The sequence below is a fragment of the Argiope bruennichi genome, chromosome 10 (assembly GCF_947563725.1).
Source record: "Argiope bruennichi chromosome 10, qqArgBrue1.1, whole genome shotgun sequence".
Classification (NCBI taxonomy): domain Eukaryota; kingdom Metazoa; phylum Arthropoda; class Arachnida; order Araneae; family Araneidae; genus Argiope; species Argiope bruennichi.
In genome coordinates this window covers 109,064,059-109,125,895 of record NC_079160.1, presented here as the reverse complement: position 1 = coordinate 109,125,895, position 61,837 = coordinate 109,064,059, and the positions used below count along the sequence as shown (strand labels likewise).

Below are 61,837 nucleotides of genomic sequence, written 5' to 3'. Positions count from 1 at the left end.
GGAGCAATTTATGTACATAAAACTCTTAATGTGCGTTTCAGAAAAATCTCTCTTATTACTCATTGTTGAATGGCAACAATCAAATGTAAAAAAACCGTCATAAGAACGTTTCAGACTATTTCTTGAACATTTTCACAGCTGTTTATAGTTTCATACAGGTTTCGATTTGCTAATTAAGGAACTGTAAAATATAGTCTGTAAACTGTAAAATATCGTGTAAATATACTGTCTCCGACTCGGCAGTTTTATTGACTCTCCATGTCACCAAAAACTCCAATCTTTCAGAAGAAAAAAGATGTAGAAGAAATCAGAATTATAGAAGTGGACGTTAAAGTTAATCGAGTATCCAAATAGGCTTAGCCATTGCTGGATGTGAACAATCGCTATGACGTGCATATGGAGATCGACACACCTTCGAAAATTAATATCCCCCCCCCAAATGATTTTTCATTGCCTAAAAATTTAAAATGATGGTGTCAACATCATTAGTTTACAGCTTTTTTAACATATAATTTTGCACAAAATCTGTTCTGAACGTTATGATGAAATTCAAACACATCCATCAAAACACTCAATCGCTTGCTTTGGCCAGTGGTAAATTTTATATTTAAAAAATTGCTTCCTTTAGACATGAACACCAAGGCAGGAATTTTAATTCTGTTTTTATTTCGTTGCATGTACACTTTTTAATTTGCACTCTCAGTAATTTATAGTAGACTAGCTGCCTTTGGCGATTAGCTGGTGCGTCAGTATTAATGCCCGCTAAAATTTTTAATTCAATATTTGATGCAACTTCGTTTTATAATTGGAATTTCAGCAACATGTTTATAAACTTCAAATTTCGATAGTTATGTAACTCACTCATACTAATATGTAGGCCTTCAGCAGTCCTTTTTATTCTACAAAGTATCTCTCTCTCTCTAATTTTCTGTCAACGCCATTAAAATTTCAGCTTTAAATTAAGGGGGAAATATTAAACTGCAGTTAAAATAAAAATATTTCTTAGTGACAACAACCATGTCTTTTTTTAATATGCGAATTAAAAGCAGAGTCGTTCGCCAGAGAAGTTTTATGTGCATTACAGAATAGTTTTCATAATTTATATAATGTCTCAAAGAATTATTCAACAAAAGTTTCTCTGAAAATTCAGTTATCTCATAAAGTTCAGTTTTTAAAGGTTTCTATTTCATTTTCAAAAGATTTAAATGAGGAAAATAAAACTATTTTATTTTATTTCAGTCAATAAATGTACTTTGGAAAAAAATTATGCAGTTTAAATTTTAGACAGTCTTTTGGTAATAAGGGATCATATTCTGCGAAATAATTTTGACACTCCAATTTTTATATAAATAAATAATTTCTATCTTCTGCGCTAAATCTGACGGATTTATGACGCTTTTATATTACCGTTTTAGAACAATGAACATTTTCATAATCACAGGCCATTCACTCTCTAGAAACTCTGACGTACTTCTTTGAGACTGTCTATTAAGTGGTCTAAAATTGCTAATTTTTTATTAAATGAAGTGTGATATTAAAATTTCATAAATTAGTCAGTTTAGGTGATTGATTTAGTTGATTGGGGTGCAGCTCTTTTTATTTAAAATATTAGTGTCTCAAGAATGTGATGCCAGATGTGATAGTTTAGTCCAACAGTTTGCTAGGAAGAGTGTTTTTGAAAAAGTTTGCATTCTGCATCTCGCAGTTAGCTTTATGTTTGCAACTATGTTGAAAAATTTTGAATCATTTTTACAGTAAATATTACAAAAAACAATGGTGATAGCTTATCATCGTATATAACGGTATCTTATTATTTTTTATAGCTGATGAGGAAACGTTTCCTTTAAGTGAATCGTTAGACGAATTGGATGCTGCCGAAAGTAGGATGTCTTTATCTAAAGATGAATACAGGTAAGAAATCTGGTTCACTGAAAAAAAGAAGCATATGGTAATTAATGTGTTGTAGCTCTCAGAGTGTGATCAGAAACGATGGCTCTGATTATAGCCTTTGTGACAACAGGTGCTTTCGTATGCTGTTTAGCATAACTACTCGTTAAGTGATTAACGCCGCGTGATTATGTGCAACTTTAATTTTTACAAGACGCACAGTGAATCGAGGAATTGATTCTGGCCATGGCATTTTCACATGAGTATAAATTATTAGACTTCAATAGTCTGAACTTCAAATGATGTCGATGAAAAATGAATTGCAATATGATAAACCAAAGATTTCTTCCCAATGTTCACTTCTAGTCACAGTTTTTTTTAACTAATAATCATTGTTTTATTATTAACATTTGCAAAATATATGAAGAGAAAATTTTCTGTTTGAAAGAGACATCAGCTCAGTTTATGGAAATGAAACATTAAAAAGGCATTAAACGTATTAAGAAATTCGCTGAAAATTACATATTTCAGTTACTTTCTGGTAAATTTTCTTCTGACTTTCGTTTTCTTTCTGACACAAATTTTTACAACGGAAATTTTGAAAAAAAACAAAAGATTTTTTTAAAGAAAATATTTCAATTTTGCAATAATAATTACTGTGTTTGAAAAAAATCACTATTAAATTACAAACTTTAATTCACTAAAAAATAAATTAATTTTGAAAAATTTATCAGTGCATTAAAAAAAGCACATTAAAAAAATATAATCTCGTTTTCGGGGAAAAAGAATGTGCATTAATAAATCAGAAGACGCACAGTCTCATCGCGATTTTCATATAATAATAATAATAATAATAAAAATGAGAGCTTCGAAGGAGATGTACCTTCGATACGCATGTAAGGAGGAGATGAGTTCTCATTCTTCATACTTCGGCCATTTTTATAGAATTTACTACTGAAACTTAAGATACTTATTCGAACTGAAGCAGTACTAAATTGTTTTTTGTTTATCTGTTTTGATGTGCAGTTAAATTTAAAGATTCCCTTTTAATAACACTTCGAAATTCAGTAACATTCATGGGTCTTCAGATATTAATAATTGCTTCAATGTCTTTCATTTTAGATGCTTTCTTTTTAATATGAAGTGCAGCATTTAAAAACATAATTAACTTAAGAACTCGTAAAAATATAATAATCAGCAGAAAATGAAACTATTAATTTTAGAGAATGTTCAATGTCAACAAATCTACATTAAATTAAAAAATTTAGCAAAATTTAAAAAATAGCTTTTTTTTTTATGAAGCATAGTTTCATAAGGCGTTCTGAATAGAAAATCGTTTAGACTCTCAAACCTTACTTTGATAGAAGTACAAAATATCTTTGTGCTGAATTTACTACAAATATGAAAATTTTATTTTAATTTTTTCTCGGTTGTTTTTTACACTTTCAATAATTCTTAAGACATTTCTTTTTTTATTGATTTTATCGAAAATGATTCTACAAACAGCAAAAGAAGGGCCAACTTTCGTATATTTCTATGGAATGAATATTGCTTTCTTTCTTTCTTTCTTTTTCGAGAAGTAAATTTTGAAAGTTGTGCATGTCTGACAAATTTCTTTTTAACTTTATCCGAAAGAACTGTTTCATTTCAAAGGCGATGATTTTTTCAGATCCGATGCCTGCATACCGCTTCACCATGACTGCACCAAGAATCGTCATGGCTGCTGCCGAAGTGAGAAGTTCAAATACAAATGTTGGTGCTTTTACAAAGCGGGGAACAACTCTCACCCTACAAATGAAGAAACGTGCTCTTGTCAGGAGAAATGGTATCTCCGCATGACGGAGAAAGTCCTGGACAAAGGAGCCAAATACATCGGCTGATTTGAAAAAAAATTATATTCTTGAAATAGTATTAAATAAAGAACTCATTTTCATTATGCAGTATCTCTCTGATTTGAGGATTTAAAGAAATAAAAAAAATTAAATTTAGGAAAAAATAAAAGCAGACACATAATTTTGCAAAAAAAAAAAAAAAAAACATAATAAAGATTAATTCATATACATTCCATACGAAAATCTTATATTAAAATCTTATATAATTATTTTCATTTAAAAAAAATTCTAACATTAATTTTTGATTGCATCCATACACTAATAATTCTTTTCTTCAGCGAATGCAATTTATTGAATGGATTTAACAATGAAAAAAAAATTCTTATTTTAAATCGGTAATAAATTATCTATTTTTAAATATTTTTTTTCTCTTTTTAGTTTAAAACCTTCTATGAAATATTTATAAAAATATTCCTGGGTCTATTTTAGTGAAAAAATACATCCTATATGCCAGTTTTTACAACATTTGTTTATAAAATAATGTTTAGTATAATGGAGGAATTTTACATGACACCATAATCCCAAGACAACATAGTTGCACAAAACACATGTCAACGAACATCCAGTTACGCGACTGTTTTATAATATGTTCCGTTTTTCTTTTGATGCCTGAAATAACAATAGATTTCAAACCTATGTTGATGCCCATATCAGCTGAGTGAGCATAATAGATTTTAAAATAATACAAACCATATAAAATTTTTAAAAAAATTTAACATTTCATACATATTCCTGTATCTATTTTAGTATTCAACATATTCCTGTATCTATTTTAGTGAAAAAAATATATCCTACATGCCAGTTTTTGCAAGATTTGTTTACAAAATAAGATTCAGTAAAATGGAGCAATTTCATATGTCACAATAATTTCAAGAGTTTGGTGACATGTGTTGCACAAAACACATGTCAACGAACATGGAATTACGCGACTGTTTTACAATATGTTCAATTTTTCTTTTTCTGCCAGAAAGATGGGAACAGATTTCAAACCTGTGTTGGTACCCATATCAGCTAAGTGAGCATAATTTATTTTTAAATGGTACAAATCAGCTATGAATAGATTTAAGCTAATTGTATTACGCTTGTATGATGGAGTATCCGAAAAGGATGGAGTATCTTGTATGAAAAGTATTTAGATTGAAAAAAGTATATATCCTGTTTATTGTCAGTTGGTCTGTAAACCAACTGTGAACAGATTTCAAACCTATGTTGGTGCCCACATCAGCTAAGTGAGCATAATGGATTTTAAAGTGTTAAAAATAATGTAAAATTAAAAAAAAATATATTTTTAAACATTTTTTCTTTAATTGTTAAAAACTATCACAAAGTGTTATTTTTGCCAGAAAGTTATGAATTGTTAGCATCTCCATAAGTATATTAACTATAATTTTATTCAAAATATCTCTTACTACACAAAATTAATTTGAATGCCAAAAATATAGATAAAGATGCAAACTTTTAATTTTATTTCGAACGTAACTGAGGATCGATACATAGCATTCTCATTGTTTATCTTACTCATTTGGATAAATATAAATTTGGGAAATGAAATTGGAAAAAATATTTCGTATAGAAACTTAATACAAAGTAGGTTATACGTTATCTTAATAAGCTTTTGTACTTTTATTAGTCAGAAATTTATTAAATATCATTTTTGTGAATTAAAAAAAGAGTGTCTTACATATTTATTGACTTTTTTACTTCTCAATGACTATTGTTGTTATTAAAACCTTGCAAAGGAATCTATCCTGCTGAGGTTCACCTTGAGGGACGCGGCAAAAAGTACAAAACAGGGTATAAATAAAAAATCATCAGGAGTGTCCCTCCAAAACTTTCTTTCTTCTGTTGTCTCTAATTAAAGCGAGTTTCCCCTTCATCTTCTCGCATAAAAATTTGGACGTCAGGCAAGATGATGAACTCGGAGGATGCTCGAATTTCACGCACATGAGTTATTGTACGTCGTTGAGCAGCGAAGAAAGCCGAGTAGGCCATTTTTTATCAATCGATTGAATTGGCTGGAATGCAGATGAATTGGCTATCGAAAATTGGCTGCAGAATTACAATTTTATTGACAAAACGTTAATGTATGTATCTAACTTGTTGCATCTTTGAGTTATCGCAAACAACCTACTTACATCCTGCTCTCTGTACAGAAAATTTGATAGATCGAGTTCAAAATTTCATAGGATTAAGATTAAATAATTGATAGTATTAGATGATAAAGTGGATGTTGAAGTTATAGTATTTTTGTACATACCGACATAAAGACTTTCCTTCGGTGAATTCCGTTCAAATCATGATAGAAGACTACACATTTGGTATTAAAACTGCATGCAAAAATTTTTCCATCTAGCTCAGGAAATTCCTGAATAATTATGATCATAAAAAATGGACACAATTTCAAAAATGAGCTTTTCGGTCAATGAGAGGTCGAGTTTTTAATTTTAGTAAAACCTTATCTTTTTTTTTGTACTTCTTATACAATAAAAAAAAAGAGAAAGAGAGAGAAACAGAGAAGCTGACACAGAAAACATAGTGAAAAGTGTATCATCAATGTCGTAATGACTGATGAAAGTATTTAAAATAATTTTTAAATGATGATATCATTTTTCCGTTTCTTAAAAGATTCATAATCTTCATTATTTTTCCACGGATTTTCTGTTTCGAAAATTTTAATACTAGTTCGATACGCTTCTTAAACTGAGCTTGGAAAAATTAAAAAACTTCAATAACAAAAACAAAATAACAATAAAAAAACATGCAATAACAAGTGGCCTGGATCACACCGCGAGCATGGAAACCTAAACCGAACCTAAAGAGATATGACATCTGTGGAACTATATCCTGCGACGAACTAGCTGAATTTTGAGTTGAAAGAGGCTTGGTTAACACATTAGCATGAAACGCGAATAGTGAAGGTCCATCTCCTGAAGGTCTATCCATCTTTACAAATTTCAAGGAAGCACATTTCGAGATATTTTTACTGCACGATTCATTTCAGGTTCATCTTGTTGTTTTCCGTACTTCCATGAGTGGTTTGTTTGGTTAACCGATCAGCAACTTTGAACCTGATTACTCAGGAGCGCTCCTTAACCGGAAGGTGCGAATTTCATTTTTTAAGGCTGTCATATGTTTAAGATTTCCCAATCATTAAGAGGGATGGTGGGATCAGCTGAAGAACCGCAGGCGCTTGCAGACACAATTGTGTATCTCTATAAAAATGCATTTTGACTAAAACTCATCAAATATCCGACTCCTGGCTTTATTCAATGCAATCATTTCCGCTTTCTAAACATTATTACTATCATATTTGATCCATCTTTTGTAATATATAAACTACGGCGAAATAAAGAGAAGGTACAGGCTTTTCCTTTTTTGTGGTGTAGGTAAAAATATGAAATTCGTTTAAAACACTGCATCACTTTTCCACCAAGAAAATGGCAATAGGCGTGTGAGAAGATTGGAAAAGACTATGCAATAAAGTTTTATAAGCAGATTCAAAAAACCTTTCTAAAAACTGAATAGAAACTGAATATACGATGGCACTGGTGAAGGCAACCTGCCTTACACTAATTTGGTAGATTCAAAAAAGGTAAGAAGAAGCAAGGAATCACTCAATGTTGCGATATAAGCCTTACAAGTTATAGAAGAAAACATTCGCTGTGTAGAATTTTTAACTTAGTTAGTTTATGCCTCTAATTCCGTATGCATACAAAAATATTCTTATTGCAACATATTTGTCCCCCACGTGGACGATATGATCACGAATTCCATCTTTTCTATAACGGAAAATAAATAGAACAGATAGATGATTGGCGCATTTTGATTTCAAATTCCTAATGTGGTATCTATGTGAGAGTTTTTAGTCTAAAGTTTCTTCTTGACATTTAAAGGTGTGCATTTATATCAATGTTTCTGAGTTTGAAAACTGTATTTATCTTTCTAAACTGTCATGGGATTCCTCAGGGGCACACCTACTATAGGTGAGTACGGGTGTCCCAATCCCGAGGTACCCAGGGTACCCATCCAAACCACACCAACGAGAGGACATTTGGCCCAGACGGATTAGAAGAGTACCAGACCCGCTTACTCGGTAGCTCTTAGGGGGGCGCAGGTCTCGAACTGGTACCCTGCGGTCCTCAAGTCGGGCCCTAAAAGCCATGCCACCATGACCGTTGCTATGTTGTCTGAGTGATATTATTGCAGTCAGGAATTTTGCTTGAATGCAGTTTCTCTCTCTCTCTCTCTCTCTCTCTCTCTTTCTCTCTTTTAATTGAAAATATCTGAATACCTCTTATTTTGTTAATTACAAAATCTCGACGAGGCTAAGGCCTTTTCCTAATAAAATTTTGACTATTTTTTGACGAAGTGAAATAATTGTCATCAGTTTTATGGTATTATGAAGGTTCTGGTGATTTCTTCAATGACAACTTCAATTCTGCATTTTCTTCTAAATATGAAAAGCCAATCAACAAATAATCTGACTGAATATCAGCTGTTTATCCAGGAGTTTTTCTCCAAATTATCGGTGTTTCCGTACTTACATTGCACGAATAGAAAACATACCAATTCCAGGGAATAGTTGTTCACTTGCCGTCATGATTTTATTTGCTTTGTAACAAAGTGAACAATTTTCTTTCATGATTTCTCGGAATTTGTTGCGTGCAATTGCTTCATAAGAACAGTTTAACCGCAATACTGCATCAAAAATAGTTTATTTAAATACTTTAAAGAATGTCCAGTTTCTCTACAGACAAGCATTAATACTGCATATCCCGAAAGTATCTATTAGTTTTGTCTTCTGTGTACCATTGTTTGAAATGCAGATTTTTTCACTTATCAAAAATCTCCACGCACCTGTAAAATTCCCAAGACTTATATGCGTATGGCAGAGACCGCGATCCAGTCACTTCTTTTCTTACACTGCTCAAAACAATTTAAGGATACTGAGGTTGTGGATTGATCTTGCACCTGGAGAATTGTTTGAATGATTGATGCATTATCGACTATATGAGATAAAAATGACATTTGTTTGGCAGAAAAAAAATGCGTTTTATTGAGAATTTGGGTACAAAAGGAAAAAAAAACACTATATGTGCATATGTGAAAAACAAATTAAAAAAAGGGTTTCCTGTAAAGAAAATCGTTTTTAGTAGGGGATATGGTTTCTCCGGACGGCCAGAAACGTTGAACATATCTGAAGCATCAAGTGAATGAGGCTGTAAATAAGGAAATAGGGTATTCTGTCCTACTCCTCCCGAAGAGCTCTTTCTAGTTTTTGGAGAGTTTGTGGGGGTGGCAATTCGTCAATTCGTCTGCCAAGAAGGTCCCAAACATGTTCGATTGGGTTAATGTCGGGAGAACACGCTGGGCAATCCATTTGTATGATTCCTTCCTCCATAGGAAATCATTCACCAAGTTAGCACGATGTGGCCTGCACTTTTCTTCCATAAACATGAAGTCATCTCCAATTGCTGCAGCGCAAGGGACGGCAATAGGTCTCAGGATCTCATCCCTATATCGGCGACCGGTCAGAGCTCCATTTCGAATGATATGGAGATCGGTGCGCCCATCAATGGAGATGTCAGCATAGATCATCACTTCCCCACCGCCAAATCTTACACTTTCGTGCACGAACACAGGATTGTTTCTAGTGTCGCGTTCCCTCCAAATGAAAATACGCCTATTATCAGAATGAACAGAAAAACGGGACTCGTCAGAGAAAATAATATTGCGCCATTCAATTCTCCTCCAGTTCACATGCTGCTGTCCAGTCCCTGCGGGCGCGACGGTGTCTTGCAGTTAACGTGACAACACACCATTGGTCGGCGATCATACAAATCTACAGCATGAAGGCGGTTTCGGAAGTTTTTGTCGAAACTATGGTGGCAGTAGCCGAGCGAAGGTGTTTTTGAAGTAGAATGGCATTCATATTTCGGCGTCTCCGGGCCGTTAGTGTTCATTGGGCGTTGTTGCACGTCTACACCCTTGTCCTGATCTTCGGCCTGCATTTCTAGTCTCCAAATAACAGTTACAGATCCTGGAAACTCACTTTTTGATACTCCAATGGCTTCTGCTACTTCAGCTTGCCCCCCCCCCTCTCACGTTCCAGCAACTCTCCAAGCTTTTGATTCGGTTAAATGACTTCGTTGAGACATCGCACTCACCGAAACAACACGCTTACTGGAATGTCGATCATTCATCTCCGCTTTGTCTTATATTAAGTGTAAGGCCAAATCAAATTCGCTGCCTCTGAAACGTCGTCTTGGACGTCAAACTCAAAATCTGCATTATTGCGAAGTTTGAAAATAATAAAAATTAGCATTTGTGACTCTCTTCTTCAATTTTATGCAAAAAACATTTGCTTATGCCGCTACCTTATACAATACTTACAATATCCTTTAATTGTTTTGAGCAGTATACTTTGCATTTCTGCAGTCTTTCTCAGAGATAGTGTCAATGGGAGAGGGGGAGAGATACAAAAAGTAGTATGTGGGAGAAATTGTTTTCGAAGAGAAAACTTCTTCCACACGATATTATAAATTTCTCCATTTTACAATTTTCCCACAATAAGCAACTCTTCTTTGTTTTATTAGAGACATTACGAGATTCGTTGAGCACATGTGGATGGCTGAGCCCTGAAAGGAAGATAGGGCGTAAGAGCGTCGGAGCAACAATTATAAATTTCTTTGAAGGCAGGAAATACCTTTGCTTTTGATCAACTATACAGCTGAAAATCACAACACTTGAAAATCGATCTGAAGAATATGCGTCGTGGGGCTTCAAGGAAGAAAGACCCATCTAAATCGAAAAAAATCAATGGAATTGTAACACTATATTTTTTGAGCTGTTGAGTCATTTTGCAAAGGAATAGATTGATAACAATTGAATGCACTCTACCTGTGTTAACATGCCCAGGCGAAAGTTCGGTATTCGATTTTTAAAAAATTATATCCGATCTCCCAGGTTCAGAATAGGCTCCAAAGTTTCTTTATCTTTAAAGTGAGTAGTAGCAAATCAGGAAAATCTAATTTGCTTCTTATAGTGGAAAAGCCGAATTCAGCTGCTGTAATGCCATTAGAATCTGCTGTCCCTATGAGCTGGTGGTTTATCATATTTTCCAATGAGATCTAACCAGTTTGGCTATTTACTGTTAGATCTATTTAAAATTATAACAAATTAATATGTTATTCCAAATTTATTCATTTTGTTGTATGAAATTTACCACTGAATACCTAGAAAGGGGGATAGAATTGCACTATCTCTTTGTAAATATTTAAACTGAATACTTATCTCGCATTTAAACGTACAGTATGTATTGTATTCATATTCTTTCTGAACTCTTGTAACGAATTTTTTTAGAAAAAGCGTTATAACGTTATTTAAAAAAGTTGCCGAGAGATGTATAACGCATGTTACCGTAATTAAATTCAATCATTTGTGATTTCTTCGTAGAATCTTATTTCTTCGAGAGAAAAAAATATGTCCGGAAAAATGATATTCAAAGAAATGAATACAAACTATTCCAAAAAAAAAAAAAAAAAGTAGAACAGAGCACACAACCTTGCTAGTTTTTCTTAAGCTTTTTTTCCTACGCCCGATTTCATTCATATCCTGTCGCTTTAAGTTCTATTCAGATTCCTGCAAAATAAAAGACGAATAGGGTACAGATAGCAATAAAAAAAGAAAAAGAAATGTAGCATGAGTTACGATGTTTGTTCAGCGGACAAAATGACTGCAGTTACTCTTTCTAGTTATACAAGAACGATAATGATGAATATAGCCACAATAATAATGGATTTTTTTTTTAAATTTTGTGTGTTATGAATAACAAGAAAAATTAAATGAACAAAAAAGAAGTAAAAACTAAACAAGGGAAATGTGTACATTTGAATTTTATTTGTTAAAATTTTTGCTTCCTTCTTTCCAGTGTTAATATTTCTGAGAATGAGCTATTCTGGAATTTTACCAAGGCAAGAAATGAGGCAGACTGACATGCAGCAGTTCAGATCTGTTGAATCAATATTAAATAATAACTTGATTATGTTTCTTTCCACATCGTCAGTTTCACTTTTCTTGAGGTTATTGAAAGCGAAATCCAGTTCCTCAAAAGGGGGTTGTCTGGAAGATTGGAAAGTGAGGGAGGAATGGTGGAGTCCAAAATGTGAGGGACATCATGGTTGCAGGTGCGGAAAAAGTCTTGTTTCTTAAAAGACGGCAAAAAGCTACAAAGGAGAAATCGCATTGATACAAAAAGAATTTTTAGAAATCTTTCTTTTGATAAGGACATTTTACCTTAGCAAGTATATGTTGCTAAAAGGTTTTCAATTGGAAACATTTTGTAAAACTTATCAATCAATGCTCGCGATTTCGTTCGTTCGCCTTCGTTCCAACATTTCATTTCTCCCTGATGTGAGTAATATTTCTTTTTGCAAAATTTATCAATCAAGGATTTGAGTTCAAGAGCAATCATTGCGAGTAAAGAAATAGAGAAAGGATTATTTGCTCTACTGAATTGTGGTTAAAAAATTATTTTAAAAAATTAGATTTTTAAGTTCGAATTTTATAATCTTGGAGACATCCATGCGCCGTTTCATTTCCTTCACAAGTAGTGGAATAAGACCAGTCTTTGAGTGAATCTACTGCTGATCGCTTAGAGATACAATATCTATAAAATCCCATTTCCGGACAAAATGAAATATACTGCAACCATGGAATTTAGGTTGGACAACTTTCGTACTGACTGAGTTTGGAAAGCTGACAAAGATTGGCTGTTATTTAGAATTAGATTGAAACTTACAGCGAAATCCAAGGCGGAGTTTTCTTTGTTAGGTACTCTTGATGTCATTAGCAGGATATGCCTTGGCCGGCAAATGCGATTTCTGGATACGATGTTGTTTTTACTTTAATTAATACACTTCGCTTATGAGCTATCAAATACACAGAAAGACCAGCAAATATAATTCAAATATATTTTCTATAAAAGTCTTTTTATTTTTCATCTCTTTTCATTTTCTTTGGATGTTATTTGATAAACAAGGATATTCGAACTTTCGCCACCACTGCTGGGCAAGAATTGGTGTAAAATGTTCGCCGCTTGTTTACCCTCAGTATAAGATTTCATTTCACCAGTAATTCATCAGAGATTGTATTAAACTAGATGTTTGATCGCAGAAGAGAGAAACCAAGTTATTTCGACAATCGCCTACAGAGAAATGACATCGTTATTACAATTCTGCTAAATATTTGGTTAAATAACTCTCTCTGTCCATCAATAATAATGAGAAACACACATCTATAAACATGCACTTACCTTTCTCAATCTTGATCTGGCCATCTGTTCCCTTGAACTAAAGCCGTTGTTAAAATTAACAGTTAGCTGTAATAGTGATCATTTACCATCATTTAACTTTCATACTGATAGAAGCATGCGTACTATTGCCCTCAGAGTTCTCTATTTCAACTGGCAGACTAGACTACGTTTTCTTGATTATGCTGTGAATACGGAAATTCCACAGATATTTCGCAAGCAGTACAGTATGCCGTATGCAGTCCAGTATGCAGTATGCCATAACAAACAAACCAAAAAGAGCATTAAGAAGCATTAGCTGCCTTATGCAAGTATGAACGTGCATACGAGGAATTTAACTTCCTCATCACTGCTCACTGAAGTCTGAAGTCTTCGAATGGAACTTTTATTTTCAATGATCCACTGAGAGTATATTATAATTTCAAATATTCCATTGGGCAATTCCCTTTTAACTACAGTAAAGAACAAATTTCAACAGAAAATCACCATAACTTTGTTAACTGTGGCTTCCCAACTCGACTTTGATACACGCAAAACAAACACGGGGACACATGTGATTTGAAAAAAGTATGTTAAAATTTGAAAAAAAAAAAAAAATTAAAATGGCAGCGTAGCCAAATTTTTATATAGATTTCTGCGGCATTTTTGCCAAATCATATTATTAAAGTCAAATATCAAATAAAATGTAAATTTAAAAATTATTCTGTAATGCAGCTATATGCTGATTTAAACAAAGAAAGAAATTCTTAATGTCTTCGAATGAATGGGGTGTTCAAGTCACTTCAGTTGATATGTAAAAGAAAAAAACTCGATACATTTAAAATAAGAACGCTGAATGAAATTTGCAAATAACTTAGAAAGATTAAAATGTGCACGAAGGCTAACTTTAAATGTCTTCTCTGTGCGATGACACATTTAATACTTGATTTAGAAACTAAGTAGGGAACCAAGCACTTTTTTCAAAAAGAAGTGACTAAGTTGTCCTGACACTAACAATTAATGCTATAACAGAAAGATATAGAGAAAATTTTATTCTTAAAAATGGCCGAAAAGCAATCGATTTTCCCCACTTTTCCCATTTTTAAGCTTCATGCGGAAGCCGTAGATATCAGTCATTTTATTAATCATTTTCCCCAATATATTTGTCACCATTTTGCTCTTTTAAGCACTATAACAACATGAAAAAATGATTTTTTTTTTTTTGCTCACTTTTTTTTTGCTCATTTAAAATGATAAAAGATAGGTGCTTTATTTTAATTATTAAATTTTATTAAAGTTATTAAATATTTATATCTTGATAGAAGAAGAAAATAAAATCAAATTCTTGCTTTCAAAACGTAAAAAACTTAAATGTGAAAGAAATGCATGTTTGTGTGTGCGCGTGCCTGCATTTCAAACAGCTGCCCCAAAATACTCTTTTTTTCAGTTTCAGATTTTTCCGCATCTTGCGATGCTTTTTTTTTTAATTACAAGGTCTTGCATAACTGACATCAAAATACATTCAACTTTTGAAAAGCAGCTGTTCAGGGAAAAATATTACAAAACGAACAAAATCCGCTTTCTTTGGGTGGTTGGAAGTTCTTCTAAGAAGATCCAGAAATCAAAGGTACTCGTTTCTTGACTTTTATTTTAAGATTTACTATTTTAAAATATTCGCTTGGTGAAACCTTGCATTGCGGAATGACTTAAAGATATATTGCTGCCATTTTAATTGTTTTCCCATCCAGAAATATTCGAAATTATTTAATAAAATTCGCAAAACTATTACTTAAATTCTTGATTTCAATGAAAAATGTTTTTAGCTACGAAATTTTAGTTAAGCAGTTCATTTTTTTAGATAATACATTTTTATTTTAAATGAGAGTCCAAAGTGAATTTTTAATCATTTATAATTTTTTTCGAGAAATATTTTACTAAAAGAAGCTGTAAGTGAAATAAAAATCCTTATATATGTTTTTAAATATTTAGTACTTACATAATTCCTTAAATACATCTGAATTTTAAAAGAATTCATACTTTTGTTCAAATTGTAAAGTGATCGCATTCATTTTCAATTGCATCAACAGCGAATCCTGTAAAGTGGAAACTGTACAGGAGACTGTACAGTTCATCAATGTAAGAGGACGCCCCCCTCAAAATTTAAGCTTAATGGTTTTAGTATAGAATAAAAATTAATTCACTGCTTAGGTCCAATAAAAAAATAAAGTTTTACTTTTCTTAAGTTTCTTTGTTTAAATTTCAAAGTTTATATAATATATATTTTTGTTTTCATTTAAGAATGATACATAATAAATCAAGAAATTAATAATTTATTCTTTACAAAATATAATAGTTCCAAATGTTCAACACTTAGTTCTCTTTTAATGATTGTTAATACATTTTTTTTCTTTGAAAATAATTTCAAAAATTTAATTTCATAATCAGGACCTTTTATTTCATTTTTCACTTAAAGATATTATCACATTTAGCATCACATACTGCAGCATCGTATTAAGTCAATAAAATTAAATATACAGTGATGTGGGCATTTTAAAATTTACTGCATCCACTAGCATTTTGCAATTAAATTCCGCCGCAGCCGATTTTTCACGTGAACTAATATTGAAATGCTTTCATTTTGCTAAAAAATATTATTTATTTCGTATAAATCACAATTGTACTTTAGTTCAAATGTTTTAATCTTTTGAATTAATAGAGAAGAATAGTTAAGCAATCAGTATTAATTGTTTAATAGATAAGTTAACCATGCTTAAATTTACTTCTAGGCTAAAGCTTGATGTGAAATGCCGCTATTTTGGCCTATTTTGCCTACATATTTTAAAAAAATATGTTTCTTTAAGTTCAACACTGTTTGAGCAAAAACCTCAAAATTTGAACAAGATATATATAGAGAGAGAGAGAGTGTGAGCTAATAGTAGGAATGGAAAAAGGGGCAATTGTCTTAAAGCAATTCTATATTAATTGTCTAGTAACATAATCTAACTATGTTTTCCTTCGTAATAGACTAATCAATACATCTCTATTTTCGTTTGAACTGATACAACCGCATCAATGTTAATTATTGTCCCGAATTTTTGTGGGTCGACCGCCTTTAACCAATTCATTCGTTCTAACTAATCAAATCACTCTAATAATAACTCTCGTAATTAAACCACTAGAAAAATACGTATGCCCATTTTTTTTTTCAAGTCCCGCATTTTTTGACTAACTAATCAAACCACTGGAAAATTAATGACTCATTCCTATTTTTACTCAATCATTTGTTATTTAAAGCAACCCAACCTATTAATTACACAACTATAATATTAATAATCCTTGACCAATTCAAGCATTCTAAGAATAATGACTTTTCCGTACTTTTTTTCTGTCCTCTATCTTTTTTTAACTAATCAGCTAATGAAGTAATTAATCAAACCACTCTAATAATAACTAATTACCAGTATTTATTTATTTATTATTTTTTAACAGTCATTATATTTTTGTCTGATCAGTCTCGAAGCTTAACTAATAAAGCCCTTAAAATAACTATCGACCTTGTATTTTTTAAAATCAAACTAATTATCCAAACCAACCAACCACACTAATAATAATTCGTTCTCCCGTTGTTTTTAACTGACTAAGACACTTTGATAAATCGTGCAACTCAAATAATAATCAGGGAACTAATTAAATCACTAACAAATGAAACCAGTTAACTAACTGAGCGATCCACTAGAAAAATAGCCCCTTTTCTCTCTCTCTCTCTCTCACTATTATATACTATATACACTACATATACTATATATATATATATATATATATATATATATATATATATATATATATAGTATATGTAGTGTATATAGTATATAATAGTGAGAGAGAGAGAGAAAAGGGGCTATATATATATATATATAAACCGTTTATTTTTAAGTTCCCGTACATAACAGAATGAAACTGCCTCTAAATAAATATTTCCGATGGTTTCATTGGTCATCCATGCTTCTCCCACGCAAATTAGAAGTGATGCAATCCAAAACATGTGCTTCGTTAAAAAGCGAATTAATGAGAGATTTCTTTGATAATTCCGAATGAATTCGTAATTGTTTTAGAAAATCCCTTCATGTATTATGTATGCTTCGAGAAGTCCTTCTATGGCGAAATTTTTTAATTTCCATATTTTTATTCCTTATTATTATATCTTTTTCAGGAATTGTAGTATAAGATGCGTCTCGAAATTTCAAATTCCCCGCATGGTCAGCTACATAGACAAAGAGGTGTGCTCTGCCTGCTCCGAGGTGATTCTCCAAAAAGTTAACGCCCTCTGCATCCACGTCATGCGTGCTTATTCCCTCCTACTACTTCCGTCTGCGGTCGGAAAAAAAGCTTTTTCCGCTTTCAGTTGCATTGGCAGGGTAGGATTGTTTATTCGTCGAAGGATTGCTATCACTTCCGAAACGCTCTTTGCTAAGGAATAATAATTCATCACATTCTGTAATTACGTTCCCGTGATTCTTTCTACTGACTTCGATCTTTTCCCGCCTCGGTCGAGTGTGAAATTTGAACAGTGTCGTTTTTCTTTCAATCGTTATATTTTTGGGATTATAAAATGTCGTTTAGTTGTCGCGAAAGAAATTATAAAGTCCCCCCCCCCCGAAAGATGAGAATCTGTGAAAACGCCTTTCAGCGAAAGAATTTTGAAACCGACAAAGGCTTGTTACCAATTTCATCAATAAAAAGTGTTAACTTTTTTATTTTCGTCACAATTGTCTTTTTTTTTTCATGTTTTCTTTGAATTTATTTTTACGTAAGTAAGTATTCTAGTGCAAATTAGGGTATTTCTTTATCAATAATTTTTGTCCGTTTGTTTATTGACTCTTTAATATGATTTATTTTATATAATCTCTCTCTCTCTCTCTCTCTTTCTCTCTCTTTATATATATATATATATATATATATATATATATATATATATATATATATATATATATATATATATATATATATATATATATATATATATATATATATATAGTTTCGTTTTCAAACTATTTCTTACTTTAGATTGGTTATATATATATATATATTAACATTATCAAGATTGAAAATGTGTTCGAGTGCATTATTGATCAAAATAACTACCCCCCCTTTTTTTTTCCTTTGCAATATTACAATTTTAGTTATTACAATCCATTCTGCCTAGTTTCTGTTAAACGAAAGTAAATTATTTTGAATATCGGCATTACGACTTATATGTTATAACCTAAACACTGGATTTAAATTAGTAAATAAACTTTTTAATTTCCGTACAGGAGGGACAGTCGAAAGTTTAAGCCTGTAGTTTTTAAGAGTTCAGCTACCTCAGATTAATAACCAATCTGTAGGAAATGACACGTAAAATGGCATTTTTTTATCTTTGGAGATTTGACGAATACCGTAGTATAAAACGTTTTGTATTTTAATTCATTACATGCACAAATATTATTATTTTTTATTATACTGTTTTTCTCATATATATATATATATATAAATTTGTATTTCCACATAGATAATAAGCATTTTTAGAATGCAAAGGCGTGACTGTGTGGGGTGCTTATTCTAAGAAAAATTCAATTCATTTTCGAATCAAAATAAATTTCTAGACAAGAAAGGTGTTCTTCATTCGACTACTAAAAGTTTGCCTCATAGAAGAAATTTTCAGCTTTAATTCACTAGCACAAATGTAAAAAAAATTCCCATTTTGGTGCATTTTCAGTTCAATCCACCAACTAGCGGGTTTCGAACCGAATTACTGACAATCTCCTATTTAAATTGCCTTTGAAATTTGAACTGTGCTCAGCAGGAGGTTTTCGATGCTGAGGAGCCTTCTTAACAGAACCCATATATCTAAAAGGTATTTTTGTCTCATTATATGCATTCGTATCTTAATTTTTTTCAAAATGAACGATGAAATTTCAACTGTTGCGAAATTAAAAATCCAAAGGGTCATCCATGGATAACTTAATATTACTAATGCATAATAATTTGCATTTTTTATTTATATTTTTTCCCTCATTCTAATCATATCATCATAATTAATATTTCCATCCATTTTGAGGGATTTTTCCATAACCAACTCTGCCACCTGTCTTTTTTATTCCTATCTTCTTAAATTTAAAATTATCTGTAAGATTGAAAGTGATGAAATTTTTACGCGTCGCTTTACATGCCAATTCTCAATATAAGTCGTTCGTGGAGTGAAAGTACCTGATGATGCTGACATCTACATTTGAGTAGCAACATTAATAACATTTTCCAATGAAGAAACAGATATATGTGGCTTTCTCTTAGTGTCTATGTCAGAAGGCAGCACAATAATTTTAAAACAATGAATATGAAGGAGAAGATCATACATATATATATTTTACACCACAATTGTAGATATTTGACTAATTTTAGACTGCACCTGAAAGAATATTAATTAACATTTAAACGACTGTCTTTCAAAAATACCATTCTTTAGATGGAAATTCGAAGATTTATATTTTTATTCACATTACGTTGCTTCTTTACTAGTTAATAACTTTCCCGCATGATTATGAAAAGTGAAAGCTAGAAATCGATATCAAATTCATCTAAATGGTGCTTTTACAAAAACAACATAAATGCGAAAGAACCCTTGTCATCTGTCGTACCGTCAACAGTTTTTCTGAATTAGATTGTTCTTATGGACAACGTTTCATTCAAATGCATTCAAATTAAAAAATTGGAAAAAAACACCGTACTTAAAAGAGAGCTACTATTTTTAAGACCGAAATAAAATTTGGACCAAATAAACGAAATCTGAACCAAATAAACTCATATTTTTGATTATCAGAAACTTTCAGTTTATTACTAAGAGTTGTAAAATAAACCTCGGATACACTATCAAAAAGTTCGCAAACTCTCATTTGCAACCTTCCGGAGTTTACGAATATTCTGTGAAATATTCTTATAACAGGGTGGTGACGATTTTAACCAGTGTCCACCAAATTAAGTTCAGGCTTAATACATTCGATGATTAATGTCTGCGATTCTAACACTATCTAACAAGATGCTTATTTCTTTGCTCTCTCTAAATTGTGTGAAAGAAGAGAATATCGAATTCGATAATAGTTTTGAGTCACTGCCGATTCGCACGGTAAATAACGCGTTAAAGCAAAGTGATATAAACTAAACATAGTCCTGTTCTGTTCACATCAAATTCGATTCTGAATTTTTGCAGTTACCGGATTAGTTTAGTTTAGTTTAGTTATATTAACGTCCCGTTTAAAGCAACACCTGGGCTGTTTTGAGACTGATCTCTTGAATCTGAACCGGGGTAAAATGTCGAAACGCCACCTGAGCTGACACCTCCCCCTCCAAACTTCCGCACCACACCAACGGGTGGACGTTTGGCCGCGACGGATTTAGCGTACACCAAAACCGCTTACACGACGGTTTTTCGGTACAATCGGACCTCAAACCCGAAACCTTACCACCAAGCCACCACCGCCGGAATACTGATGACAAGGCACTCAACCTATTGAAGAATGCTGGCCAAACCACTTCAGTAACAATTGAAATAGAAAATAACTTGACTCGTGCATCTGAGAGTACATTGGCTCTTTGGGAGACTTTAAGTGGGAACTGCACCACATTTGTATTTCTTTGGATTGGATCAAAGAGAGGCCCTCCATTGTCAGCGTGACTACCACTAGCACCACGAAAGAAAAAGAGAATTTATTTAATCTAAAATGAATCAGATCAACAATTAATAAGTGAGACTGTAAACAGTAAGCGATGAGTTTTATTAATCATTCGATTAAAACTATAAAACACCAATTTATTAGCTTTCGAGATGCATAAATCGAATTAATTTCTTCGAATGATATTTCTATGACCTTAAGAATTTTTTTAAAATTTGTTTGCCTTTTAGCCATCTGTAATGAACTCGATCTCACATGTGAGAGCATTGTTGAAAGAATGCGACTTTCTGCAGTTAAGGAAGATATTCATACTAAACAAGTTTTTAGGCACTTCAATTAATTATCTTTTTTTATTTTAATGAAAATTAATAATTGCATTAATATTTCCAGATTTTGCGTCTCTAACAAACTTACGGGACGTGCACATATTATGCCTGAGTTCTACAAAGGAAGTTTCGTTCAAAAACTGGTCAGAAGTATGGACATATAATGCAAGTTGCACTTGCGTCGCATATATATATATATATTATTTTTAAGTAAAAGTCTTTCATTCAGTTGCTGTTGCTTTTCTCCAGGGAATGAACACCAATTCAAAGCAAGTCCAAGAGAACTCGGAAAAAGGGGTGCAGTAGCTTCTGAGGGCAAAGAAACCTGAGCGACGGAGAGCAAAAGTCTCACATGGAGACGCATTCTTTTTACATGGGATCTCCTCACAGATAGAACAAAGTGTAAGGACAACCATGCCCAAATCAGGACTCGAACCCGAGACGCCCAGATCACACTTAAGACGTGCTACCCCTAGACCAATTTGCCGGCATTTCATGCGCTTGTGATAAATTACTAATCAATGAAAAAAATTTTTGATGAATACAAATTTCTATTTTAAAATTTATAAAATATTTACTTTTTTAACTAAACAGTAACTTCCACTTTCTTTTGTTTTCTACACTTTTTCGCTAACTAATTCTTGTATGTTCCTATATCCATCTCAGCGTTAGAAAAAGATGTTTACTTTCCCCCTCTTATAAAATGAAATAGATATGTTATTTTCGTTTTTTACGTGTTGATAAACTGGATTAATTTTAACTTCCCATGGAATTATAATTACTAATCATACTTGCAATAAATATTTATATTTATATCCACATAATTCCTTTAGATCGTAACTTTCACTTTTAGCTCCCAACGAAATTCCCATCCGTGATTATTGGCATTTATTCGATTGTTAAGATGGTAATAATTATCATCGTATTTCAATTATTATCGAACAAAAAACTATTCCAACAGTCACTTTTGTGATTGTTGTTAACAGCAATGTAGCTGTTTAAACACTCAACAAAATTACAAAATGCAAACAATGTAACAGAAGGAACAATCAAAGCATGCACTGTTGCTTTCTGTTGAAATTCATTTTCTGTTAAGCAACCGATCGTTGTGCGACTTTTTCTTCTTCTGAGCAATGAATGCTTAGTGCGTTTCTTGACTGTTTCAATGAGGCTACAGCCATCGTTGGCCTCATCGTTTTAGTGACTATTTAGGCATTGGTAAAATATTCCCTATTTCCCTGTCTACCATCATTTGGGGATTTTGTTTCTGATCCTGATTCGGATCCAAATGCGGAAATAATATCTATCCGCCTGAACCGCGAGTTGCCGTGGTGCGCACGCATGCAGTGTTTGCCAGGCATTGGAGATCCCAGCTGAACTGGCTCCTACTCGAGTCCAGGAAACAGATGTTCCGATAGTGAAATCATACATGATTTATAAAATGTGTTGTGGTTTAAACTTACCGGCCCGATTGGCTCCCTTTGGTGTCCCAGTTGTGGAGTCATATGAAGTATCTCTGTTTTGCTTAGCTCTGGACTTACTGGTTGAATACCGACAGTTGTTGTAGTCAGTTTAACATCGAAATTGTCGACAGTCTCCGGATGCTGTTTATGACTGATCCAAAGATTGTATGTTGCCAAATATTCAAGACCGTCGTCTACTCCAGATGGTTGGTTCACAAAATGTCATGCGCTACTGGAAACTGTTTAATATTATTTTCTACATCAAAAACTTTTGCCAGCAGTCATATACAGTTATGAAACAAGCATGTTGTCAACATCTCAATGTTGTTATTATTAAAAAACACTTTTGTCGGCTACAGCGATGAAGGCAGTGTTGGCGGGTGGGGAACGAGAGTAGCCCACCTCCACGTGGTGTTTCCCGGGCAACGGTGCAGTTCATTGGGACTGCAACGGCTAAGAGGCTACTCAAGCATGAAATATAAATTTTGAACTCTTAGTTCGTCTGGTAAAACTGCATGATTATCATTTTTTGATTTTTTTTTTTCATTAGCTCGAATTTTCTTATAGGAAACTAATAATTAATACTTGAACATTAGTTTCTGCATTTTTAACATGTTAATGTTTATGGGTTAGCATACATTCTATGTATTACATTGTACAACATGCATGATTAAAAATTATTCATTTTAAATCGGATATTTCACCTGAAGCTTGCAAATTCAGAAAAAAAAATTATTTCTTGGGCTTTGGTCTTAGATATACCAGACAACATAAAAACCAGAGGCAGTGGCGGCTGCAAAACTTACTCACACATAATAAATAAAACTGTTGCTCCTCTGATTCTGAAATAACAATGTGGGCCTTGGGTAAGACCACAAACACCTTGCTTGGCAAAGGCAAATATTGATAACGAAGTATAGATCTTTGGTAGATTTAACATTTTTATTAAATTTATTGGGATAATACGTATTCTATACGCCTTTTATTTTGTCCGATTGTAACCAAAGTTTGACACAAATCTACGTATTCGCGAGATCACGTACCGAATTTAAGTCATACATTTACGAATTATTGCTTTCACGTGGATACACAAATGCATAGAGTTAGACAGGCAAGCCTTTAATTGATTTGGCTGTGAATGGGATTAGAAGCCATAATTTAAATGCTAAATCTGGGTACCAGATACTATACTGGATACTAGCACGTGCTATACTTCACATACATGAAAGTAAAAATACTATTATTTTATTCAATCTAAGTTCTGGTGAATTAAGAATTTTATATTAGGGTATTATTGCTGCAAATGTTAGGGATGAAAAAAATTTAAAGTGTCCGGGTTGTCCAGACAAGTTTTTAATTCCAAATCACGGTCAACTGTCAGCATGACAGAATACGCATACCTATAAAGAAAAATGAGCAATAATCGGAAAATTGAAGATGCTGCATTCTAAAACACCCTGCCCCTATTCTATGTACAATAAAATTTGAAAAGAAAAATTCTTTTGAAGCTATTATTTATTTTAAATTAATTCTAATTATAACATTTTTAAAACAAATCCTTGATTCATAAATAAAAATGTAAAATTTCGGAGCACTGAATGAAATTCAAGATAAATACAGGACTCACAATCAAGAATCAGAATCGTTTAGGCTAATCCAGTTTTCATAGAAGCCTGTTTTCCTAGAATATTCTTCAATATTGTAAGTATTGTCTGGTTTTCTCATGACTTTTTGTATCTATGAAATGTTAATCAAACGGAATCAATTGTTTTAAATCAGGGAGTCGAAGGGTTCTTTAAAAAAAAATTATATATAACTACAAAATACGGGCAAATAAGAAATGCATGATTTAAATTCTCTCTCATTATTTAGTTAAGAAAAGATCGTTTTCTGGCGAGCAATTTTTTGGATGACTTGCTTCCAAAGGCATTTTTAGAATATCCCATATAAAGCATGCCCACATATCCCTTTCGCCATATAGAAATTGTGGAACTCGGGAAATTCCATTAAATGTCACAAGTGATCAAATTTTTATTTTCAAAGTCTATAAACATGAACAATTTATACTTTCGAGTATAATTGAGAAACTGTGTATGTATTTCGGAATCATTTTTTAACCAATTGAAACCAAAATTTAACACAGATATACAATTTTAGTAATAAGATCAGATGCCTATTTTTTTTTTTTTTTTTTTTTTTTTTTTTTACCTAAGACATTGCTATATTAAGTCGTTTGTATACATTTATATGAATGTACAAACTGACAGATGATCAACTTACAGTTGATATTAAATTTTATTTCACTAGTTCTTGAAGTTTCATAATTATCATGTTCATTTACACTTGGAAGATAGACAAACTTCCTATGAGTGAATTTTGTTTAAAATTTCATAGAAATTTCAATGCACTTGAAATTACCAGTGATATTTTGATGCATTTATTAAACGAATAATGAAAAGTATTTTTCAATTATTTAAAAACAAACAGCAATAGCCATTTCATTATCCCTGTTTCTTATTGCATGTCAGGGGTAAATCCTTTGTGAGTTGCTATAAATCGTGTGTCTCACCGAGAAGCACCACAAATATAAGGATAAGAAGTGACAAGTATGGTGATTTGTTTTGACTTTCTAGATGGGTACAAGTCTGTGGTTTTGAAATTAATTTCATTCCCATGACAGGATATATCTTCTGTTGGAAGCATTATACAGTGACCCAACCTCCGTGCCATCGCGAAGACTGTTATTAGGATACGCTGCACTAGTCAAAAGGTCAAAAAGAACCCTCGTATAACTGCTATAAGTTATGCTACGAGTAATAAATGGGTTTTGTAGAAAAATATTGAATTACATTGCTCTCCTTTCTGGGCAAATGGCACTTTTCCATCTTCATTCGAAGTGAATTATAGATTTTTAAAATTACTGCGGAGCTCTCAGTCATCATGTACTTAGTATAAAGTATGTTATTAACTAAATAAAATACATTTTGGAACTACTCAATGGCCTAATGAATGCATTTAAAAACTGAACAATGACCAAATAATGACATATATCTATATTGCAATGTGTTTTAATACATGCGGAAATAAGGATTCATAATCTGATTTACGATCTAAATGAAGAGTTTCTTTCGCTGGAGATAGTAACAATAGCACCTAGTGAGTGCAATATAATGCAGAAGTATTATCTCATTCTCTAAGATAAGACAAAAAGTATCAGTTTGAGCGCCCCATTCAAGAAATAGCAGATATGATAATAAAGCTGCGGTATAAAAGGTGTCGCCAAAATAACTGATGGCTTTTGAAATTCAATATAAAGAGAGGGAGAAATCACCCCCAAACGCTCTCGCTTCTCGATAATAAACTTTTCAAGCCAAAGAAAACTTTACATGACCCTGGCGTACAATAATTACGAAATATTAACTTTTGGCGTCGATTCAGCATTTTTACTGAATCTAACGTGTAGTCCTTGGATGGTTATTTAGCGATTAATCCCTGACATACTGTTAATAGTACCTAAAAATCGAATTTGGGCTTTAGGTGTGCTTTTCTAAACCGGTTGAAACAGAAATTTGGCACAGAATGAATTAATTGTAGTCATAGTACCAAATACTGAATTTCATATATATATATATATATATATATATATATATATATATATATATATATATATATATATATATATATATATATATATATATATATATAATATAAGTTATTGCGTCTTTGAGTTAACGCGTTTGCATGTTTTTAAAAGTACAGACCGACAGACGGTCAATTTCTTGTTGGATTTGGCTAAAAATTTGATAGGTGTCCGCACAATAAATTCTATGCAGGTTTTATCGACACAGCTCTCTTCGGTTTATAGTTAACTTATATGCAGACAGCCGGGCAGACATATTTCCTCTGAAAATATTTTACACAAAATATGGTAGAAATTGGCTTATTTGGCTTAAATACCGTATACCAAATTTCAACCGTCTAATTCGAAGCGTTTTTGAGTCATCTTTGTCACAGACAGATAGACAGACAGACATTTTAAAAACGTATTATTTGAACCCACGGAGGTCTAAAACGTGAAGATTCATCAATATCTTGAGATGGAATCTTTTGACGATTTCTAGACTTTATACTATGTATACGAGAAAGTAAGCATTAAACAAAGTTGTTTTCATAGTAACCCGATTTGTAGCTATAAAATGGCAACAGTTTGAGACAAAAATTTGCAGATATTCGTGCAAACATGTTCATTTGGAATAATATCACATCCAATACAGCTGTGTTGTTACATTTCTGCAATTGTTTATGGAGTTGACGGTATATCTGGGTCTTTCAGGTACCTCCCGATGAAAATGGTCACATGGCATATTCTGCCGAAAGAGGAGGCCATGTTATGACACTTCCATTATGCATGTCGTAACCCTAGGTCATTGAAATGTTCACTCAAGAAATCAAATACCTCAGGAGTTCGATGTGAACGAACGACATCTTGGATGAACCAGGAGTTTATTGACGGCTCTCCAAAGCAATATGAATCGCCACAAATTCCCTCAGAATTTCAAGATATCGTGCAGAATTTAATGGTTATTCTCCAAAAAAATGCACCAATTAATCTTTTGAAGGAAACCGTGGCACATATCATTATTTTTGAGGAATACAGGGATGAAGGTTTAGAAAATGAGTATATCCGGTTTTTCAAATTCGAGCTTTCTGCTTATTGTCATAACCATCGAAGTGAAAATATGCTTCGTCCGAGAACCATATGTTGACAACATCGAATTCACTGTTATTCAAAAGTTACGACATAGCATAGATATAATTTTAAAGCTCGCCGGGTTTCTACCATCCTCCATTTTCAAGAGATTCCAGCTTCAACAAATGGACCGCTTTCGACAGTTAATTTCGTCACTTTCATGCAATCTAATCATCATGATAATAAATAATAAATCTTGAAGATCTAATCAATTATTCTTCATGTTTCTTGCTTATAATTTAAAATAGTACTATAATGTCGTATATAATAAGATGTAATTTATCAAATTTAGTTGGCTTTACTAGGCAAATGCTTTTAAAATGGTTGGAGAGATGACGGTCACAAAGATAGTTAAGTCGAATCTGTTAGTTATTGTTAAAACTTTTGAATTACTTATAGTAAAAATGACATAATTGCATATGCAGAATGATCTAAAAATTCCTTGATGAACATATTTCATTTCCCATCAGAAAATTTTATGGATTATTATCTTCTATCTATCTAACCAAAATACATAATAATGTGATAATTGACTACCAATACCTGGTGCTTGCCCTTCAAATTCCATCATTTTCCAAGACTGAGTAAAACCACAGGTGAGATATAATCAGTGAATTTAACTGATAAGGATAAATAAAGAAAATCATTACCCAATAAATAATTTTTTCTACAAAAATAGGAAGAATTAAAAATAGCACACTATTTTCTATTAAATTCTTTGTTTTATGTTGTTCTTAAAATGTAAAAAATATATCGTTGAATTGGAGAATTCATGCACTTTGTTTTAAACGAATGTTTGAACATTTTTATTTATATTTCATAAGTAATTTTCATAATGAGAAAATGATTTTTTAATGCATACGTAGTATAGAGAAAGTTTAGTAATCTTCAAATAATTCGAAATCAAATTTTGAACAATCTCCATATTTTAGACTTCTCTCAGTTCGAAAAACACATTTTTGGAAAATGTCCATCCGTCTGTTAGTCTGTGACAAAGATTACTCAAAAATGTTTTGAGAACTAGATGGTCGAAAATTGGTATAAGATCATTATAACATATTTGCCTATTTTTATCAAATTTTTAACAACATCTGTTCAGGAAAACTCCTTTTGTCCGGCTGTTCGAAAGCTAGCTAGATAAAATTCGGTACATAGATTTCACATCAATAGCGTAGACACCTATCAAAATTTAAGCCAAATCCAACAAGTGATTGACTGTCTGTTTGACTTAGAAGTACGTAAACGCGTTAACTCAAAGAATGAAGGATTTAAATATATCGAATTTGGTGTGTGACTGTCAAATGTTTCTTTCCATCTTTATTCTTGAGATGTATCTAGTTATTGAACTGCTTCTAAGATTGACCCATTTTTGATCAAAGGTAATGCTGTAAAACTGCACGATATAGAGTCAGCGAGGTCATTAAAGAATGGAATAAGAGTTTTCTTTCATTTTCGTAAGATGTCAGTGACTCTTAACGGAAATCTACAGAAATAAACAAGAAACAGTTTACTTGGCATATCAAGGATTGATTAGAAGTTTTTCTATAATTCCAACAGATTATATAAAAATGCTTTTTTAATTAACAATAAATAAGCTTTATAAGCATTAGCAGTAAATAGGAAAACTTTATATTTAATACAGAATTTAATTGACTAATCGTTCTGAAAGTTAAAAAAAAATGTATCATTATCCACAACTCTATAGCACATCAAAAAATGAAAAAAGAGTATAAAAATTCTCAGCATTGATTAAATTATGAATAAAAATCATATTAAATTACAGAATTAACCTTATGAATTGTAATATTTTACAGTATTTTGTAGTTTTAATAAATATATTAATTTATAATTTTTCAGTATTTACATTAATTCTATTACTAGCCGCCATTGGCGTTTCATAAATAAAAACGAACCATATCAAAAATAAAAAGATTATGATCATGAATCAAAAGGATAATGATTAACATTCTAAAATGAAAAAAAAAGCATTTTTTTTCAGCGAAGAATTTTATATATATCGGCCTTGTAATTATTTTATTATTTAGACATGTCATTATTTTCTGTATAAAAGAATTATCTTCATATTTTGCCATGTAAGGACGAAACAAGACGACACGAGACAGAATGCTTTAATTTACTCAGTTCCATCGTCCTAATATAAAGGGTGTCCAAAAATTAATGCAAGATTTAAATTTTCCACCATTGTTGCAATAAAGTGTTGGCAACCCTATTAAATATCTATTTGACAGCTAATAGTATAAAGTGAGAAAAAATGGAGTATTACATGATAAAACAACATATTAATGCAAAATTTGAATAAAATAAAAAATACAGTTTTTTCCTTAAATTGTTATATTTTTATTGAATCGTAAAATAAAGATAGGATTATGTATGGAATAACACATAGGGAAAATGGTCTTCACGGCTTTGAAGGCATATACGCACTCTTTTGTTGAAATTTTTCATGACCATTATTCGTAAATGCGGCTGAATTGCGTTGATGTTGATGCAGCGCTTAATTTATTATTTCAATGCACGCGTGCTTTTGGGCTTGTTGGCATAGTTGTTTCTTTTTATGGGGTTATTTGAAATCAAATAACCCCATGAAAAGAAATCCAATAGTGTTAAATCACACGATGTAGGGGCCGACTCTCAAATTTTCGACCTGTGGCCACTAGATTTTTTATTATTTTTGAAATATTGTTCAACGATGAAAGCACTTTGTTCAATCGTGTATAAAGCTCCAATTTTACTCACCCTAAACTATCAGCTGTCAAACGGTTTTCTTAATACGGTCACCAGCACTTTTATGCACAAATAGTGGCAAATTCGAATCTTGCGTTCATTTTCAGACACACTTTATCGATTCATCTGTCTGCGACATTCGATGAGATAGTAACTTAACAATTTGAAATGAAAGAAATCTTTCCTCTTTTCGGTAAATGTTTATAAATAGAGTTCGGCATTACGCCTTCTTGTGGAGATAAAGCAAAACTGTCATTTCAGATGACGTTTCTGAAAAGTTTCATCGATCATATTATCATTTCGCTTGAAAGCAGTAAGAATTATCAAACAAACTGATATCCACTTTGATTGATTTGTTGCCATGACTTCATTTGTCATATTGATAGCTTGGAAAGTTCATTTACGTTTTAAACAGGTGTTCGAATTTCTGTATAACAGGAAATTTTTTTAATCAACACTGTCCTTCAATGATTATTTATATTTTAAGACTAATAAATGAATTATCCGCTTCTGCTATTGGATGAAAAGATAAAAAATATCTATAAATTGAAATGTTCAAGTAATCTTATTTACATTTGCGGTTTCGAATCTAATCAATCAACATGAGGTTTTTAATCCTTTTTGCAGTTGGAGGTAAATATATTTTTTCATTTTATCGAAGGAATTATTATATTTACAAGTTTTCCTGAAACTTTTTCAGTTTATCTATGTAAATAACTGTTTGTAAATAATAAATTGACAATTCCGACCCACCCTGAGGCATACGGAAAAAGTTAACTGACCGGACTGCCGTTACCGCAACACTGACGGGGACTGCAGTTGATTTCTAAGGGCCAGAACAAGCCATGTTAAAACCTTTCCCGTGTTAAGTACATCCCGTTATCCATGGGAGGTAGACAATCCCTGCCTTTTCTGTACACACCAGGGTGGGCGAGAATCAACCACCATACCGGAAGCTTTACTAATTGTTTACAAAAACAAAATTTATTCATTAAATTAATACGAAACTGTTATCTGATATTTGATGTTTTTTATGCTGAAAAATTAAAAGAAATCATCAAGTGCAGTTTAAAGTAATTCTTAGTTTATCTAAGAATATATATTCGGTATTTTGGAACTTTAATTGAAGAATGAGTTTTATTGAAATCAGTATAAAACGTTATCATTAATTAAAATTTGCAATGCATATAAACCTTAATTTTCACTCTTTCGCAGAATTTGCAGTCTATAAGAAATCTGAAATTGAGATTGTTATGAAACATCGTCTTGTAGACCGCTCTGAGTGTGGATAAAATAGCATCATTGAAATTATATTTCTTTATTGGTCCATGAGTCTATCAAAACGATAACTTAAAGTAGGGAACAATTTAACAGCTGGAATTTGGGTAAAGATATTTATACTGATAATATAGATGTGTTTCAAAACTGAGACCCAATTCTTCCAATGGCAGTCTGTATGTCTTCCATGTACATTGGAACATCATAATTCAGTCAACAGGAGTGTTTTCTTCTCTTATTTCTTGTATGCTTCGTAAATATAGCGCATTCGCACCTTCTTTTTAGTCCCCCTTATCTCTGCATCGTTTTGCGGAGCCTAGAGTGGTAAACGATAAACCTCAAGGGTTCATACCAAAGTCGGCAGGTGGAAATGTTCTCAACATCAGCTCTTGTTTACATCACGGCTCGTTTTGCGTTTCGTAGTATAGAGAAGAAAATCAAAACATAAGTTTGTATGCCTATCTTTCAAACTTAAGGTGTTATGGATTTTTTCCAACCTTTAGGAAGTGGTTGAACATAAAAAAGTGATCGATTTCATAGATATTACAAAAAATATGGATTAAAGACCTCCTTTCAGCTTCAAAATATGACTATAACTGCTGAATTCCAATAATATCCTCTTTATTAGGTATCTAAACAATCATGCTTATTGGCTTCATTCAAATGAAGGAAAACAATCATTTATCAACTGAAGTAAATCATGTTTATTTTGCCGTAGCATAAAAAAATGCTGAGTTAATATAATTTAATGAATTACATTTCTGATTAAATTATCTTTCAAATGATATATAGCTTTAGCTTTATGCTATTACTGCAAATATTATTATGAACCCTTAAATCTCCAAATTATGATTGCCGCTATAATTTCCAAATTATGATGAGTCATTAAATCTCCCAATTATGATTAATATTATGACCTATTTAAATTTCCAAATTGCACGTTGTACCAAAAGATTTCCACATTTTTGGTCACTACTGAATAAAAAAGAATAGGAAAAACTTATTAAAAAATAAAGACTTTTAAAACCCTGTTCTTCTTAGTGCATTAAAATAAGAAAGTAATTATTATTAGTTTTATATTGCAAATAAGAATAAAATCACATTTCATTTATAGTATTTTTCCTTGTATTACATTCTTTTGTTACCATCTCTGGTATTTTTAAATAGAAAATTGTTTTTTCATTTTAATGCAGCAATAAAAATTGTAAAAAAAATTTTTAATCAATAAATAATTCATAATAATTAGTCTTTAATATTGTTAATAATACCTTATTATAATTATTATGACATTTTGACATCAATATTTTCTCAAATTCCCTGATAGATGGCGCCTCTTGTACGGAACGAAATTTATTTATAGTTAAGCGGTTTAATAATAATCAAAATCTGAAAATATTAAATTATTAAACTATTTTGTGAGTTCACAACTAAAAAAATTTAAACAAATTTAACAATAATAGTAATGATAATAAATAATTTTATAACTATAAAATGTGATTTTTACTAACACGAAAGAAACTAACTAGCATTTAAAAAGAAAAAATACATATATTTAGGTTCCAAATATCTATTTTCACATAATGATTTTCTTTCAGCTCTCTTTGGATGCGTTCAATGTGATAAAGAATGTTTCAGAGCCGTGTTCAAAGAGTGCATAAAGGAACCCATTCCTTCGGAACGGCTGACTTTGTGTAAGTATCAACTTTCTGGAAATTAAATATAAAATTGCGGCAATATTCATTTTGGTAAGAATATGAATCTACTACTTCTAGGAAAATAGTAAAGAAAAATATAACTGACAATTTATTATTTGCAATTATAGACTGGCATTTTTATCATATAGAAAAACTTTTATGAAGTATACTTTACAATTAACTCATAAAAGTAAGCACATGCAAAAAAAAAAAAAAAAAAAACAGTTTGTAATTCAAGAGTATTTTTATCCTCATAACCATCCTATGGTTTTAAGGGTTTCTGGAAACATGTTATAGATAGAATGATCATGCACAATGTTTTGTAACATGAAATGTTATTTGTGTTATTTCTTACTTCTTTACTTTTTTTTTTCTATAATGCTTTTGTACAAAAGCATATAGAAATAAATATTTGAATGGTTTCAAGATTCAATTTACAAATGACATCAATTTTAATGCAGCATGCATTAAACATTTATTAAAAAAATCATCTTTGTCAGCATCTGTCGAAGTTTCTGGGCAGAATAATGGAATGCAGTATTCGTTTTTTGAGCACAGTAATAAAATTTTCTTATTAAGTAATTAGTGTTGCTGTTAATTAACAACATACAGCTCGTCATCCAAGGGTATCTTTATCCTCATAATAATTCTATAATTTTGAGAATTTTTAGAAATATTATCGCGTAGATAAAAATTCAAAGATAACACTCGCTAATCTCATCTCGAAACTTTATTCAAGGAATGAAAACTTACATCCATTTTTATCCACAAGACGAAATGACTCGAATTTTCCAGATTTAGAAAGATACAGAAATTAGAAGAACATTCTAGAACAAACGAGAAATAACAAAAGGTAAATCAATAGCAAAACCATTTTTAGGCAACTTGCCTGCAGTCAGATACGAATTGCTGTTTTCTGCTCAGAGCATTCTACCATTGAGCCATTTAGTCCACGCCAAGTTAGTACAAATTTCTTTACAATATATTATCGGTAGAATGATTATGAAAATGTCTTGTAACTTGCAATGATATTTATGTTATTTAGTACTTTATAGCAAAATGTCTTTTTAAAAAACTTTTGTTAAAAAAACACCGTCTTTTAATCTATTGAACTACCATCCGTAGGCTTAAGAATTGCTTTGAAGTTGGTAATAAATTCCGATAAAAAATAGATTTATTAACAAATGTATCTTATTAACAAATTACTTTTTTCTCTTATTGGACGGCTTTGTAATCAAACCACAAATAATCTTAATATATCCTAATAATTTTCACAATATTGATAAAATTTTTAAAAAATCCGGAGCAATTTGACATTTTGTTTACATTTATGATGTATAGAAATATGAAACTCAATTAAAGTATGTGAATAAGTTTGGGATGAATATTTAAAAAAAAACACTGTAAAATTGTAATATTTCAGAATTTTTCCATAAATTAAATGGAAAAAACGTCCATGAAAACCAAATATACCATTTAAATATATATAAATTTAATATTTTTTTATAATTATATATTTTTTTATTATAAATTAAATTTTTTTTTCATTTAATATATTAAATAAAAGATCACTAGTTTTTTCAAAATTGGGGAAAATGTGAATGTTTTGAATAAAAACAAATATAAAGCAAAAACTTTCTAGTTAATATGTTATCAAATAATTTGCTCAAAATCTCGCGGATAGCTTAATAAATAATTTTTTCTTGTTTCTGAATCAAAAATAAAGCCTTCATTATATCCAGCTTTTAAACATAAGGTACAATGGATGCGAATGTTAGAAATGTTTTCGCATTGTAATGTATTAAAACAAACATTGAATTTTTTTTAATGAATAGATTTCTTATTTCCTAATTCAGGAACTGCAGAGCGTATTGATAAATTATTATACTTAATTTGAACAGAAAATATTTTTAGATTTTGATTTGAGCTGTTTTTCGAAAGGAATTTCAGACGAAATTTAGAATTTAAGAAAATTGCATTCAAGGATTTAAAATAACATTTAAACATGCACCATGCAAAACTAAAAATCAGCATCATTTCCCAAAGAATATTCTTAGAAACAAAATTCAAAAAGCTTTATGAAGAAGATAGCTCATAAATTAAGAATATTGAATCAAAAAGTGTTTGATAGTTTTGCAAATATCCACTTTTTAGCATAGTCGTCTATCTTAAGGTCATTTAATTAAATGATAGATATTATAATGTGCATTGCCTAGGCAGCAAATTGCCTAAGTTCTCCAATAATATACATGGAATAATTTAGAGTTATTTTTTCTAATCATCGACTAGTATGTGACATTATCGGCATTATATAGTTTTTGCTATTCTAATTTTTATAGTGGCGTGATTATTTATAATGGTATGCATTTTCTTTTCAGGCGATGAAGTCAAGTACATGATATCATGATATACAGGGTGTTCATTAATTATTGTCAGGGTTTCTGTACTTCATAACTTTCGAATAAAAAATATTACGCAAAAACCGATTACGTATTCGTAAATTACAACTCAAAGAATTTTATTAATGATATTAAAGTGTAAAGCTTGAATAATTTGCACTTTATAGGCATTCAGCTGAAGGCGATTATGTATTCGTAAATTACAACTCAAAGAATTTTATTAATGATATTAAAAACATTAATGAATTTGCACATGGCTGCCCTTCGTGGCTCGTAACACATCTAGACGAAATTCGATTCCCCTTTACGTGTTCTCCAGCATTTGTGGGGTAACATTTTGAATCGCAGTAACAATTCTGCGCTTCAGTTCATCAAGGGACGGCACGGGGGTCTTGTACACAATGTTCTTGACAAACTCCCATAGAAAGAAGTCCAGCGGTGTTATATCTGGTGATCTCGGAGGCCATGGAATTGGTCCACCTCTTCTACACCACCTGTCGGGAAAATTCACATCTAAAAAGTCACGTACAATCATGCCCCAATGTGGGGGTGAACCATCCTGTTGAAATATCACATCTAGCTAATGTTGCTGCATCTGAGGAACCGCATACATCTCCAGCGTGTCAAGGTATGTCACGGAGTTTATTGTTGTTTCAGCAAAGAAGAAAGGTCCAGTAACTTCAGTATGTGATAAAGCGCACCAAACATTCGCCTTTGGGCTATCGTTTTCGAATTCTAGATAATCGTGCGGGTTCTCCGAGCCCCATATTCTACAGTTATGTTTATTCACTTTTTCTGACACATGAAAAGTGGATTCGTCACTGAAGAACCATTTCCGAAGGTAATTTTCATCATCCTCAATTCGAGTTAAAATTTTTTCAGCGAACTCAAAACGACGCGGTTTATCATCCGGGTGTAAAGCTTGCACAATTTTCACTTTGTAGGCTTTCAGATGAAGGCGGTTATGGAGAACGTTCCATATCGACGTATGCGGCATATGTAACTGCGCAGCTGCTTGTCTCGTTGATTTTCGTGGACTGCGAGGAAACGTTTCTTGGATGCGATCAACATTTTCCTGCGAAGTGCTCGGTCTTCCCACTCCCTTTCGGTGTAGAACGCTACCAGTTTCCTGAAACTGCGTCCTATAGAATTATCCGAAGGAGGATCTTTCTTGTACGTGATCCTGAAGCGACGTTGAGTAGTTATGACTGATTTAATTTCGAAAACCCACAATATACACATTGCTTTTTCTTGCACGGCCGCCATTTTTATTTATGACGTCATAATTACCCAGACTGCAAATGCGCTAAGATCGCATTGTTGTCATGTAAAATTCTTTGAGTTGTAATTTACGAATACGTAATCGGTTTTTGCGTAATATTTTTTATTCGAAAGTTATGAGGTACGGAAACTCCGATAATAATTAATGAACACCCTGTATATTTCCCGATAAATGCAATATGGATTTTAAAGATATTTTACATTATGTAGTTTTTGCTGTTCTATAGTGGCGTGATTATAAATAATTGCGTGCATTTTCTTTTCCAGGTGATGAAACCAAGAATATCGTGGAATGTATTTCTCGATTTGCGGACAAATGCAAAATGGATTTCAGGGTAGATGCCGAATATTTTAATACAGCAGTTCAAAGAGTGTGTAAGGGCGGCTCTTTACGTAAATGTAAGAACATTCATTCTATAAAAAGTTATTATTAGAGCTTTTTAAAATTAGAGATTCCATTTAAGGATTGATTCTATTAAAATATTAAGAAAATTAACCCTTAACTGGGGAGGTGAAATTTTAGGACTTAACTGGTTAGGTGCGGTCTACGAGACCGCATTTCATTTACACTCAAATTAAATTTTCTAATGAATATATTAGTATGAAAAACTGCCAATATATTTTGCAGATATTTTTCTTATATAGATATGTTTTAGAAATTTTTCAAAATATATTATCATTGAACAAAGTAAATGTGTGGGAAGATACGTTTTCTTCTCAAATTACATGTTACAATATTCTTGAAAAAACATATTGCTTTTTACTTTTTAAATCATATTTATTTTTACAGTATATGAAGGTATATAGAAGACAACATTATGTAAAATTCAGTAATTATAGGAAAAATAAAAAAAAAATGTCTATGGTTAAAATTTGCCCTTTTTTTATTGGCTTGTGTGACTTTCATAGTGCGGTTTTCTAGGGCATTTTAAACACATTGGTTAAGAACTAGTATAAAAATCCACCTATAAATTCTGTATATATATATATATATATATATATATATATATATATATATATATATATATATATATATATATATATATATATATATATATATATATATATATATATATATATATATATATATATATATATATATATATATATATATATATATCTTGGTATATTAATATACTTTATAAATTTTTCAAAATGCATTATCACTAGAAAAATTTATTATGTTTGAATATGCGTATCAGAATCAGTTGAATGCGAACTTTCATCGAAAAACTCTTCTGTACAATTATCCTTATCACTAAAATCACTTTCATTTAAAATTGTCTAGAACACTGCTTCATAATAGGATCAGTAAATTGGATGATATTTCGGGACCCTAGTTTTAGCGCCATCTGCTAAGCCTTGTTTATCACTGGGACACTAACAGGGAGATGCGGTCTTAGAGACCTCGCTCGAAGAAATAACTGAATTATCTTTAAAAAGCATCCGTTGAAATCGATTCAAAAAGTGCACATGTATTGAAGGTCACAAAACAGGAAGCTACAGGGTCAATCCATTCAATTGAGCTAAAAATAGAATAGGGGTGACAGAAAATCCATCGCTAGCGGTCTCACAGACCACACGTCCTCAGTTAAGGGTTAATGTTATCTTTACACACTTATATGCCTAAATACTCATACTCTATTTTAAAATTGAAATTTAAAATAATTATATATATATAAACGAGGGAAAGTCAAAATATAAAGGGATATTAGAGAAAAGGTGCTTTTATTCTAATGGCAGAAAACTGAAAGCTACATTATTTTTCTACATAACCACCTGGACTTTAACACACTTTCTCCAATGTTTCACAAACTATTTGATTCGGCGGAAAAACGTTTTTCGGTTGTATCCATAACCAATTTTGCACCGCATTAATGACTTCTTCATCAGTTACAAATCTTCTTTTGCTTAGATCTCTCTTCAAAGGTCCACATGTATGAAAACCTCTTAGAACCAGGTCTGGACTGTATGACGACAATTTCAGCATTTTGAATCTCAATTCTTTGATTGTTTCGGCCATCCGTTTTGCAGAATGTGGCCGTGCGTTATCTTGCTGCAAGATGACACTTTTTCGCAGGTTTTTACGACGTTTGGATGTGATTGCAGGTTTGAATTTAGTCTAGTTTAGTCTTTTTCCATCACCATACACCTAAGCGACTTTCATATTGCCTTCAGTGTTTGACGTCGATGACCTGCCCGATCTTTCGTGTTCACATAAAGAAATTCTTCCCTGTTTGAAGCGCTCTATACATTCGTAGATCTTGCTTCGCGATAAACAGCTATAACCATATTGCGCTTTCATTCAATGAATAATTTCCTCAGGTTTAACACCTTCCGGAAACAAAGAGAGAAACACTGTCCTCATTTGAGAATGTTTCAGAAATTGAAATATAATAAGCAAAATGAGATTTTTCATTTTGTCTTTATTATAGCATAAAGTAAAAATTAATTTAAAAATGAGCACACAAAAGAGTAGAGATTTTTAAAATACATAATATTATCTCATCAACTGCGTGTTTATTCTTTTTTATAAACACCTGTTGGAGTACAAAAGTGTCTTTGGATGCATTTATACCGAATATGTTGCACGGATGAATTATCTAACTAACAATACACTAATGTTTTCTTCATTCAACTGCTTTCTATTTTTTTTCTCTAATTAATAATTCATTGTTAAAATATTGTTAAGCTAAGAAATTAATACTTATCTTAAATTCATAAGCAACGAAGTGTAAAAAAAATTATTCGATTAATAGGTAATTGAATTATGAAGATTTTATTGTGGAATCATGAAATTAAAAGCTGCATGAAATTCTCTGTCCGTGAGGCTTCTAATATGGCGATAAAATGCAACTGAATTAATCAGAATCAGTTAATAGATCACTGTTATGTTTTTGCTAACACACGAGTGTATAAAATTTTGAAACACTTGTCCTTCAGCAAGAGAGAGAAAAATCAATCACAAAACTTCATATTTTCAAACATAAGTAATGTCAAATTGAGAAATCTCTACAAAATGATCGAATAAAACAGCTTTTGTGAATTAATATAGGTGATGGAATATACGTGACATTTTTATTACGACTTGACGTGAGAACAACAGATTTTAATTTAATGATTACTTTGTGAATACTATTTATAATGAAAATACACCTGACGTCATAATGATATTGTAGACAAACACATTATTAATATTCTGCGTTGAAGGACACGTAAATAATTTTCTATGCTGAAGCTTCTTTTAATTTTTCTTCAGTATTTGATGAAGAAAAGGCTTGTTACAAGGCAGCAGTCAGCGACAGCGAATGTGACGGACCCATAAAAAAAGCATTGAATAACGCTAAGACAACTGAAGAAATCGTCAAGGCCAACAAAAAGGTTTGCAAGTAAGTGGTTTCGTTATATCGTGACAAAATAGAAATTGAATAAATTCTGTTAAAAAGTGGTTAAAGCCCCGATTAACATTTCCTCCATACCCCTCCTACAACAATAGTAATAATTAATGGAGAGAATGAAAATCCCTGAAAGTTTCTCGCATACTCTCTAATAAGGATGTCGTATCCTTTCCCATATAAAAATTGCAGATCATGGGTAATATCGTGAAAGTCATGAATGCATAGATCTTTATTTTCAGTAATGCTTCTTAATATATTGTAGAAAACCGAGTATGCATTTTGAATGCAAAAATTGCAGAACTTGGGCAAGATCATGATGGTCATGAATGCCTAGATATTTATTTTCAGATATGTTTTATGCGTCTTAGCATACTGAAGAAAACCGAGTATACATTTTGAATGCAAAAATTGCAGAACTTTGGCAAGATCATGATGGTCATGAATGCCTAGATCTTTATTTTCAGATATGTTTTATGTTTCTCAGCATACTAAAGAAAACCGAGTATGCATTATTAATGTATTTTTGTAGACCAGATGTTATTAAAATGTCACGGAACTGGAAATTTAGTCACAAGATCAGATACTGAGGCTCTTTTGTCTAAGTGATTGCGCTTTTTAGTTACTGCGTTTTACAAAATTTCATAGAAATCTAAAATCTTTGTGTGAAGACCACATACCAAATTTCAAGGATCTTCCTCAAAGCATTATGAATTATTATGTTCACAGACGGACATGAACCCCAAAATATATTTTTCTGGATCATGGAAATACATGATATTGGACATGGTCTGAAATTCAGATATTAGATAAATCTTGAGTTTTTTGACGTTTATGTTACTTTCTCTTTGCATTCTTCACATACGAGAAAGTAGCAAAGAAAGTCTCAGCTTCTTGCAATCAAAATTGTCTTGGCAATGCAGTATGGAACTGTAATTTATAGACTAATAAAAATGAGCTGTAAGAAATCGAATTCATTGATCGGATGATTCTCTCGCAATCGTCTGAAATGATGATGAAATGATAATATATGATATCAAAGTTTTATAACGCAGTCAGTTTTGGTCGCAGAAAATTAAGAATTTTTTTGTTTAAAATATTTTAGAGCTAGGAATGTTTTGCTATGACTAATGAGATTGAAGGGATATATAAAAATTAAGATTAAGTGATTTTTTCAGGTATTTTTTTTATTGACTGAAATAATTTAAAATATTTTTTTTACATAATTTATAAGCATTTTTATTGGAACTATGTTCCTGTCTCTGATAGTTTAGGAATTAACTGCTAGGCAACCATTACAACTTGTAATAAAAGAATTAAGGCATTTTTTATCAACTTTTTAATAGTTTTTTTAAAAAAATATTCCTTAATTCTATTTCATTTCAAAGTTGTTTTTAAATCTGGTATATTCAAAAAGAATTAAGGAAAAAAATTAGAAAATCTATGTTTTAAAATGTCTATAAAGTTTCAATGTGAATATGTTAATATTTTCCTCTTCTTTGTACGTAAAACATAAAATTTCATTTTTTTCGACAATAATATATATATTTTTTTCCTTTTGCAGATTATTCAAACCCTTCTCAGTTTGCGTGGGTAAAAAAGTGACCAAGAACTGCGGAATTGCATCTCGCATCCTGTTCGACTCGTTGTATAACCCTTACCAGAGTTTGAGCAACTCGCTTTGCGAGCAGTTGGTTCTCCCGGCAAATGAGAAGGAGGACCGGCCTGACAACTTCGGATTAATCAGTTCCTATTCGTCTTTAACAGAGATGTTCTCTTAATAAAACTGTTTAAATAAATCCAATCAATAAAATATTGTATGCATTTTTTATATGTCTACCTGTTTTTATTTTTTGCCTTTTTGTTGTAATCGTCAAAAGATTTGAATTCGATTTTTTTTATTAATTTCCACGTTTTAAAACTCCCTGAGTTCGAAAAACATATTTTTGGCCTTATGTTTACATGACTGTCCATGATTAAGATAACTCAAAAATGCTTTGAGCTAGGCTGATGAAATTCAGTATACATTTACCTCAAATTTATAGATTTCTGTCATATTTTGAGCAAAATTCATTCAAAGGAAGTCTGTTCCTCCGGAATTTTGAATATGAATTAACACGATAGATATAAAATGAAGAATGAAATTCGTTATACTATATTTACTATATACTAAATATACTAAATAGTGGATTAACTATAAATGTACTAAATAGTAGATTACTTAATACTTCCATTGCAGATTTAGATTTGAATTTTAAAAAAAATTCTATAATTCCATGCAAGTGTCAGACATGTCACTGTGTATGTGGTAGTTAAGAAATGAGTTAAAGAAAGAGAAAAAAATAGCTTAAATGATGGATCAAAATACTTTTCAAAGTAAAACCGCAAAAATCTCACGAATCAATGTTTATTGATTGTTGCTTGTTGGAGAAGAACTTCATGCCGCGATAGCAGAATGCCCTTCAAAATTGCTTGAAATGAAATTATCTATATCTTTCTGCCATTACTTTTTATCTTACTTTGCATTTTAATAAACATTGTTGAACGTACAATGTTTCATTTTGCTCCATTGTAAAGTCAGCAGATATTAAATGCATTTTATCAAAATTTGTTTTATTATGCAAAAACTTTATCATCCATATTATCTTTCTAATCGTCATGTCATATTTTATGCAAAACAAAATCAGCTTCTTTGATTGTCATTTTATTTATGTGTTTGGTTTAAAACTAAAATTAAATTTCTTCAGTTAAAATAATTTTAAAAAATTTGATTCAATTTTTAAAATTTTGTGTTCAATATCCGCTGTTTTTTCGCAATATATTTTGAAATTTGTGATTTGCAATTTGTATTAGACTCATGTTAATCCTCTCGTCCCTTAGAGTAATATTAGAACGCACGAGTTTCTTTTTCAATGATAGGAGAATCCACCTCCTTCAAAAGAACCGCATTGAAAACCAGTGTTTTTCAGGGGGTTGTTCTATATAACAGGTAACAGCTTATCTAATATTTGTTAAACAAATGTATGTCAGGACATCCTCCGAGAATTCTTAGATCACCTCTCTGTAAAAAAAATAAGAAAATAAGCAAGTAATATGTATTAATCACGAGAATAAGTAAAACAATATTTATTAACCACGGAAATAAATAAATGTATTAATTACGAAAATAAGTAAATTAATATGTATTACTCACGGGAATAAATAAAGTAATATGTATTAATCACGAAAATAAGTAAAGTAATATGTATTACTCACGGTAATAAGTAAAGTAATAAGTGTTAATCACGAAAATAAGTAAAGTAATATGTATTAATCACGAAAATAAATAAATATTAAGCATAATTAGCATAAGTAATAAGTATTAATCAAGCAATGAACATCATTCATCAAGCTAGTTGTATTCTTAAATTATCGACTTTTCTCGTATATGCAAGCAACTTTGATACAAAAATAAGTATTTATTTATTTTCCTCTCAGCTTCTTATAATTTTTCATGACTCCTACGGTTTCGATAATGATATTTTCATAATAAGCATCACCGAAATGCATTTATGACAAAAATAAACTTAGTCTTCGTAGAAATATATTCAATTAATTGTAGTCTATTTAATAAAGTAAAGGAAATGGCTGCAACTGACTTCATTTTCAATTTATTTTAAAGAGTGAAAAATAATTTAAAATTTTAATCGTACCTAAATTTTTGATGAATGGAACACGATATCATAACATTTAATTAACTTGTTTTCGTAATATAGTGTCAGATTGTATTGGGTACAAGATGATTTATTTATTCTTATTAATTTAATAAACAGATGAGGTAATGAATTGCTGTCTTGGATTCGAGAGAAGATAGAGGTCAAATTAGTAGGAACAAGACTAATTAGTAAATAGAGGTAAAAATATATCTCTGTAAGATCACAGTTTGAAATATGCAGGGCATTATCTCAAGAATAATACTTTATTAAGTGTATTGTTCAGATGATGAAAAAAATTGTATAATTGCATAATTGTAATTGTAAAACTGTATAATTGTAATGACATAACTGTATAGTTGAAATTATGTAACTGTAACTGTAATAACCGTAACTGCAATGGGAATTGTTGTAAAACTGTAAAGTAGTTATGTTTAAAAAGCGAAAAGTTGGGGAATATAGGATTTTTCAGATCTAATAAAAAGAGATAAAAGCCAGTGGGAAAGGTCTTCCCGAAATTTTCTCGCTTGCTCTCTAATAATTTGTCAAGTAAGAGAATGCATTACATGGCCTTGACGTTTATTAGTCAGGGAATATTAATTTTTGACACGAATTTAATATTTTTATTCAATTTATCGTGTCTTCTTTTGGCAATTTATTTGGTGGCATGTGGTTAATATTATTCAAAAATCAAATTTATGTTTTATACAAGTTTTTCTAAACCTGTTGAAACAAAAATTTGACCACAAAACTCCACTTACAGTCACAAATTCTCATACCAAATTTCATATATTTAAGTTATTGCATTTTTGAACTATCGCGTTTACTTATTAATGACAGACAGGCAGACAGTCAATCCTTGGTTGGATTTGGATCAAAATTTTACAAGCATCTACATCATAGATGTTAAATATGTGTGCTGAATTTTATTTATCTAGCTTTCTTCGTTTTATAATTATCGTGTTAGCTTATATTCGAGCAGCCGGACAGATGGACTTCAGAGGAAGTCCTTCTGTCGAGTAAAATCTGTTTAGATGTTTCTCAAAATTTGATAGAAATATGCAAAATTGATGTAAAGACCTCATACCAAATTTCAGTCATCTAGCTGAAAGTGATTTTGTGTTATTTTTGTCACAGGCAGATGGGCATTTTTCAAAAGTGTGTTTTCCGAACTGAGAGAGATTCGTAAAAATGTCGTGTTCAAATAATAACTGTAACGCCGTCGAAGCGTTTTGGTAGTCTTTTTCAATACACAATAAATAATAGTGAGATGTGAATAATTGCAGAAGTTATTATTTATTAAATTTTGGTGAGGGATGTTTAAAGTTTGTGTTATGTATGGCAGTTTCCCAACGATCTGAAATTCAAATAATTGCGGCAAACTAATATTTAAAAAAGTGATGCACCAATTTTCACAAAAGGGCACTGACATAAAGAAGCATATAATAAAATAATATTTTTCAATAAAAAAATGGAATTAAACAGAAAAATAGGTAAAGATTCTAGCAGTCACTTCATTTACTTCATAGTTGCACAAAATATCTACTATATTTTTAGAAAATCATTTTTTTAAAGAATTTAAATGTTTTTTTATAGAAAACAGTCTGTTATTATTTTCAAAATGCAGTCCAGAATTCTTCGTGAGGAATTTTTGGATTTGATTAGGTATTAGAAGCTTTGCAATTAAGTTTGAAACACACTTCAGTGATTACTAGTAGCAATATTTTCATCAATCTCTACAAATGACTTTCTTTTACATTTCTTGTGTCTATAAAAAAGCTGTTCTTGTACGAACATATGGTGAAGTATTCCTTTATTATTTTTCTCCATCTGGTTGAAAATTACCGAAATTAAGAAAAACAAATCTCGAACTTATCGTATTGTCCGCAGTACAAATAGAAGCCGGCGCCTGTAAAAGTTTCATAGACTTGCACCTATGCCGCAAGGTGGATTAAGCCAGTTTTAATGTTGCAACGATCTAAAAAGATGGCCATTTTTGCAGTAAATCTAGATTTTAAGTTTCATTTTAAGTTTAAATAAGATGCTTTTCAAACATTTGTATGTTGTCAAGTGATCATCCCAGACTGGCTTCTCTGACCCACACAAAGACATATTGAAAAACTTGAATGACCAGACCGCCGCAACAGCAACACTTTCGGGAATGTGACTGAATCCTAAGAGCCATTACCGGCCACTGTACAACCTTTCCCTAAGAAAGTACGTCCCTTCATCGATTGGAGGTAGCCAACCCCCACCCTTTCGTATACCCATCAGGATGGCGAGAACCAACTACCATGCCGGAAGCTTCTCATCCGCAATTACGAGTTACCCCCCACCCTGTGTGAAAATGTTGTCAGTTAATAGAAGATATCAAATGGATCTGAAATCTTTGGAAAAAATATTTTTTTAAAAAAGGAATCGGTTTTTTTTTTTTTTTTTTTTTTGACACTTAGCACAAATTCAAAATTTAATCCTTTTCGAGATAAAAAAAAAGTTAAAATAAATAACATTCAGATTTAAAAAGTAAAGAGTACCCTTCTTCATTCTGTTATAAAGCAGTTATATGTATTTTATATAAGAAAAACATTCATTTATAATCAAGGAGATTTAGTGATAAGATAATAGCAACAATTATTTGCAATACAATACTTATAGTGTTTCAACCTTAAAGATAATATAGATGATATCGAATTGAACACGTAACTGAAGATGTTGCAACGACATATCTGTTAATTAGAATTATCAGTAAGAAAAAAAAATGCTTTCGTGGATAATCTTAACAGAACTTTTCAGGAAACAGTCACCTCTATATTTAAGATTTTCAATGAAGGTTTTCGATTTTTGAGGTCGACATTTCCTATTTGATGTCAATCTGTGTGCTGGTTCAATATTCAAAATATTGCGGCAAATAAATGGAGATGATAACTTTAATATCTGTAATTATTTGTTGACATGAAATGTTGACCTCTGAACTAGTTATAAAAAATTATCTTAATATTTCAATGCGATATTTATGAGCAAATATGGTTCCTACATTACATGACATTCTTTTGCAATTTTTTCATTCTTTATTGATGTTACCATATACATAGAATAGCTGAAATGTTCTCAAGTAACCTTTTCTAATACATATACAAATTCTGCGAGCGGCACATGTTGAAAACTCAAAATATAATACAGATGAAATTGGATATACTGATTTATCATCAGAATTGAAAATTTGTATTTAACTTCGGACTTTATATGTTGCAGATTTGTACATTCGAGTGTATATGAATATATATAATTTTATCACCAGAGATGAGGATGTGTTTTAATCTTTAGACTGAATCTTTAATCTGTGGAACATTTGCTCTATATATTCGATTATATGTGGACACTTCATTTCAAAAACGCAATGACTTAGATAAATGAAATGTAATATGTTGTATTTTGGTCAAAGTTGTAGATTTATATCAAATTTAGTATTCGAGATATATATATCGGGTTGCATCCAAACATTTAAAGCATTCTAAGTACATATTCAACTTTCTTCATTTCATTACAAAACACAAAATGCAACACACCGAAGCGACACACCCCGAATCTCACTCTGTCGGATTGCAGTGACTTCCTAGGATTTTTCTTACCACCCTATAGTACCTCGTAAACGCTATACGTTCTGTGGATATAAAAAAAGAATTCAAAGTGAACAGTAAAGAAAACGCTACATTATCTCAGATTGTTGTGACTTTCTAGGATTTTTCTTACCTCCATATATTACCTCGCAAATGCTATACGTTTTGTGGATATAAAAACGAATTCAAAGTGAACAGAAAAGAAAACGATACGTTATCTAATACTGTCGTGACACTCTAGGACTTTTCTCACTTCCCTACATTACCTAGCAAACCTATACTCTGTGGATGCAGAAACGGATTCAAAGTGAATAGAAAAGAAAACGCTATGTTTCCTCAAACTGTTGTGACTTTCTAGAATTTTTCTTACATTCCTACATAACCTCTCAAAACTATACGTTCTGTGGATGCAGCAGAGAATTCGGAGTGAACAGAAAAGAAAACACTAGATTGTCTCAGACTGCCGTGACTTTATAGAATTTGCCTCCGTGCACGATCTCTTACCTGCTGTATATTCTGTGGATGCAGAAAAGAACTCAAAATGACCAGAAAACCAACCAATCAACCAACAACAACAGCAAAAAACCGTCTGGATTGTCTCGGATTTTGTGAACTTTCTAGGTTTTGTTTCTCCTTTCTAAATTACCTTACACCCGCTATACGCTCAGGATTGCAGAAGAGAATTCAAAATGAATATGAAAGAAAATACTAGATTTTCTTCACAAGCAAGAAAATCGAGGGAATGTCATTCCATCCCAGTTATAAACACCGTGGTCTAATTAGGAATACGGAAACCTGCTGGAACAACCCAAGATAAATTACATTGGATATGATGATACAAAATGCTCCAAAATATGTAAATGTACCTTAAAGTCGAATGGTGAACTCTATCTTCGGATTCATTGGATTCAGAAATGTTACAAATATGACGCAAGTTTTCAAATTCTTGGTTGTCTGTCAATTCTTGTGTAGGCTTGCGTGATAAGTGAAAATTAAAACGAACTTGAGGGACGAATTTCTATAGTAAATATTAAACTGAAATTGGGTCAAATTTTATACTTAATCTGCCTCAGACACGATATATATTTGATGCTTTTCACTAAATTTCGAAGTCAAAAACAAAATGCGCCAAAATGTGGAAATATGCTAGAAATTCGAGTGGAGAATACTCACTTGAGATTTATTGGGTCCAAAAATATTACAAAAAGTTTCAAATGTGACCCCAATTCTTCAAATTGTTGATTGCCAGTCTGCCAATCTTTTTCAACGATTGCTTGATAACTGAAAATTACAACAAGCGAGATGGAATGAATTTCTATATTTAGCATTAAAACTAAAATTGGTAGCAAATTTCAGATCTAACCTGCCTAAGACACGATATATATTCTCTTCTCTTCTCTTTGATTCTAAACACAAAATGAGCCAAAGTGTGGAAATATGCAAGAAAGTCGAGTGGAGAATTCTCGCATGAAATTTTTTGGGTTCTAGAATATTTCAAATAGGGTTTTAATTATGGTCCATATCATTGACTGGGTCGAGCTATCTGTTCTTGTTTATGCTGGAACGATAACTAAAAATGACCCCATTTGAAAGGGATGATTGTAAATATGTTGCAGTAACAGTAAAATAGAACATTTGAATTCAGTGTCAGATCTATTCGGATTAAAGGACGATGCATACTTGTTTCTCTTCACTGAATTTCAAAGCTAAACACAAATTGCGCCGAAATGTGAAAATGTTATAGTAAGACGATTGGAAAATTCCGTCCTAGGATTTCTAGGGTTCAAGATTATTTCACTAATATTCTCATTAATCACTTTTAAGTTTCTCTCGAAGGATACAATATTTTTTTCAAAACAAAGGGTCTTCTTTTTTTATTCCTTTGTTACCATGACTTCACTTACAAGCTGATATTTTTAATTGTTCATTTGTGTTGGAAACAAATGCTCAGATTCCGATTAATGTGATAATAATTTTTTAATCATAAGTGCCCTTTGATCAGTTTCGATCCTTAGAGATACTGAAAATTTATCACATTTGTTCTTGCGAGTAAAGATAAAAGAATTTATAAATTGAGATATTCAAATAATCTACTTACTTGGGCTGTTTTGTTAAACATATTCGGTCCAAAAAAACTAGTCTAGCATCATGAAGTTCTTGATTTTATTCGCCATTGCAGGTAGTTTTATTTTTTCATTCATTAACGGCACAAAATGATTAATGTTGCAGTATTCTTTTTTTAATCTCATTAATATATCTTCTAAGTGGTTTATATCTATTATTGAAAGAAACCCACATCCCCTTTTGATTCAAAATGACCACTGGAATCTTATCTTTGATACGGTTACAATTAAAAAGGGATAAAATAATAATCATTTCAAATATTAAAAAGAATAAAAAAATGAATAGAAACGATCCTTTACTATTGTAATGAGTATTGGAACACTTTATTTTTAGAAAATTTTAAATGTAAAACAAAAAAACATTGGAACTTTTGACAGAAATAGTTCAATTAAACTGAAACCTTTATTACATACATAATATGTTTAAATTCTTCATGAATTTCAATTTAATGTTTATCGCATTTGACTTTCGTTACAGCAAGTCACGATTTTAAAAAAGTCACATTTTTATGTTGCTTTAATCATCAACATAAAAATGTAAACATGTGAATCTTTCACAAAAATAGTCCAGTCAAATGTAAACTTTAATAATATTTATAATATATTTAAACTTTGAATGAATTTCGATTCATGGATTGATTTTATATTAAGCAAATTAATTTCATTATAGCATTGTTTTCAACCTATTAGGAATTTACAATTTCATTAGGTTTCTAAGTTTTGTTAAAAAATTATCGCTTTAGATATGCAAAAAAGGCACATAAATCTTTGACAAAATTAGTCCAATCAAATTAAAACTTTAATCGCATTTAAAAAATATTTAATTTTTTAATGAATTTCAAACCATGCCGTTTGATTATTGAATCTCATGACAGTAATACTTTCAATGTGCCATGATTTTAAGATATTGTTTTCTTGGTTTTTGATAAAGAATTGTGTTTTGACATCAAAATATGAATGTTGATGCGCGAAAATAACATTAATAGAAATAATACTATAATCAAATTGCTTTAATCCTATTATAATACACTTAAATTAGCAAAAATTTCTTTTCATGAATTCTTTATGATATTGATTTCAATTTAATTTCTTATATTATTTTTTATCAGTGCGCCATCATTTTTTGATTTCACTTTAATAGATTTTTTATAAAAATATTATTTTGAACATAAATATAAACACGTGAAACAAATTGAAATTTTAATTACATTTATAATTGGTTTTAATTTTTAATAAATATTTAGTCAATGATTTTTTTTTGTAGATTATTTTTTGCGTAATACTGTTTTTGGTACTCAGAAATTTTATAATTTCGTTTTAATTTCTAGAGTTATTTAAAAATTTATACTGATTCTATTTTTTTCCTTTAATACATTATTAAAAGAATTCTTCAAATTTTTTAAATATTTTTCCACTTTATAGCTTTTTATATATTTCATAATTTTTGTTATTTAAATCTGGAATCTGAAAATCATTTTTTCCACAAATTCATGTTCAAATGATCATCCATACTCATATGAAATCAGTAAATTTTAAAAATTAATTATTTAAATGAAAACTAATTTGTAAATAAAAAATATTGTATTGGCATATTGTTAACTAATAAGCTATACTGAACCATATATTATATATTGGTTCATTGTTAAAATGCATTCAAAATGAATCCTTACGAATCCTAAGATTTCATTAATATAACATTATCCTCTGGTCTGATATGTAAAAGGTAAAATTAATGTATTGATTTGAAAATGCGATATATGTTTCTTTGTTAAAAGCTCCATTTTCAGAGGACATTGAGAGATGTTCTCTCATAAAGCAAATATTAAAAAGTAGCTCATAAGCTCTGACAGCTGTGGTGTCAAAAAAGCTTATTATCTCTGACAGCTGGGGTGTCAAAAAAGCTTATTATCTCTGACAGCTGTGGAGTCAAAAAAAAGCTCATAAGCTTTGACAACTGTGGTATCAAAAATGCTCATAATCTCTTAATCACTAACAGCTGTGGTGTCAAAAAAGCTCATAAGCTCTAACAATTGTGGTATCAAAAAAGCTCATAATCTCCGATCTCTGTGGTGTCAAAAAAGCTCCTAATCTCTGACAGCTGTGAAGTCAAAAATTCTCATAAGCTCTGACAGCTGTGGAGTCAAAAAAGAATATTGATTGAATTTAGTCACCAGTAGCCTTAATTATTCAAACAAATGATATTCTCATTTCAGCCGTCTTCGGATCCGTTTACTGCCAGGATGAGGAATGCTTCAGAGGGGTGTTCAGGGAGTGCGTGAAGCAGACACCTCCCGGAAAACAAATGGCTCTTTGTAAGTATTTAGTTCCAGAATATTTAGTGCAAAACTATGTCAATATTCATTTATAAAAGAATTTGTTTCAAGACGTGAAATGTTGTATCACGTTGAAATCAGGAAATCTGATACAGAAAGTTTTATTATAATTAGGAAGCGGACAAAAATATTTAAAATGAATCAAACAATGGTTTCAATTTTTTATTACCTTTATGAAATATAGAAAAAGTGTTGTAAGAATAAAAAAACATGACCTACAGGTTTCAATGAAACCTTCATAGTTTAAAGCTCTTGATTCCGAAATAAGACTTTTTTTTTTCAAAATATTATTTTTGTATCAACTAAATAAATGAAAAATTGAGCAAGATAAATAAAAAATTAAAATATAGTCTCTATGACAAATTTCCTGATCTGTGCCAAGATTTGAACGAAATTCTTTCACAAGATATCTTTCTCCATACCCACGTGTATGTTCTTGTTGTTTCTTATGGCACTTGCCATGGACAACCCCTCTGTTATGAAGACAGCGTTTTTAACACGTTGGGGGAACGTCTCTTGTTTTTTGTTTTTTTAGCAGCGTCAACTAGTACCAAGAGAACGACTTAGCTACTTACACATCACATTCGCTTGCACAACCCCTTTTTCCAGGAGGGCACATTCACACACCTCACAGATAGAACAGAGGAAGAACATCCATGCCCGAACCGGGACTCGAACCCAGGACGCCCAGATCACGGGGAAGACGCGCTACCTCTCTGCCAGGACGCCGGCGATATGTTAGCATGAAAATTAGTTGAATAAAATTTTATATGTAATTCTGTTTCTGAAGTTGAAGATTTGTTACAAATTTTGGGATAAATCTATGAGCAGAATGCTAGCCAGGCTAATTGGCGAAGATATAGAAACCTTACAAGCTAGGCAGTGGAAATTTAGCATATGATCTTTACATCAAAATTTCATATCGATGATAAATTTTGTATAACAAATTGACTATCTCCTTTCCTGGATATATGAGCCCAATAACTCAAAAGCAAAAAAGTTAGATAAATGAAATTTGGTAGATTATATTTCTATTAAAAATTATCTGCATCATATTTTGGATTAAATAAGTCAATGTATAAAACTGAGCTATTTTAAAAGAATTTCACACTTTTTTTCTTTTACAAATGTAACCCCCCTTTTTTTTGTTATAAATACTTTTATTTTATAATATTGAATAAAAAAAGTGCTGACATGAGACTATTTTCTTTTTCATAAGATGAAACAAATTAAAAATGACAAAATTGCTTCTACACATGAGTTGATTCAAATGCAGAAGGAAAGATATTTGTCCTTCCTTGTTTGGAATAGTGCAAAAGCTGTACCAAGAGTATGTGCCCTATGCATGTGAGTTGATATAAATGCTGCATTGAAACGGCCAATTCTCCTTTATACGGAAAGCTTAAATGCAACATTAAAGGTACTTGTTTCTCTGCAAATGGGATAAGCAGATTTTATACAAGAAAAATATATTGCTTTGAATATGAAAGAGTAGAAATATTGCATTAAGAGAACATTTCTTCCTGCCTTGAATTTGTACGAATGCTGCACAAAATAAATTATTTCCTCTGCATATGAAGGAACAAAATTGATGCACCAAGAAAATTCTACACTATAGAGTATTTTCTTCTATATGAAAGAGCAGAAATGCTGCCGACGGAGAATATTTTCTTTTGCGTATGAAATAAAACAATTTCTACACCAGAGGAATTCTATTCAGATTGTACAACAGGGTAATATATTCCCCTGGATATGAAATAATACAATTGTAGCACCAAGGAAATTCTACACCAGCAGAATATTTTCTCCTGCATATTAAATTACACAATTGTCGCACCAAGGGAATTCTACACAAGGAGAATATTTTTTCCTACGTATGAAATAACACAATGGTTGCATTAAGGGAATTCCACACGGATTCTACACCAGGAGAATTTTTTCCTCTGAATGGGAACTAACACAATTGCTATACCAAGGGAATTATTTACAGATTCTTCTTAAGAAAAATATTTTCCTCTACATATGGAAGAGCAGAAATGTTGCACTAAGAGAATATTTTTCCTTGCCTTGAATTTGTATGAATGTTGCGCAGAAGAAATTTTTTCTTCTGCATATGAAATAGCAAAATTGATGCAACAAGAATGTTCTATACCACAGAGATATTTTCATCTACTTGTGAAAGGGCAGAAATATAGCACTAGGAGAATATTTCTCTCATCTTATAAAGTAGCGCAGTTGCTACACTAAAAGAATTCTACACAGATTCAACGTCAAGAGAATATATTCCTCTGAATATGAAAGAACAGAAAAGTTTCACGAGTAGAATGTTTTCCCCTCCATAAGAAATAACATAATTGTTGCTCCAAGGAAATTCTACACGAATTCTACACCAGGAGAGCAATTTCCTCAGCATATGAATAGCACAATTGCTGCACCAAGAAAATTCTACACGGATTCCATTCCAGGAGAATTGTTTCCTCTTCGTGTGAAATAGCAAAAGTGTTGCACCAAGGAAATTCTACACGGATTCTACGCCAGGAGAATATTTTCCTCTGCATGTGAGGTAACACAATTACTGCACCAAGGAAATTCTTCATAGATTCTAAACTAGGGGAATAATTTCATTTGCAGTGAAATTGAGCGAATGCTGCTCAGAAGTAATTTTTTCCTAGTATGCACAACAACAAAATTTCTGCAACAAGAGTATTCTACATCAAGAGAGTATTTTTTCTGTATATGAAATAGCCGAAATATTGCATCAGTAGAATATTTCCCTTTATACTAAAATTGTACGAATGCTGCACAAAAGAAACGTTTCCATCTGCATATAAAGTACCCTAATTGCTGCACCAATGATATATTCTACATAGACTCAACACCAGGGAAATATTTTCTTCTGCATTTGAAAGAGCACATATGCTTGCATAGAAGAATGAAGTAGCATAAAAGGTGCATTAAGAGACACTTTTCTTCTACATATGGGATTGCACCATTTGAATTTTTTTTTCCCAGCATATAAATAAAATAAATATCAGTTTCCACTAATCTATTAGAATTTAATACCTACGTGAAACCGGCATTTCTAGTTTACAGTTGAGAAGAAAGACTAAGCGATATACCTTAATGTATTTAAAAAGAGAAAATGACCTGATTTTGCAATAATTGGAAAAAAAAGGTAATGGAAACACTTATCTACTTCTTGAATCCCTGTTTTAACAGGATATATTCCCTTATGATTTTCTCATTTTCTGGGATTTCACTGTGCTGACAGATCATGCATGCATGAGTGTAAACATAGTATCTGTTGTTCCATGAAGCTTCCTATTCGGTGAATCTCAAAAATGAAACGTTCTTGGTCTGAAAAGATCATGAATTAAAACTTTGCTAGAATACATAACATTTTGCAACAATCTTTAAACCTTTTTTTAATTCCAAACAGTCATAATTTGTAATTTTTTCAGGTGATGAAGTCAAGTTTCAGATTGAATGTGTTGCTCGGTGTGCGGACAAATGCAAAATGAAATTCAGCGAAGAGGCAGAAGCAGTGAGGGAAGCTGTTCAAAGAGTATGCCAGGAAGGCGACACCAAAAGACGTAAGAAATGACATATCAACCTTTTGATTTAAACTTATTTTATCCTTTTAGATAAATTGTTATGCAAGGGACAAATGGAGATTAAAAAAAAGTTCATAGGTGGAAAAGAATTTGTAAGATGGTATAGGATTAGCGGTACTCGAATTTCATTTTGCTAGTTTCAACCATTGTCGAGACGTAGTAGCTCTCAACTAAGATACCTCCGAGGAATTCTTTGGACATAATTATACTCTGACTTTTGTGCTACCAAATAATTAATAAAGCTTTCAAGGGAATTAACTGACTTGATTAATTATCCGCCGGTTTCTGATAATCCAACTATGCTTTCATTTAATCATTCCTCTAAGAGAAACGATAAACACAATGAATCAATCTTTGACTTTTTAAGTTCTTCTATTTTACTGACGAATCTCTTTAATTGTACGCTACCTTCTGAAACTCAAGACACCCATTGCTTAATTGGTGGTAAGGTACTGTAGGTCTAGTGATGCCTACAGAATTTCATTTTTCTAGTTTTAACCATCATCGAGGCATTGTGTTATCCAATTATTAGGTTTCCAAGAGATCCCATGAAGATAGTTAATTATACACTGGCTTCTGTACTACCATACAATTAATAAAGCCTTAAATATCTGCTGGTTTCTGATAATTAAACTAGATTTCTCCTAGTTAAATGATGAACCAGTTTAATTGTATGCTGTTTTCTCAAATTCAAGCTATCTTTATTCATTAGATAACAGTTTGTTAAATGGTACAGAATCAGTGCTTGCATCTACAGAATTTCAGTTCTCTAGTTTTAAGGGGGTCTGGGACACAAAAATCGTCAAATTTTCGATTTTTTTTTTTTTTTTTTTTTTTTTTTTTAGCTGAAAACATTTTGCATGCTTTTCTGCTTAAAATAACATTTAAATCATGTTTCTGTCTTAATTAGAACGAGAGATATCATAATTTTTGTTGACCACTACTTTGAAATTCCAACTGTCAAAAAGGCGTTGCCATGACAACTTCATCTCTTTAAATGTAAACATACATTTCCCGGCACTGTTTTAGCTTAATTTTTGATTTTTTTTTTTTTTGAAATAAATTTTTAAAGAATTTATTTTAAATCCTAGATTTAGTTTGTATGCAACTCAACTCCTTAAATAATGAAGTGAAACGAAGAGATTCAGTGTTTATTAGAACCTCTGTGTTTACATTTCATGAGACAACATGCTTTTTAATTTTCTGCTCTAAAGTTTGTTTTCTTAATTGTAAATGTAAAATTAAATTAAAATAAACACTTGTGAGGAAGGGAGGCGTCTCTTATGCATCTGGAAGCTTATAAATGTATTTAAATAGTTTTAGTTCTTATAAATTTTATTTTTAAACTTTAAACGCATTTTTAACCATGTTGAGTTTTTTCATTATTTGTTGTGATCAAATTGATATAAGTCCAGATCATATAAAGATAGAGGTCTGAAATTTGAAACACATACTTTTCAAACTGTTTGCCTTAATTTTGATTCAGCAAATTAAAAAAAAATTTTACTTTTCAAGATATGAATTTTTTTAAAAAAAGTACCCAAGATTTTTCAAAATTTTCATTCAAATTTTTTTAATTTTTTTTAAAATTAATATTTTTTAAATTGCCGAATTAAAATGAAAGAATATATATTTGTGTTTGATTTAATGAAAAAATTTTGAAAATTGATCAAAAATATTTTGAGTTATATCGATTTAAAACAACGTCACTTTTTTAAAAAAAAATTTAAATTTTAAGTTTAAAAAAAATTTCAAAACTTTTGTGTTGTGATTTTGCTTATTAATAAGATGGTTGATCAGTACAAAAAATTTCAAAATTTTAAATTAATTAATAAAAAAAATTTCAAAATGTGTCCCGGACCCCCTTAACCTAAATCAAATATAGAGCACTACAGATTTTACAGATCTAAATACATTAAATACAAGTGATAAATGAGTAAATATTAAAAAAGAAATTACGCAGTTGTAAACTCGAAAACACGTGATAAATGACGAATTTCTTTTTAAGTAACCTTCGATTCAGCAAAAAAAGGGGTTTAGCTGAAGCATGGTTAAATTCATCAAAAACTAAATGTTTAATGAAAATGTTTTTAAATATAAATCTGTCTATATCTTCTTACATTTTTTTTATTTAACTTTAGTGTTTGACGAAGAAAAGGCTTGCTATAAGAGCGCTATTAGTGATACCAAATGTGTTGGACCCATTCGTGAAGCCATGAAGGACCGCCAGAACGCTGAAGTCATCATAAAGGGCAACAAAAAGGTTTGCAAGTAAGTGATTTTTATTATAATCTCATAATATAGTGCAAAAATAAAAATACAAAAACTAATCAAAACTTTAAATTTTTTAAAATTTTGTTTCTACTAGCGTCTTAAAGTGCAGGAAGTAATTTTTTTTTCAAAAATCTAAAAGGACAAACTAAAATATTCAAGCATCACTCTAATTAAACTGAATTGTTAACTTTCAATGCATGTTTAAGAATTTTATTCGTTTTAATTAATTCTTCATTTTTTATAGCATTTTTAATAACTCACGCTAGTTTAAATTTTGAATCATTACTAGGTGGCCCTATATGCCATGAAAATTAATTTTGTTAAATGAATTTATTGATTAATATTTCAGTTCTGAAACTAGTAAAATAGAGAATTTTCAGTAATAATAGAGAATAGTAAAATAGAGAATTTTCAGTAATAATAGAGAATAGTAAAATAGAGAATTTTCAGTAATAATAGAGAATAGTAAAATAGAGAATTTTCAGTAATAATAGAGAATTTTCAGTAATAATAGAGAATAGTAAAATAGAGAATTTTCAGTAATAATAGAGAATAGTAAAATAGAGAATTTTCAGTAATAATAGAGAATAGTAAAATAGAGAATTTTCAGTAATAATAGAGAATAGTAAAATAGAGAATTTTCAGTAATAATAGAGAATTTTCAGTAATAATAGAGAATAGTAAAATAGAGAATTTTCAGTAATAATAGAGAATAGTAAAATAGAGAATTTTCAGTAATAATAGAGAATAGTAAAATAGAGAATTTTCAGTAATAATAGAGAATAGTAAAATAGAGAATTTTCAGTAATAATAGAGAATAGAAAAATAGAGAATTTTCAGTAATAATAGAGAATAGTAAAATAGAGAATTTTCAGTAATAATAGAGAATAGTAAAATAGAGAATTCATCTTCGATCGATTCCACTAAATATAAATATTGATTTATAAATTGCAGCATGGCGAAAATACGTACAACAAACCATACAGGGCTAAAATGCCAAAGAATATAATAAACTAAGTGCAAAACAATTTTGACTCCTTTTTAAAATGACCTTTAAACCGTTTTTTGCTTTCTGATATACGTAATATAAAGAAAGTAAAGTAATAGTAAAAAAAATTCGAACGTGAGAAGTTGACGTATCTGTATGTTTTAGACCTTACTGAATTTAAAAAAAAAAAAACATTTTTGAATACATGTTTCCTGTTTTTCTCTCTGTATGTTACAAAGATAATACGCCTTGAGCTACAGAGTTGAGATTTGGTATGCGGTTGTTACACCAAATGTATAGATTTCTGTCACATTTTGAGTATAATCTGCTCAGAGATAATCCGCCTATCTGGCTGTTTCAATATAAGTTAACACTATAATTACAAAACGATTGAAGCTATATAAATGAAATTTGGTACATACATTTAAAATTTTCAGTGTAGACACATAACAAATTTTGAGTCAAATCCAGCAAAGGGATTGACTGTCTGTGGGTCCATACTCCCAGAAATATGTAAATGTGATAATTCAAAAATGAAATGACTTAAATCTGTCAAATTTAGTATGGAATTTTATGATTACGATTGCAATTTTGTGTCAAACGTTTGTTTCAGTCGGTTAAGAAAAACATATCTAAAATACAAATTCCATTTTTGTATACTGTTTACCACATGCCAGGCATTAATCGCCAAATAACTCGACAAGGATGAAACGATAGATTCAGTAAAAATACTAAATTCATGCCAAAAATTAATATAAAGTAACTGTTGTAAGCCAATGCTATGTAAGACGTTCCCTCACATGACAAGTTTATTAGAGTAGATGCGAGAAAGTTTTGGGGCGACTATTCCCTCTGGTTATTTCAATTGCATATATTTTCTATCTTTTTGCAGGTTGTTCGAGGCTTACTCAAAATGTGTGGAAGAAAACGCTTCAAACAACTGCGGTAAAACATCTGATATCTTGTTTGACTCGCTGTATGATCCTCTTTACAATTTAGCCGACGTTATCTGCCAGCAACTGATCCTCCCAGCGGACGAGACGGACGCCCGCCCAGACAGTTTTGGGGTTCTCAACCCTTACATGGTCATAGAATCTTTCTTTGGATATGCCTGAATGTAAATGAGAACATATGAATGAAATAAATTCTAAAACTCAATGAACTGTTTGTTTGTTGTTACTTCTATAGAATATAGATCATTAATGGATACAGTTAAAACAATGACCTTAGTGTGACCTTCATTGGGAATGGTGACAAAGTCTACTGTTTGTCTTTTTTAACATACAGGATAGATCATAAATTAGTTAAAATTTAAAAGATTTATTCAAATGGAATATATATATATATATATATATATATATATATATATATATATATATATATATATATATATATATATATATATATATATATATGTAATGATATTTTAAGCTCTTAATTTAAACCAAATTAATTTCCAATGTTCTTCTTAATTTATCCCATCGTAACTTCATTCTAAAATATTCTCTTATTTCGTGATCCAATTCCACTTTCGGTTTAATTTATTCCTCTGTAAAACTAATGCGCCATTAGCACTACATTTCAAATGAAAGTGATACTTCGGTACCCTTGAAAAGTTGTCAAAGGTCATCATATCTATTCCAACCGCGCGTGGCCGGAATCTAGGTTAGACTATTGATCATTTGTTTCGGCAACACTAGCCGGAACTGTAATTGAGTCCTAAGGGCCATCACCGGCCTCGGTACAACCCTACCCTTGTGAAGTACGCCTCGTCATCGATGGCAGAAACCGCCACCTGTCTTTTGCTGTACCCACTAGGGTAGTCGGAACCTACTACCTGACAGGAAGCTTCCCATCCTCAATTACGAGGTGCCCTCAACCCCAGTGGGATACATAGATAAGGAAAACCAGTGAACCACTGGCGCGATTGCACTTACAATTAATTGTTGAAAACTCTGGCAACATAGACACCACCAGAAATCCTCAAAATAATAATAAAAATATTTCTCGAGGATATCTATAAAAAGAGTGTTGAAGAGAAATTTAAAGGATATCTATACAATGTCTTTTATTTAAATATGTATTTGAATGTCTATAGCGTGATATTACTACTAACTACATCAAAGCAATCTAAAAAAAAATTGCGCAAAAAATTTGTTGTAGCAATGCATTTCTATAATAATTCTGTGATGTCTATTTCTTTCTTAGTTTCTCCTCTTAAGTCTTCTTAGTCTCCTCAAAAGTTTTTATATGGAAATTTTTTTCAAAGAACTATGTCTTAAAGGATTTCAAATGCACTTCAGAATTTTGTACTGTTCAAAATTTTCTGTGAGCAGTTTTTGACATGTGCCATTTGACTTAATAGTGTAGACATTCATTTCTAAATGGTATCGATTCGTATTCACATCAATGCGCAGTATTAATATAATTTTGAAGGTCATCGCAAAGTAAAAGAAAAGATGCGTCATCATGAAAAAGCATAATGAAATGTTCAGCAAGATATCAAATATAAATTGATGACATGTTCAGTGGCCATGTCACACGATGTCATCCCTTTTTAATTCTTATTCTTTGAGTCTCTATTAATAAAACACAAATCAAAATATTATAAAAGAAAAATCAGTTTTCTTGAGATAAAGTTTATCACTCGATCATTTTGTGATTGGATTCTATCACCTAAATGACCTTCAAACATTTAAGGCGATTACATTTAACGTAGTAAGTACACATAATCATACTGATAACATGCATTCTGTCAGAGTTTTTCATCAAGAAAAGAAACAAATGTAGTGTTTTTTAGATATTTTTTGTTTAAAAGATAGAGAAATAAATAGATTTTGTAAGAATTTGATTTCATTGAAATACAAGTTTGTGGAACTTGTGTATTTGGCTCATTTTCCTGATTTAATTTCTTATAAAGGCTATTAAAATCTTTTTTAAATGTGGGGCAGTTATTGATAGGGATAAATAAAAAGTATTTTGTGTATTAAGCTTCTCAAGTTAAATCTTTCAGAAATATCAAAATGTTTATAAATTTCAATGAAAAAAATTATTTTCCCACATTTCACTTAGTTTAAATATGCAAGTGCAA

General features: G+C 31.1%; 3 protein-coding genes across 3 annotated transcripts in view; all 3 read left to right on the top strand.

The window, feature by feature from the left end:
* LOC129988672 (U4-lycotoxin-Ls1a-like) overlaps positions 1-3,823 on the top strand; it is a 10,579-nt gene extending 6,756 nt beyond the window's left edge. The window contains exons 3-4 of the mRNA XM_056096942.1: positions 1,824-1,911; positions 3,557-3,823. Coding sequence (XP_055952917.1) covers positions 1,824-1,911; positions 3,557-3,767 — 299 coding nt within the window. The 3' untranslated portion in view covers positions 3,768-3,823. The remainder of the gene's footprint in view (positions 1-1,823; positions 1,912-3,556) is intronic.
* Positions 3,824-30,533: 26,710 nt separating this feature from the next.
* On the top strand, positions 30,534-41,934 carry LOC129987621 (uncharacterized). Its single transcript, XM_056095582.1, has 5 exons — positions 30,534-30,691; positions 32,932-33,027; positions 36,978-37,109; positions 39,970-40,099; positions 41,670-41,934. The coding sequence occupies exons 1-5, from the start codon at positions 30,661-30,663 to the stop codon at positions 41,884-41,886; spliced, it is 606 nt and encodes a 201-aa protein (XP_055951557.1). The 5' UTR covers positions 30,534-30,660; the 3' UTR covers positions 41,887-41,934.
* A 7,530-nt stretch (positions 41,935-49,464) lies between these two features.
* Positions 49,465-59,908, top strand: LOC129988524 (uncharacterized). The gene is made up of 5 exons (XM_056096769.1): positions 49,465-49,593; positions 51,751-51,849; positions 55,332-55,463; positions 57,626-57,755; positions 59,639-59,908. The coding sequence occupies exons 1-5, from the start codon at positions 49,563-49,565 to the stop codon at positions 59,859-59,861; spliced, it is 615 nt and encodes a 204-aa protein (XP_055952744.1). The 5' UTR covers positions 49,465-49,562; the 3' UTR covers positions 59,862-59,908.
* Positions 59,909-61,837: the final 1,929 nt, after the last annotated feature.

Coding starts and splice junctions, on each gene's coding strand:
- LOC129987621 (XM_056095582.1), top strand. CDS start 30,661: ATGAGGTTTTTAATCCTTTTTGCAGTTGGAG. Junction 30,692..32,931: donor AATCCTTTTTGCAGTTGGAG/GTAAATATATTT, acceptor ATTTTCTTTCAG/CTCTCTTTGGATGCGTTCAA. Junction 37,110..39,969: donor GGGCGGCTCTTTACGTAAAT/GTAAGAACATTC, acceptor ATTTTTCTTCAG/TATTTGATGAAGAAAAGGCT.
- LOC129988524 (XM_056096769.1), top strand. CDS start 49,563: ATGAAGTTCTTGATTTTATTCGCCATTGCAG. Junction 49,594..51,750: donor GATTTTATTCGCCATTGCAG/GTAGTTTTATTT, acceptor TTCTCATTTCAG/CCGTCTTCGGATCCGTTTAC. Junction 57,756..59,638: donor GGCAACAAAAAGGTTTGCAA/GTAAGTGATTTT, acceptor ATCTTTTTGCAG/GTTGTTCGAGGCTTACTCAA.